This window comes from Myotis lucifugus, unplaced genomic scaffold (genome assembly GCF_000147115.1).
Source record: "Myotis lucifugus unplaced genomic scaffold, Myoluc2.0 scaffold_260, whole genome shotgun sequence".
NCBI classification, from domain to species: Eukaryota; Metazoa; Chordata; class Mammalia; order Chiroptera; family Vespertilionidae; genus Myotis; species Myotis lucifugus.
This window is the reverse complement of record NW_005871308.1, coordinates 753,493-825,581: the sequence shown is the minus strand read 5'-3', so window position 1 is coordinate 825,581 and position 72,089 is coordinate 753,493. Positions and strand designations below refer to the sequence as shown.

Genomic DNA, 72,089 nt, shown 5'->3' with positions numbered 1-72,089 from the left:
AGAGGACGGCGGGTGCCAAATGCAAGGAATGTATCAATGAACTGCGAGGCAGCAGGCTCCTCCACATCAGCTCCAACATGCTGCATCTCAATGGGTGAGGAGATACACTCTCCAGGAAACCAGAGGTACTGGGTGCACCAACATTATGATTTGACTATGCACCCCAAAAACAGGGGAATTTTTCAAGTAAAAAACTTCAAAGATCCAGGATGAGAGCAGCAAAAGAGTTGTCCTTACACCACCATCCCATCTCGCCCAGGGCAGCTGTAGATGCTGTCTGAGCATGGTCTCTCTGGTTCTGCCCGCCCTCTGGCATTCTAACACCAAATGCCCAGCATTCTCCTAAGTGTCCATCAGGCGCATCTATTACAGCATGCTCAAATCGGAACTCACCTCTCCATCCGGGCCCAGTCCCCGTGCCTGCTCCTCCACCTCCATCACCGTCTCCGTACACGGTGCCAGCACCACAAGCCACTGACCTAAGAGCGAAGGATGCCCTCTTCTCCCTCACCCAATGCTCTACGCTGTCATCAAGTTCAGCCAAATGGCTCTCAGATCTGTTTTCTCTCCTCCCTCCCCATGGCCACTGTTCTCCTGAGTCAGAGCCACTGCCTCCCACTGGATTTCCTGACAGTGGCAATTGCCACTCCACCCCGCTCACCACACCGCCACCATAAGAAATCCCCCTGGCGGCAACATGCCCCGGCCTCAGCCCTTCCAGCCAGTTCCTTCAGTTGTCAGTAAGGCTCCTTCTCAGTCTGCCCCCTGGAGCCCCCGGAGTGTGATCTGATGGTCATTCTGCCCACATCCCACTCACCCCATGTTTTTGCTACACCAGGCTCTCCTGCAGGTCTCCTAACCTCCCTGCTGACTTTGATACTTGCTATTGTCTCTGCTTCAAATGCTCCCCACCTCCCCACCTATTCTCCAGGTAGCCAACACCCATCTGCTTTTCAGCACCACAGTTAACTCATTTGGAAGCCTTGTTGGGCCCCCAGTCTGAAGCACATGCTGCTCTTCCGGGTCCTCTTCTGGGGTCCTGTCACCACTGTGCTGACCTCTGCGATAGCACTTGGGATGCTGTGGGTCACCAGTGACCTTCTTCTTTCCCACCTCCCTCTCCACGCCCAACCCTGTGAGCTCCTCGAAGCAAGTTCACTGTCATTTGCGCTCTCCGGCTGCCACACAATGTCTAGGAAAGAACAGGCACTCAGTAAATGCTCATTGCCGGATGAGCACCTGAATTAGTAAATAAATTATGTATAAAGTGTAAAAACCCTGTTCAAGTAGAGTCTCCAAAAGGGGATGCGAAGAGCTGGCAAGAAGCTAAGCGTGGGACATGGGCTGCTCGGATGAATTAAGCAATCCGGACAGTTCAGTCGCCATGTGCCCAAGAGATGTGTGTTATCAGAGAGAGAGAACATATTCACTCAGCCCCAAAATCAAATAGTCAGTCACGCTTCAAGTACACGCTTTGAAAAAGAATCTATAAAGCTACAAAGCAGATGTTGTCACTGGTACCATAGTCAAGCAAGATAAACCCAGAGGGGAAAACAAAATCCTTTGTGAAACTTCTATTCCAGTCACGGTTGCCTAGTGCCAAGGATCAGACATCACAGAACGGCGTGAATAGAAAAGGTGTTTTGGGGTTTTTGTGTGTTTGTTGTTATTGTTTCTAACGATTCCAAAGTGACTAGGTAGAGATGAGCCGTAGGGCTCTGGGTGAAACCGCATGGACCCGAGTCCAGTTCTGCCACCGTCCTGCTGTCAGACCACGGAGGGCAGCTCACTCCCTGGGCCTCTGTCCTCAGTCTCACAGGGAGTGAGACCAGCATCTGTCACAGGATTGTTAGGGAGGTGACACGAGGCCATCTGTGGAGAGGCGGAGCACAGCCACAGCTTACTGACAGTGACGTGAGGTCACGTATGAAAAGGTTTCTTTGCCAGCACACACAAATGCTGGCTGGCAAATGAATGTTATTGTTTTTATTCAGGAGAATGTTCCAGAACCCTCTTAGAGTGAGGACATCAGTGAGGGCTGATATCTCCACCTCACCTGCTCAGCTGTTTGCCCCATTTTCCTCCCTCTTCAAACTACCTCCTTCCTTGGATGGTGTGGGCACCCCGGTCCAAGGCTCCGCCCTACCGCGCCTCTGACCCTGCCCGGTCTCCCACTTCAGGAGCTCCAGGCAGAGTCAGTCTCTCTGAGCACCAACCCTTCACTCCAGCAAGAAAGACGATGCTTGGAACAGGTAGAAATCAGGTGTACATACCCCAACCAACCAGCGGTGATGGGGGAGCAGAAAGAAGGAAAGGAGACAGGACAGGCTCACCTCTCATCACCACGAGTTTTACAAATCCCAGCTCCTTCACTGACTAACTGTGTGTGTTCCAATCAGGAGAGAAAACACACAATAATTTGACCAGGGAAAGGTTAATATAAGAATTAGTGACTACGGTTGACACTTAAACAACACGGGGGCGAGGGGCATTGACCCCACACAATCGAAAACCCATGTATGACTTGACAGGTTGGTCCTTCACATCTGCAGATTCAACCAACTACGGATCTGAGACAGATTTTCCCTTTCCCAACCACAGATTTTCAACTGCAGATTGAAAGTACTGTTTTCAATCGGTGGTTGAGTGAGTCCATCAATGTGAAACCTGTAGATACAAAGGGCCGACTTTATTGGAAAAAAAATCCACCTATAAGTGAACCAATCATTCAAACCCATGTTGTTCAAGGGTCTACTGATATCAGGAGTAAAAAAATAAGTAAAGAGAACTCTAGAGCATACAGGAATAACAGATGTAAGGAGCAGCCACTGCTACCCCCAAGGGCTGAGACATAGCCCCAAGGAAGAGTCCCAGCCCCTCACTCCTGTACTAAGATGCAGAACTTGTTGGGCAGAATCTGGGTGAGCTCGATGAAGAGGCAGAGGAACAGCTCTTTTTCCAACTCTGTACCATGTTTTGGACCTAAAGCCTCAAAATCTATAATAAGAATTTTCTTAAAATTCTGCTCATGGTTATTTTACCTTGAAACATAAATAGAGGAGAGCAAATGCTGAGCAAGAGCTATGATAAGAAAGCAAAAGCAACTTTATGTCCACTGGCAAATGCTGATGCAAAAATATGTTCGTTTCTGCCTTTATGACATTTTGATGTACTAAGACAGAAGAAGCAGCTGGACCAATGAGGAGTAAGCCCTCGCTTCTGCTATGACAATGTTGGGTGTATGTGAGCCAATAGGAAGTAAGTCTTCCCTTTTTATGAAGCCACCTTGGGGAGATGGGCCAATGAGGAGCCAGTGCCCAGTGTGACATCAGAGCAGGAGAATACTGGAAACAGAATGAGATCTAGACAGGCCAGGGCTGCTGCGTGTCTTGCTGGTGTAGGTGACGTTCTGAGACGCCCGTCAATTTGCCAGCATTGATGGGCAATGTCCTCTCTGCCTCACGTTCCCAACGGGGCTCATCTAGCAACACTCTACCTCCTCTCCACATCCCCGCACTTTCTTTTCTTGCTGGGGGAAGGATGGCTAATCCGATGGTCAGGTCTAGACATTCACTGGACCACATTTTATCAGTGATCAAAGTTTTATTAGTGGTCGATAGCAAGAAGTAGGACACCCCCTCCCTTTTGCACATGGGCTTTTTTCTGCTTCCTGGGCAGGACTAGCTCTCTCTATTCTACCCATGAGCGAGGGGATTAAGGAGAGCCCCCCCTCCTCCCATCAGTTACAGAATTGGAGAGGGGGTCCTGCTTTATGCTCCACCACCTGGTTCTGTTTGTTCTTAACGCCCAGCCTCATTTCTCTCTTTGGATTCCATGAAACATTCCAATATCCTTATAATAAGCCCCATTTTTTTTCTAGCTCCAACTGAGTTTATGAAACTTGCAAGCATTGGTTCTAATTCATATAGAGAAAATTGGAAATGAGCAAGCTTGGGAGAGACGGGCCAATGGTAGGCAGACTACCTCTGATAAAAGTAAAAGTGGGAAAGGACAATGACAGAGTCCCAGTCACAGCCCGAGACAGCTGGAACGCACATCTTACTTGCCTGGTTAACACTGAGATCTGGCTGAATTTCTTGGATTTCTGCATTAACAAGCTCCTAAAGTCAAGTGCCAGGAACTAATTTAGCCGTGGTCCAAAAGCAGCCACCTCCATCTCAGGGGAAGGAAGCCAGATGCTGAAAGGAGCTCCCCTGGGCTCAGAAGGGAAATTGGAAGGGCAGGATCTCTGTCCTGTCTTCCCATTGCCTCCCAAACAAATGGGCCTCTGCCCAGGACCACGCATGTTACTTTGCTAAATCCCATCAGCCCATTCGGGTGGGTTGGGCAAGGATGTTTCTCCAGCTACCCTTCCTCCTCTTGCCAACTCCAGGGCTATCTGCAAACATGAAGTCGCCTGAGAAAATAGTGCTGTCATCATCCCTCTCTAACCCTTCTTGTCCTAGAGCAGTGATGGCGAACCTTTTGAGCTCGGCGTGTCAGCATTTTGAAAAACCCTAACTTAACTCTGGTGCCGTGTCACATATAGAAATTTTTTGATATTTGCAACCAGAGTAAAACAAAGACTTATATTTTTGATATTTATTTGATATATTTAAATGCCATTTAACAAAGAAAAATCAACCAAAAAAATGAGTTCGCATGTCACCTCTGACACGCATGTCACAGGTTCACCATCACTGTCCTAGAGCCTCATCCCCTCCTCCTGCAGTGCCCTGGTCTCCCTCTGCTCGACACCCACCTTCCTCAGGGTAAAAACGAGATCCCCAGGCTAGTTAATGCCCACTCAACCTCCACCTCCAATGTCACCTCCCAGTGAAACTCTCCCTGACTTTCCCAACCTAGATCAGGTGCTCTGACATATGTTTCCCAGCTCCCCATACCTCTCCTCTACAGCCTTACTGCCATTTGTAATTTCATATTTGATGAATGACTGCTGCCTGCCTTCCCCGCTGCATTGTTAGCTCCATAAAGGCAGAGGCGTGTCTGTTTTGCTCACTACTTAGTTTACGTATCTAAATATCATAGGCGTGTAATAAATAGTGGGATGTATGCGGGACGGTCAAGGCTCTGAAGTCGGACCTGCTGGGTTTGAAACCAGATCCAGGAAGACAATGTAGAGTAATCACAGTATCCTTAAGGGCTAAATAAAAGCACTGACAACAATAGTGCCTAACACACAGTAGGTGTTAATATTAGTATTGTCGCCATCGGTCTGACCTGTGTTGATGGGAGAGGTGGAGGAGGTGAGCTCTGGGTTGCAGTAATCTGAGAAACACTGGAATACTCTGGATCATTTTGGCAATAACTAGATTCTGAAATCCACGATCAAGGGCATTCTAACATTTGGTTAATAAGGGTATCAGCTGGGGTCATTGGTGCATGTGTGTACTGGAGCGTTAGGGGCTGGTGCTGCCCTCCATGAGTACCACTCAGACAGAAGGCACAGAAAGACACATGTTTCTGGGAAGGGTCATCTTACCAGCACTGCAGCCCGCCTGAGCATGCTCCCTCCAGAGCTGGCTGACTTTGGAATTGCCTCTCCCTGATATTTCATGGCCAATTAAGTAGCTAAGGATGAGCTGGCACCATGAGAACGGTGTCATCAAATTGTCACCTTAAGGTAATCCATGTTGTGAACGATGGGGTGAGAAAGCCTAAATGGATGAGTCTATGGTACCCATAACCACAGGGAAAAGTGAGATATCGATGCTTGTCAGTGAGGACCACAGCAGTTTCCAAGGTTTTTACAGTAACAGAGGCTTTTTACCAAGAGAACATCCTGCAAAGGATCCAATTCATAAAACCAAAAGGAGCGGAACAGCCTTATTGGTGTTGTTTAAAGCCAAGTTTGTGGTAATCAACTGCAGCAGCAACAACAACAAAAAATACACCACCTTTATAGCGACATTTTGATTCGCCTTTCTCTATCCAACTCTGTAAGGGTCTCAGTTCTTTAAAAACAAGGTCTCTTGCCTCTTCTGTCCACTCCACTCCCACCCCCACACATGCTAATCCTGTGCTTTGTACTGGGTAGGCAAGAGCAAATATTGGCTGAATCAATGAATACCCTTATTAACCAAGATTTTAGAATGCCCTTGATGGTGGATGTTAGAATGTAGTTATCACCAAAATGATCCAGAGTATCCCAGAGTGTTTTTCTGATGAGTCAGGAGATCCTTCATATTACTGCAACCTAGCGGTCATAATAATAGGAACCAGTATGTAAACCTACAAAGGCACTGTTAATACCACGTGTCTCCATGATTCTGAGTGCTCTCAGGTATCTGAGAACAGCAGGACAATGTTGCCGACACTGGACCATAGGAGGCAACATCCCAGTGAGCCTAAGAGTTGAGCTCTGTAGCTCTAGCCCCACCATGTCCTGGCTGTGCCTTGGTAAGGTTCTAGCCCTATCTAGGCCTCCGTGTCCTCCTAGATGAAATGAGAGGCTTGGACAACATCAACCCCCAAAGTCCTTTCTGATGGATGTCAGTGATTTGGGGTAACTCCTTTCTAGCATTTTCCAGATATTTCTGGCATTTATAAATGCTCAAGAAATTAGACTGCAAACTGACCCTTCTGCTGATGACTGACAGCTGGTATTTGGATTTCAATGTTGTCTTCTAATGACAGAGTGAAGGAAAATACAAAGTCCTAATTGGAAATATGGCCTCATAACTTAACTTCTGTTCCATGGTGGAAATCTACACATTGAGAAGGAGCTGCAAGGCCCGGAGAGTCAGGAGCACACAGCTACAACAGAGAGAAAGAGCCACAGTCAGGAGAAGGCTGAGGGCTCTAGCTGGTTTGGCTCAGTGGATAGAGCATCAGCCTGCAGACTGAAGGGTCCCAGGCTCAATTCCAGTCAAGGACACATGCCCAGGTTGCAGGCTCGATCCCCAGAAGGGGGTGTGCAAGAGGCAGCCGATCAATGATTCTCTCTCATCATTGATGTTTCTCTCTCTCCCTCTCCATTTCTCTCTGAAATCAATAAAAATCTATTTTTTTAAAAAATAGAGAAAGAAAGCAATTTCTAAATGCTTCAGAAAAGGACACCCGAGTAAGGACGGTGGTTTACATCCCAACTCTACTTCTTATTCTGGGCAAGTCGCTTCCACCTCAGAGCTTGTTTCTTTTTGTTTTTTATTATAAAATATATCATAAAAAGAAGGTTTAAAACACATCTATACTGTTGGAAGAATAATAATGAAAATAAAATCTATGTACTCACAACCCCGGTTAAGAAATAGACTATTGCTAGTATTAGACGTCCCCTATATACTCCTCCCATCTTATCTCCTATCCCCCCTCTCCTATCACCACCTATACTCACCTTACCCTAAGGTAACCACTACCCTCAATTTTGTTCTAATCACTCCTTAGTTTTTCTCTGTAGTTTTACCATCTATGTATGAATCCCTAAACAAAACATTATTTTACATATCTGTTCATGAATTGTCTATACTAGTAAATGGAATGATACTATAGGTTTTTTTGCTATGTATTCCTTTCTTTCACTTATTATTGATTTGTAACTTTATCTTACTTAATGCATATAGTAGTAATATACTCATTTTTATTTCAGAATAGCATTCCATTGCGTAAGTTTAACACTGTTTATTTGTTATACTATAGCTAGGCATTTTTATAAAAGCCCATTATCTTTGCTAGTATAGAAATGATGCTATGAACACCTTTGTACACATCTTCTGGTACACACATATGAGTTTCTTTAGGATATACTCTGGGAATGGATTTGTTGGGTCATAGCATATGTGTGTGTGTTCAACTTTGCTAGATAATTTCAGTTTTCCAAAGTGGTTACACAACTTTATACTCCCAGCAGAAGTAGGTGAGAGTTTCGATTAACTCAACAATCCCTACCAACACTTGGTACTGACAGTGTTTTTAATTTGGGGCAGTCTAATTAATATATAAGGGTATCTCACTGTGGTTCTAATTTGCAATTTCCTAATTATCAATAACATTGAGCATCTTTTCATGTTTATTGCCCATTCGTGTTTCCTCTTGTGGAAAATAACTGCTTATGTTTCTTGCCCACTAGTCTATTACAAATGTATTGGTCTTCCACATAAGCAATCATTCTTTATATATTCTGAATATTAATCCTTTGCTGCTTATGTGTGTTACAAAAAACCTTCTTCGAAGGTATGGCTTGTCTTTTCACTCTATGGTGTCTCGTGATAAATAAGTTCTTAGTTCTAATATAGTCAAATTAATCTTTGCCTTTACAGTGTGTATGTTTCATGACCTCAGGTTATGAAGATATTCTCCTATTTTGTGTTCTAAACATTTTCTAGATACTTCCCTCATTTTTAATTACTTAACCCACTTGGAACTTACCTTTATATAGATGTGAGGTGAGAACCAAATTCCTTATTTTTTAGAAAGATAACCAATTTTCCCGGCACTATGAATTGAATATATTCCATTCTTTCCCTGCTGTTCTACAATGTCCACTCCATCAAGAATCACTTGGGCTCTTCCTTCAATCCCTTTTCCTATTTATCTATCACTACCTAATTACTGAAGTTCTATGATAAATCTTGCTGTTTGGTACAGCTGATTCTTATTCTTCAGAAGGATCGTGGCCCTTTGTTATACTGAGTAAGTGTAAGAATTAGCTTGTCAAGTTGCCACCATTGTAAATCTAATTGGAATTGCACTGAATCAACAGACTGGGTTGGGAAATTTATATCTATAATATTGAGTATTTTGTCTAAGAACAAGTATTTATTTAGGTCTTAATTTAACAGATTTCAATATTTTATTATTTTCTTCATGAAAACTTTCATAGCTTGTGTTATGTTTATTCATATGTACTTTTATATTTTTGTTGCTAATGTGAATGGTTTATTTTAAATTAAATTTTCTAACTGGTTGCTATTGGTTTATAACAATTTAATTGACTTTTGTATATTGATTTTGTATCCAGCAACCCTGCCAAAATCTCATTTTTATTCTAAAAATCTATGTATGGTTTACGGGGGGAGGGGGGTTCTACATAGTTAATCATAGATCTGCAAATAATCATTTTGTTTCTTCTCTCCTAATCCTTATACTTTGTATTTAAATTTTTGTACATATATTTCTTGGCATGAAGCTGACAAATGGGGTATTAAAATTTTTTCCCATTTTCACAAACAAGAAAACCCAGGGAGGTTAACTAACTTGCCTAAAGTCTCACAGGTAGAGCTAAAGTCAGGACTCAAACCCCAGTGTAGCCATTCCAAAATCCATGTTTTTATCCCCTATGCTATGGATGTCTTTTCCCTTCCCCATCACACAAATACATTTGAGGTTTATAAAGAAAATCCTAGTACATAAAAGCATTGATCTGCCATTAAAGGGGAGGATCTTCATTTCTTTGTTTCCTTTAAATATATATATATATTATTTTGAACTGTTCCATACATTTGCACCATCGTGGAGCCACACACACACAACAAAAATAAAGAAAGAAAGAACTAAAGGGGGAAGGGACCTAATGTACTGCTTCTCATGGGTTCAATCATTCCATCCAAATAGCAACAGCAAGTTGGGTGTCAGCTCCCAGTTAGCAGCTGTGAAAACTGAGGCTCAGAGAGATGAACATAAAAAAAGCAGCAACCAAAAGAGGGATTTTCAGTGGCAAGCAAGAATAGCAAAATCTGTGTGATGCATAAAAAAAAAATTGGAATAGCCTCAAAGTATAATTTTTTGCAATTTGGTTTTATAGCCGAGGTGAATACGAAAAGATAAGGCCTTGGAGAGGTTGGTTCCTTGGAGTTCTTCATGGGGGATGGGAAGGGAAAGAACTGGGAAGTCATTGTTGTTTTGCATTTACTCATTCATTCATTCATTCATTCATTCATTCCACACTTACAGTACTTATTAAGGGCCACCCATCTGAGTCCTGGGGTCACTGGTGGGAACAGCTGGGAACAAGCCAGACACAGGTCCTGCCCTCAGGAAACTTTCAATCCAGCAGGGCAGTCGGGCATTAAACCAGTCATCACCCGTCTGCACCCACAGCCCCCAACTCCAGGCCCCACCATCAGGCACACAGAACTCCCGCGTGAGGCCCCAGCAGGTCCCCTGTGGAAGCTGCCATGGCCCTGCAGCAGGCTGGGACACCCCCTCCCTCCCGCCTTGGTTTCCTGCAGCCCCCACGTAGTTGGGAACCTGTCCATCAGAGTGCCAATCGCAGGGGAAATTGAATCCGGGGGCTTTTTCTAGTCATGTTTGCTCACTTTTTTCTTAGCATGATCCTTGGTTTCATTATATTTAGGTATTTCTTTTATTTATCCATGCACCAGGAAAGAAAAAAAAAAAAGGAAGGTGCCTCTTTAAACCAAGCATGAAATGTATTAGGAACCTAAAGTTGAGAATAATGGGCTTTTTTTTTTTCTTCCTCCTGGAAAGCTAGCCTACAGGAGGAAAAAAAAAATTCCATTCAAATAATTTCGTTTAGTCCTACGTATAAAATAACCGAAGTCAAGGTGTCTCTGCTGTTATTATTTTTCTGATGTTTTTGACACCCGCGTGTGGAGTTCTCCGGCGCTCACCGCTTCTAGAGCTCTGAGCTCCCACTTGGTAGATTCGTAATACTCCTTAATATTTTCATTTTGATGTAATTTGCGGCCCCAGCTTTTTAAATATCCGCTCTGTAATAATGTTTAATTTCAGGGGTCACTCCGCCAAGGAGTATATTAAAGCTTATAAAACTCATTTCCAAAGCTCAAATATCAAGCTGTGATCAGGTTAGGAGGGCAGCATCTGTGAATATTTCATCTTTTATCATGCTGATAATAAGGAGATGACAGAGGCACATTATTACAATGAGAGAATTGCTCATTTCAGGCCTGGTGCTGGAAGCTGGGGTCTGCCGTGTGTATTACTCAATAAGAGCAATTCTGATATGAAAAGCAAGTTTACTGAGGCACCACTGTGTCTTATTTGATTGGAATGAATAATATATGGAGCTGCCTTTCGGGTGGCTGCCGGCCGGGGGAGGGGAGGCCTGCCTGGAGAGGGGCACTTGGGGATAGACGGTGAAATAATTTATCAAAGGATGTGTTTTATGGCCTGAAAATAGTGTTAAGATAACCACTGTTTATTAGAATCATTATTTCGGAAATCTGTATTCTGGAAATCTTAAACATGCGCCGGCTTATGCACGAGAAGAATCTCGATCCATTCGACTGGTGGCGATGCCTCGTAATTATCTATTTGAACATAGTCGCTGAGTGAATTTGACACCCGGGCTGATTCCTGCCACATTCTCCATTGGCAACTTTCATTATTGCTTTGCGTCAAGCCAACTTCATCAAGCGGGAACCTTAAAACTCTGATCTTTCTGGTAGTGAGATGATGAAATGCCATCAAGAAGGAGTGCATTCTCACCTCCCGGAGAAAATCAAGCATGAACCACCTCTAATTATTGCCCCCCACCTTATAGTCACCTCTGTACCCACACCCAGACTCTCCTTCTCCATCATAGTGGAAGAGGGGTGCCGCCTGATCTAAGACCAGTCCTTCTCTTAGTGCCCTGCCCACCTGGTCTGACCCCACGTGGTGCCATTCTCCCTTTCAGCTGGCTCCTTCCCTTCAGCTTATGAACATAATCAAATCTCTCCCATCCTAGTAAATAAAACTCTTCCTTAACCTTCCATCTCCCTCCAGCTATGACCACAGGTTTTGTCTTCCCTTCTCATCCAAGTGTCTCAAAAATTGAACACACTACTGTCCCATCAACTCCCATGGCATTACTCCCCAGCTCATTTCATTTTGACTTCTATACCCACCACTCCAACGAGACGACTCCCACCAAGGTCATGGATGCCCAGCTAATTACCAGATCCACTGGGCTCTTTTCATTCTGCATCTAGCTTAATCTCTCAGCTGCATTTGTCCCCATTATTTCAGCACAGCACTCTGCTGATTCTCCTCCTTCCTAACTCCCTGTTCCTCCTCTGGTTCCTTTCCTGGAAACTCCCTGCCCTCCCTGAAGATGTCAGGGTTTTTCGGGGCTGCCCCTTGCCCTCTCCCCACTCTGCCCTCTGCTGGGCAACAGCGTTCACATCTGTGACTGTAATTACCACATGCCAGCTAACTCATGAGTTATGATCAATGGTAATTGATTTGTGATCCAGCCTCTTTCTCAGAGCTTCAAATCCCCATATCCAACTGCATGCCCCACTGGCACTCCAAACACAGGTGGAAAATTTAATGAGTAACACAAAGATACATACACTGAGCTCATCCTCCTTCCCCTCCTCCTGATATCCCTATCCCAAATGGAGACAGAACACTAAAAGCAGCCACCCAAGCCAAAATATAGACCAGCACTCCCAACACCTCACTTACAATCAATCATCAAGTCCTATTGATTTTTTTATTTTCTAGAAAATAAATAGATCTATTGTTATTTCAGATTGTAAAAGGAACACATATCAATAAAAATACATTTTTTAAAAAATTGAGGATAGTATACGGAGCCTCTAGGACAATTTCAAGGACACCAATGTTTGCATCATGGGGATACTAGAAGAAAAGAGGAAGATCAGTAATTGAAAACCTATGTGGAAAAAAAATAATGACAGGAAAATTCCCTAGCCTGGTGAAGGAAATAGACATACAAGTCCAGGAAGTACAGAGTCTCAAACAAAATGAACACAAAGAGGCCCACACCAAGACACATCATAATTAAAATACCAAAGGTTAAAGACAAAGAATCTTAAAAGCAGCAAGAGTAAAGCCATAAGTTATCTCAAGGGAGCTCCCATAAGACTGCCAGCTGATTTCTCAACAGAAACTTTGCAGGCCAGAAGGCGTGGCAAGAAATATCTGTGATGAAAAGTAAGGACCCACAACCAAGATTACTCTACCCAGCAAAGCTATCATTTAGAATTAAATGGCAGATAAAGAGTTTCCCAGACCAAAAAATAAAATAAAAAGCTAAAGGAGTTCATCACCTCCCAACCTATGTGAAAAAATATGACAGAAAATCTATGTGAAAAAATAATGACAGTATTATAAGAAATGTTAAAGGGCCTTCTTTAAGATGAGAGGGGGGTTGGGAAGATGGGTAAAAAAAAGTGAAGGGATTAAGAAGTACAAATTGGTAGTTATAGAATAGTTATGGGCTCGTGAAGTATAGCATAGGAAATATAGTCTATAACAGCGGTTCTCAACCTGTGGGTCACCAACCTGTGGGTCGCAACCCCTTTGGGGGTCAAACAACCCTTTCACAGGGGTCGCCTAAGACCATCAGAAAACACATATATAATTACATATTGTTTTTGTGATTAATCACTATGCTTTAATTATGTTCAATTTGTAACAATGAAAATACATCCTGCATATCAAATATTTACATTACGATTCATAACAGTAGCAAAATTGCAGTTATGAAGTAGCAACAAAAATAATTTTATGGGTTGGGGGTCACACAACATGAGGAACTGTATTAAAGGGTCGCAGCATTAGGAAAGTTGAGAACCACTGGTCTATAATATAGTAAAACAGTGTATGGTGTCATATGGGTACTAGATTTATCAGAGTGATAACTTGGTAAGTTATGTAATGCCTAATCCACTGGGTGGTACACCTGAAACTAATATAATATGTATGTCAGCTGTAATAAAAAATTAAAATTTATTTAAAGTTAAAAAAAAGACAGACATTTCCAAAATTTAGATTATGAGGACATGGAAGCACTGGATTTCTCAGAAACTGTTGATGAGAATTTATAATGGTACATTCACTTTGAAAAAGAATTTGGCAGTTTCCTACAAAGTTCAGCTTATACTATACAACCCAGAATTTCTACTCCTACATATTTATCAAAGAGAAGTTATATCTAATATATATAATACATATTTCATTTATATAATTGTACATAAACATTTATGTAACTAGAGGCTCAGTACACAAAATTCCTGCCCTGGGGGGGGGGGGGGTGGGGGCCTCAGCCTGTCTGCACCCTCTCGCAGTCCGGGAGCCCTCGGGGGATATCTGACTGATGGCTTTGCATTGCCACGGAGGAGGGAGAGGCTCCTGCCACCACCGCTGTGCTCACAGTCATGAGGCAGCTCCCTGTGAGAGCACAGCTGACCACCATGGGGCAGCTCCTGCATTGAGCATCTGCCCCCTGGTGGTCAGTGTGCATCATAGCAACCGGTTGTTCTGCCATTCAGTCGATTTGCATATTAGCCTTTTATTATACGGATCTTTTATTTCTAGAAGTTCCACTTTGCTCTTTTCTTTTATATATACAGTATATGTATATGTATATGTATATGTATATGTATATGTATATGTATATGTATATGTATATGTATATATATACATATATATATTTCAGAGAGAAAGGGAGAGGGAAAGAGAGATAGAAGTATCAATGATGAGAGAGAATCATTGATTGGCTACCTCTGAATGCCCCCTACTGGGGATCAAGCCAGCAACCCAGGCATATGTCTTTGACTGGAATCGAACCCAGGACCCTTCAGTCCACGGGCCGATGCTCTATCCACTGAGCCAAACCAGCTAGGGCACACTTTGCTCTTTTCTATATCTTCTATTTATCTCCTTATTATGTTCATGTTTTCCTTTAAGTTCCTCAATATATTTATAATAGCTGTCTAAAATTCTTGTCTGCTTTCTATCGTTATTGGGGGTTTTTTTAGTCTATGTATATTTCCTGATTTTGAGTCTCACTTTCCTGCTTCTTCCCAGTAATTGCTAAGTATCTAAATTTTTTGTTCTTCTTTAAAGAGCAGCTTTACTTGGAAGATAGTTAAATTGCCTGCAGAACAGCTTTCAAAACTTGAATTTAAGCTCTGTTGGTATGGACCTATGGTGGCCTTTAATCTAGGGCTATTTAGCCTTAATCTCAAGGCATGGCCCTTCTGGGGTCTCTATTAACTATACGAGATGTTCAAAAAGGTCTCATTACTGTGTAGGATCAGAACTCTGCCATCTCTCAATTCTTTGTTAGTGCTGGGACTTGTTTAGCCTATAGCTTCCTAGTAGTTTGTTCTGTTCTCAGTCATTGTTCTTTGACCAACCACTTGAAATCTCATTCTAAGTATGCAGGGCACACTATTCAGCTAGAGACGCAATGAGAGCCCATGCAGATGTTTGGGGCTCTTTGTCTGGGCAATGCCCTTCTCTCTGATACACTGGCCCACAAAGTTTAACCACTGCAACCTCCCTCATTCCCGATCTGTTTCCCCAACTCAGTGAGACCACCATGCTCTGTTTAGAATCCCCTTCCATGTACTATGTACGATCCAGAAAGTTTCTCCAGGCAGAAAATCAGGGACATACATATCAGGGCTCTCTCCCTTTGTTTCCCTTCTCTCAGCGATCAAAATTCTGCATTGCCAGTTGTCCAATGTTTGCAAACAGATGTGTCATAGACTTTGTCCAATTCTTTCTTTATTTACAATGAAGAAAGGCACCCAGGACTCAGGCTTCCCTCACAGCCCCAGCTTCGTCCAGAAGGACGTCTGGTCTAATTAACATATTATGCTTTTATTATTATAGATTGTACATAAATGTTTATAACATATGTATTCATAATAGTCCCAAACTGGGAAAAAAAACAACAAATGTTCATCAGGTGAAAGGGTAAACAAATTTTGCTGTTTCAGAACAATGGAATACTACTCTGTAATAAAAATGAGCTACTAATACATTCAATAGCATGAATGTACCTCAAAATAATTATACAGAGTAAAAGAATCCAGGAAAGGGGGTACATATTGCATGATTTATGGCCTCGGGTTATATGATATACTAAACTAATCGACAAAACTAATCGATAAAACTAATTGACAGTGACAGAAATCAAAGCAGTGGTAGCCAGACAACAATTTGGCATTGAGGGCCCCAGGAAACTTTTTGCAGAGTTAAAGGTGTACTATATATTAATTGAGTTGGTAGTTATACAGGTATACACCTCTATCAAAAGTCACCAACCTGTATGCTTAAAGCATGGAAATTTTATTGTATTTACACCCCAATAAAGCTGGGGTGTTTTTTGGGGGGGGACATTGGAGCAAGATTTTGACAGCTTCTCAAGGGTAGTGTCTATTCCTTATGTTGCTAGTTTTTTTCTCACTTTTCCCCCCACATTGTTTAGTAAGAAAAGTATTGGGCGAGACATGGCAGACTACACTAACCAAGATTCTTTTGGTTTTAAGCAGCAGTTCTCAACCTGTGGGTCGCGACCCCTTTGGGGGTCGAACGACTCTTTCACAGGGGGTCGCCTAAGACCATCGGAAAACACATATATAATTACATATTGTTTTTATGATTAATCACTGTGCTTTAATTATGTTCAATTTGTAACAATGAAATTGGAGGTCACCACATGAGGAACTGTATTAAAGGGTCACGGCATTAGGAAGGTTGAGAACCCCTGGTTTTAAGTAACAGAATTCCAATTCAAAGTAGTTTAAGAACAGTTGCGTTGGCTAGAACAACTCGGGCAGAGCCAGCAGGACTCTAGCGCATTTCATCCCAGGAGTATGGAAGCCTCGAGCCCTCTGTATGGACAGCGGCACGAAGGGAGCGGTGGCTCATAGCTGCGAGCCAGGAGCTGGGTGACAACGCTGGCCACCAGGGCAGCATGAGAGGAGATATATTCAACCCATTTTTTCCATTTGTTCTTCTCATAAAATGGTGCCCATGGAAGAAACGTTGAATTTCTGGGTGTCTAACCTTGGCAGCAGCCATAGCAATTACTTTCCCGGATTACAAGGATTCTGATACCTTCCCTTCCCACGTGGGGAGGAAGCAGGGAGAAGAAGGCACGTGAGTCTTCTTTGACCATTAGACTTCCCAGAGGAGGTAAAACACTCTGTTTCACAGCCTAAAGTCATCTAGATCAGTGATTCCCAAAGTGGGCGCTACCGCCCCCCGGTGGGCGCTGCAGCGATCCAGGGGGGCGGTGATGGCCACAGGTGCATTTGGGGGCAATGAGTAACTGCTATTAAAATTTTTAAAAAATTAATTTCCAGGGGCTGAGTAATATTTTTTCTGGAAAGGGGGCGGTAGGCCAAATAAGTTTGGGAACCACTGATCTAGATGGATATTGCAGTGCATGAAATATATGCCCTTCAAATCCTGTGGGTTGTTGGCTCTACCCAGGCTTTCCTTCTTCTGAGTTCAGGCATTCTAGTGGGGCCACGTCTGAATCCATGTGAGAGGGGATCAGGGCCCACCTCTTGGCATTCATAGAGACACCAGTACTAAGGTGCTGCGTGTGCTCCATACGGGGCCAAGTCCTTGGCAGTGCTAGGAGGAAAGATGGGAGGAAGAAGGGGGGCGGGAGTTGTTCTCCAGCCAAACTGAACAACTCATTGGAGTTGCACACCTCTGGATTCCCCTGTGTGCCACTACTGTGTGAACCCTCTCCTGCTTCCTCCACCTCCCCTGGAGTCTTCCCTTGTCCAAATGTCACCCACCCTTCACAACACAGCAGTATGACACAGGAAGAGGCCACCTTCCATCACAGTCTCCAGGCTCCCTCCCGCCCACTTGGCCACTCCATTAAAAGAGCAGCCCAGCCTTATTAGCAAGTCTATAGCCTCAGAGGCAGAAAAAGTGCTGTTCATCCCATTTATTAGGCGTATTATTCTCGTCAGTGGCTTTTAGAGGATTTTGCTAATGGCTCAGGGACTCTACGCACCATCACAATTAAGACATTGCTAATAAATTAAGTTTTATGGACATAAATCAGCAGGTATGCTTATTCAGCTGTTACACCTCACTTAGAAGTGGGCTTCCCACCTTAAGATGAAGCATATTCCTATTCAGGAGTTGTAATGGCCTTGTTAATGGAATATTAATTACCTTGGTTGTTGGACAGCAAGATGTCTGTTCCTGCTCTCTTGTCACAAGTGTTCTTAGAGAAAAACATATTTCCAACTTTGTGTCATCGCTGTAGCTGATGGATCTCAGCTAAGCCCACTCCACCATCCCCAGTGGAAGGACAGAATGAAACTCACCATCCTGGGAGGAGTCAGGTAAACAAAACCTTGAGTGATCATAGTGACCGTGCACCTACCACCTTCCTCAAAAGACTTTGGTGAAGGAAAGTTGGGCTGAGAGTCAGGAGGCCAAGCTTCTCAACTCCTATTGTAGTCAGTTCAGGCTGCCATGCCAGCAAACATTTGTTTCTCAAGTTCTGGAATCTAGAAAGTCCAAGATCAAGGTACCAGTAGATACGGTGTCTGGTGAGAACCCACCATCTGCCTTATAGACTGCTACCTTCCCACCATGTGCTCACGTAGCCTTTCTGCACCATGTGCTCATGAAGAAAATGAGATCTTGGTCTCTTTTTCTTTCTAAAGGGCACTAATCCCATCATGAGGGCATCACCCTCATGACCTCATCTGAACTTAATCACCTCCCAAAGGCCCCACCTCTTAATATTATCATATTAGGAGGTTAAGGTTTCCAACTATGAGTTCTGGGAGGACACAAACATTTATCCCATAACACCTCTGCTCCAACAATAACCAGCAGTATGAGCTTAGGCAAGCCATTTGCACTCTCTGGGCCTCAGTTCCCCATTTATTACATGAGAATAATAAAGTCACCATGGATAAAACTTAGTGAGAACTCAACCTTTAGAAAGATATCAGTATTGGACCATTTGGTGATTATTTTACCAAGACCATGGGAGAAATACTACTCCCCAAGGATGGGAATGGATCTTGCATAGAAGGGGGTCCATGTTCTCCAGGAAAAAGAAACATTCCTGCATTGCAGATAGAAGAAAACTCCTTTCTCTCTGCTATGCACCAGGATTTCTTTGGCCCCAAACTATCGAATGGAAAAACTGGAGAAGAGTGGGCGGCCCAGACCATACAAGGTGGGCCAGAGAGAGCCACTCAGCAAGCCTCCGCATTTGATTGGCAGCATCAGGGCTGCAGCAGCCCAGGCACCAGCAGTGCAGGAAGCAGCAATGTTCAGGGTAATTGGCTTCGGGGACAACAGTGCATAGCCCTGTCACCAACAGCACAAACTACCTCGGTGACCCTTTGGACTGGGGGAAGCAGGACCATGCCATGAGAATACCTTGAAGACAAGCATTGTCCAGCAAGAAGATGGGTGACAATTGAACCATGTGGGGTGGTGACCCTGCCCTGGTCTTAGACAAGGCTGGTCCTAAATACCTGCTCAGTGCAGGAAGAGCCTAATCAGGACCTAGCACACCTGGCTCCCAGTCCCTCCTGTGCCCCCAAAACTGTGTTTGATTTCAGACAAGTCCCCACCCAGCTTTGGCCCCAGTTTCTTTCTCCCAACCTAGTGATCTCAAGGTCAAACAGCCTCTTCCTCTGAGAAATGCCCATTAAAATTGCTTTAGAGCACACATCTACCTTTCTTTCCTTCATTCAGGGGGAAATTCTCAGTCCTGGGGTCCAGCTGGAAGAATTTCTTTCTTTGCATCCAGTTAGCATATCAATTCGCACATTTTCTGCTTGAACTTCAGAGCAAAGGACTTGGAAAGCTGAGTCCTTGCCTCTTTAATGTGGCGCTTTGCATATTCTCCTGGACTCTTTGGGGTCCTCTTTGCCCTTGACTTGCTCAGCCCTGTTCCCTGGCTGAGGCCTAGGCCAAAGCCCATCCTCTTCACAGTTAATTGGGGCAGCAGCCCTTCCCACACATCCTCCCCTCCTCCTGCATAGAAAAGTCTGGCCCAGAATGGGATGCAGAGTAGGGTGGAGAATTAGGAATAAGCAATGAAACTCCCAGAATTTGGGCAGAATTCGGGCAGGTGCAAGGCGGTTGGAGAGACACTATTAGTTTGCAAGGCTGGTGAAACAAAACCAAAGCAACCTGCTCTGCATTCTGCCACTTCACTGCAAGAGACCATGGAGCTGTGTCTGGGGTGAGAGGCTCTCACACAAGTTGTTGAGATGTTAGTGTTCGTCGCATCCAGGAGTCCTGAGGCTCATCCAGAGGTGGCAGGGGAAGGGAAAGCCAATCTGGGACATGGTAGCCCTTCCCTTCCTGTATCTTCGTCCTTTACTCCACAATGAAACTGCAACCCCAGAAAGAGAAATCTGCTTCTTACCAGGAATGGCCTTCAGACTGTGTAACAAACAATCTCCACATAGAGCACAATGAACAATAGTCAGAGGCAGGCCCAGAAGACCTAAGGGCTCAGAGCAGGGCTCTGGCCTGCACGGGTGATAGAAAAAGGGAGGGGTGAACAAGGGAAGCCCTCACCCAGCACAGCCCTCGGGGAGTGGCACCGGAAGTCCTGGGTTCGAATCCTGACTTCTGCCACCTCCTAATAAGGCAAGTGACTTATCATCTCTCAGCCTCAGTTTCCTCATCCACAAAATGGACTGCTATAAAGATTAAAATAAAGTGCCAAAAACAAGGGCATAGCACAGTGCCTGGTGTACAGTGAGCACCAAAGAGGAGGTCATTACTGTTGTTGCTTCCTAGTGTTTTCCTCCCAATTCCACCCCTGCTGGTATCACCAGAGCCGCTGCCACAAGCCTCGGTCCTGCCTGACCAGGAGGGCACAGCGGGTTTGCATCACCACCTCCGCTAGACGTGCAGCCTTGGCCTTGGGACGCACACCCCACTGGAGCACCCTCCGTGTCCCTCCCGCTCTCCTGTCGGAGCTGGCGCTCGCCTGGGAGGGCAGCTGTTGTTCGGGGAGACAGCCTGTGTGTGTGGAGGGGTGTTTATGTGTGCTCCCCTGGCCCTGGACCTCCCCCCGCCCCTTCCCACAGCCAAATCCTACAAGCGTCTGTTCATCCGTCTATTCGTTCCTAGATTGAGAACCTGCCAGGCTCTCTTCTAGGCGCTGGTGACATGTGATTGCAGGTCAGCTGTAGGTGTTCGGGCATTCCAGAATAACGTGCCAACTTTAAGTATCAAATAGTCATGCTTTGTGGGGTAATACCATTATTTCAGTCGTTTTAAAGTTTGAAAACTGAATTATTATCTTTGGAGAGGTACCCGGGAAATTGTATACCACATCAAAATTTCTAGTTGGCCAAAGATGCACTCCTTTGGAGATCCATCTGTCTGCATTTCTCTCTGCTCTTGCTAACATCCCATGGCCTGGGCCATTGGTGTGTTGGTCACATTGTGTTGTTTGGTTTGTGTGTTATGAGTCACTGATACTCCTCTGAGTCGGTCTGGGTTCTGCTGTTTTCCTGAGGGCCCTGGTGGGTGAGAGGACACATTAGGGCAGACAGGAGGAGGGCATGGCAGCAGGGCTGGGGTGTGACGGAGGGACACGGAAAGAATGAGGTCCCCAGATCGCCCCACCTGCCTTTCCCCAGGGCTCCCTTCTCTCTGCGCCCGTCCCAGGTAAGAGCCAGAACCCTTGTGCTGCCTGCTTCCTCCACCCCGAGGATGGTTTGTTTTAGTTCATTTTGATCATCATTCTCCCGGAAGAACTCAACTCTCTCAGTCCTTTGCTCTGGCCTTCCTCCAGGAAAAACTTAGGACAAAGTATAGGAGACTTTGGTAGACATGCCTCACTTTTTAAATAAAATGCCAATATTTAGGTCTTTCTTAAAATACCATATTGTCATTTTGATCCAAGCCTATACCACTCCAATGCAATGATAAGCAAAACTCCCTGCCCTCGAGGAAATTATACTTTAGTGGGGGGGACACAATGAAGAAGTGAGCATATAAATAACTTCAAATAGTGATATAATTGGACAGTTTTTGCTGCATGATCAACCATGCTAATATTTAATAATTTTTTAAATGACCATGTGTTCTTGTTCATAAGATTACAGGTCAGCGCGCAGTCCTCCCCGTCTTGTCTGGGCTCCTTCATGCACCTGAGATGGACTCTCGGTCAGCCTTTAGGTGGCTCTGTTTCCAGGGAAGGTTGGCGACTGGCTGGAGGGCCTCAGATTTTCTCCACGTGTTCTCTCACCCTCCACCATCCTAGCTCAGCCTCCTTCACTGGCAGTTGCTCTTGGGAGTAGGAGTGAAAGACGGCAAGGCTCAGAGCTGGCACTCCCTTACTTCCAAAGCATCCTATTGGCCCAAGTAAATCTTAAGTCCAGCCCAGATTCAAGGGAGGAGGAAACAGATTCCACTTCTTGATGGAGAGTGTTGCAAAGTCACATTGCAAAGAGGTGTCGATGAGAGATACAAAAAAAAATTGTGGCCATTTTTTCCATCCATGACAGGGGTGATCAAAAATGAAAGAGAGCAATGAGATAAGAAAGCAACAGGGGTGAGAAGTTCCTTTATATTCGTCAGAGGAGACCTCGCTGACGAGACAATATTCAGAGTGAGAACTAGAGTGACAAGAAAGAGCAGCTATGCTTCAAAGATTAGGTAGACAAGCAGTGAGGGCAGCGTGTGCAAAGGCCCTGAGCAGGAAAAATTCTCAATTGTGTTTGGGATTCAGAAAGAAGTTGGGTCTCACTGTGTTAGGTAAATAGAGGGGGAAATACTAGGAGATTAAGTCAGAGAATGGTAGGAGGGGGATCATGTTTGGCCTTATAGCTATGGTAAGATATTTGAATTTTGGGGGAGAGACCAAGATGGCGGCGTAGGTAAACACCGGAGACCGCTGCCGCAAACAACCATTTCAAAAATACAACTAAAAGACGGAACGGACATCACCCAGAACCACAGGAAGGCTGGCTGAAGAGAGACTCTACAACTAGAAGGAAAGAGAACAGCAAACCGAGGCTCAGAGGAGGCGCAGTGTGGAAAATATAAAGGTACCGAGGTGCGCGCGAAAGCGGGCTGGTGGCTGAGGGCGCGGTTGTCGTTTTCGGTCGGGAGTGAGTCTCAGATTCTGGGCTCCAGATCCGGGCGAATCTCTAGGGACCCAGACTCAAACGGGAGAAGCGGGATTATCCGGCATCAGTTGGAACCTGAGGGCAGCTTTCTCTCCGAGGTTTGCAGCGGCTGCCGGGGTTCTGATAAGCAGAGCCTCTGGGAACGGGACTGAGAGCGGCTATAGCTGCTCCCTCCGCCCGCCCTGTTGATCCCGCCCCGCCCAAACCCTGCGCACAGCCATTTGCCGATCGCCTCAGGCAAAGGCTGGATTAGCGCCTCCCCAGAAGACAGACGTTTTCCACACAGCTGATTCCTACAGCCAGTCGGCCTGGTGGTCAAATCCCTCTAGTGTTAACTACAACAATTAAGGCTTGGCTAGAACAAGACTGCGCACAAAGACCACAAGGGGGTGCACCAAGAAAGCATAAAAGATGCGGAGACAAAAAAACATGACAGAAATGGAGGATATGGAGCTAAGAATCGCAATTTTGAGGGTTTGCTATAAACTTGAGCAGAGCCTCACGAAAACTAATGAGACCCTCGATGCTACGATAAAGAAATTAGAAAGTAAGCATACACGGACTGAAATAAAGAATATTATACCCAATAGCAGACCAGAGGAGCACAAGAATCAAACCAAAGATTCGAGAAAAAACACCCAACTGGAAAAGCAAAATGAAAAAAGAATCCGAAAGTGTGAAGATAGTGTAAGGAGCCTCTGGGACAGCTTCAAGCGCACTAATATCAGAATAATAGGGGTGCCAGAAGATGAGAGAGAGCAAGATATTGAAAACCTATTTGAAGAAATAATGGCAGAAAACTTCCCCCACCTGGTGAAAGAAATGGACTTACAGGTCCAAGAAGCGAAGAGAACCCCAAACAAAAGGAATCCAAAGAGGACCACACCAAGACACATCATCATTAAAATGCCAAGAGCAAAAGACAAAGAGAGAATCTTAAAAGCAGCAAGAGAAAGAGACTCAATTACCTACAAGGGAATACCCATACGACTGTCAGCTGATTTCTCAACAGAAACTTTGCAGGCCAGAAGGGAATGGCAAGAAATATTCAAAGTACTGAATACCAAGAACCTACAACCAAGATTACTTTATCCAGCAAAGCTATCATTCAGAATTGAAGGTCAGATAAAGAGCTTCACAGATAAGGAAAAGCTAAAGGACTTCATCACCACTAAACCAGTATTATACGAAATGCTGAAAGGTTTCCTTTAAGAAGAGGAAGAAGAAAAAGGTAAAGATACAAATTGTGAACAACAAACATGCATCTATCAACAAGTGAATCTAAGAATCAAGTGAATAAATAATCTGATGTACAGAATGAACTGGTGATTACAATGAATCAGGGACATAGAAGGGGAATGGACTGACTATTCTTGGGGGGGGGGGGGAAAGGGGAATGGGAGATGCGGGAAGAGAATGGACAAAAATCGTGCACCTATGGATGAGGACAGTGGGTGGGGAGTGAGGGCGGAGGGTGGGGCGGGAACTGGGAGAAGGGGAGTTATGGGGAAAAAAAGAGGAACAAATGTAATCAGAACAATAAAGATTTAATTTTTAAAAAAATAAAATAAAATAAAATCCAAAAAAAAAAAAAAGATATTTGAATTTTGTTTTAAATGTGATAGGACATCTTCGGGCAGTTTTAAACAGGGATGGGATTAAAATTTCGAAGAGGTCACTGGCTGCTGTGGGGAGAATAGGCTAAGGTGGGGACAGGCAGGAATAGAAGCAGGGAGATCAGGTCGGAGACTACTGCAATGGTCCAGGCAAGAAATGACCACGGCGGAAACTGAAGTGATGGTAGAACCCATGGAAGGTGGGTGCTCTGGAATACACTTTTGAAGCAGAGTCTGCAGGACTTACGAATGGATTAGATGTGAGAGAAGAAAAATGTAAGTGAAGATAACTCTAGTGTTTTCCGTGAGCCTCAAGGCGGATGATGAGTGACTGCATGCACCATGTTACTAAGATAGAAAAAGAGTGTGAGGGGAGCACATTGGGAGGAGAGAGGAATAAAACAAGAGTGTTACTGTGGACCCGCTGAGCATGAGAGGCCTGTAGACATCGTAGAGGAGGAGTCAAACAGCACATCAGATGTGTCAAGTCTGGGGTTCCGAGGGGAGGTTGGGCTGGAGATACTCCTTTTATGGTCAATAGCATATCTAGCATGAGCCTAGAGAACTTCACCCACAGAGGGAATGGAGAGAGAAGGAAAGGACCTCTGCCAATATTCTGAAGTAGATCAGAGAGAGGATGAGGAGGAGGAGGAAAGGAGGGAGGAGGAGAAGGAGGGGAGAGATAGAGATTGAGAAGTGGTCAGGAAAGTAGGAGAGCAATAAGGAAAAAGAAACTTTTTCAACGCGGGAGTGATCACTTCTGCTTCCGGCCAAGCTGAGCTACAGAGACCAGGTACACTCACACCTGAAACAACTAGAAAACCAACGTATCGTTTCATGATGACAATTTTCAGGCACTGTTCAAAAAGCAGGACAGCATCCCTGAGAGAAGGGAAGTAGGCAAGGCCAACCATTCAATTGCACCAGCTCACCATTTAGAGGAAGTTTCCAGGCTTTAACAAAAGGAGTAAAAACCAAACAGAACCTAGCAGTCTGATGGGGTTGAGAAGTCAGAGATGGAAGTTCAGGGAGGCCAGGTGGCTAGGATTTGCAAGGCAGGGTACCAGAAAGGAGGGACCTACACGGCGAATTTCAGAGAGCTGCAGAGTTGCCCCCTCAAGTCTGTGGCTGAGTGCTGATCTGCATATACATACGCAAACCTATCCAAAGATGGAGGAGAACCATCAGAAAAAAAAGAAGCAGAACAATTCCAAGAGCGCACACGGGACTGGGAGTAGACCTTGCAACACATGGGGCTTTGCCTTGGAATTGGTGCAAAATTATGCCTCAGCCAAACATTGCTTTCCGCCTGCCATAAAAAAATCCAACACTATTTAAATAAAAACAATTAAACCCCACAAGCAACAATGTATAATTAATAATATCCACTATCTAATAAAATAAAAAACTACCAGGCATGCAAAGAAATAGGGACATTTTATTCTCCATAACAAGAAGAAAAATCAATCAGTAGAAACAGACCCAGAGATGGTGGGACTAGCTGACAAAGACAATAAAACAGCTATTATAAATATACCCCATCTTTTTTTAAGACGGTAAAGAAAAACATGACCACAATAAGAAGAAAAAGTAGAAGATACAAAATAGAAAAAATAGAAGACACAGAAGCGCATGCAAATTCTAGAGATTAAAAAATACAATGTATAAAATGAAAAAAATACTGGATAGGATTGCCAGGAGGTATGACACTGCAAAAGAAAAGATCGGTGGCCTTGAAAAGATAGCAATAGAAACGATTGCTGTAATAGAAGCATCACAGGGGATCCACAGCTACAGCTGAGCACATCAGCCAACTCTACTCACAGTGGTTCTTTATATATATATATATTTTGTTATTGTTGTTGTTGTTCAGAGAGGAAGGGAGAGGGAGAGAGAAAGATAGAAATATCACTGATGAGAGAGACTCATTGATCAGCTGCCTCCTGCACACCCACATTAGGGGGTCAGACCCGCAATCCGGGCATGTGCCCTGACCAGGAATTGAACTATGACCTCCTGGTTCATAGGTTGACATTCAACCACTGAGCCACACCGGCCAGGCAGTTCTTTTGAAGGAAAAGCTGAGTAGCCCACCATCACATGGCTGACTTCATCATAAAGAAGCTTTGTTCTAGGAGTAAGGCATTAAGGAGTCAAAGGATTATGAGTCTGAAATATGAGTAAAGTAGAAGAATGTAGGTCAAAACTAAGCTATTACAATTCAAATAAGAGCTAGAACACTTCTCTTATGGCATTGTTTGGTTTTATCAATTTATGGTTGATGAAAGTGAATTCAATTTTTTTTTTATTTATCTAAAGTGGTTTATGAAGAGCCTGCTGAAGTATGTTCCTGAAGTTGATTGTGAAGTCCAAGATGCCAATGAAAATGTAGGCCCACACAGTGGCTGAGATTAGGAGGGGGGAAATCTGTGCCCAGTGTAGCTCATAGTACGCACACATCGCTCCAGGCTTCCAGGAACTCACTATGCATCCTGAGGAGCTGACTTTATGGTCAAGAGCCAGTCAAGATAAAAAAAAAAAAAAGAAAGAAAGAAAGCCCTGACCAGTTTGGCTCAGTGGCTAGAGCGTCGGCCTGTGGACTGAAGAGTCCCAGGTTCGATTCCGGTCAAGAGCATGTACCAGTAGGGGATGTGCAGGAGGCAGCTGATCGATGCTTCTCTCTCATCGATGTTTCTAACTCTCTATCCCTCTCCCTTCCTCTCTGTAAAAAATCAATAAAATATATTTTTGAAAGAAAGAAAGAAAAGAAAGAAAGAAAGAAAGAAAGAAAGAAAGAAAGAAAGAACAGCAGCAGCTGATTCTTCAGGGATAAAAAACAAATGCAGGTCTAAAAATTGAAATATGGAGTAAATATCAAATATGAAGATGAGTGAGAAGGGGCAGCCCCAGAAGAAGGCATCTGTCTGGTGTAGAAAGACACGGTCTAAGTCTTTGAATGTTCAGCCACCAGAAAGTACACAACGCTGTTTGCTGAATGAATTAGTGCATGTGCAGGAAGGCAACCACCACTCTCCACACACACATTTGACAGAACAAAAAAGAAGTCACCCCCAGTCAATGACACCAAGAACAATATCCAAAGACCCAGAGCCAAGAAGCCAGTGTTGGAGGCGGAAGAGGTCAACAGTGAACTGGAAGCCACTCAAGGGGCTGTGGACGGGAGAGTAGGAAATCACCGAGGCTCCAGGGGCAGCAGAAGGGCCCAGCAACATGAGGTACCCCATAAACCCTCAAACAACACTAGGGGAAGGACTGGGAATAAACCTGTGATGGGGTCTGAGTCAGGAAGACTTTGTTTTGTAATTCTAGGCGGCCGCTCTCATCCCAGGCCAATGGGACCAGAATCTTGGCTTAGCCCACATTGATGCATTATTCTCACAACAGCAGGGAGCCAGTAATCATCCCACGGAGGAAGGCGAGGTGAACTGGCAGAGGCATGTTGTGGAGGGCACAAGAATTTCCCAAAGTGGGGGCATGGTCAGCAGGGACTCGATGGGGGAGGGGCAGTAATGAATGCTGGAGGAACAAGGAAGAGGCATTAGATAGAGCCTTATTTCCCGGGGAGGGGAAGTGGTAAGGATAAAGGATTTAGAATTCCTATCAGAGGGCCTGGATTCAAATTCCAGGACCCTCAGTTCCTAGCTGTGTGTGCAAGCCATTTAACCCCTCTGACTCTCAGTTTTCTTGTCTGTGAAATGGGGCACAAATATCACATCTTACTCAAAAGCAGTTAGTGGTTATCAAATGCGATAGTGCTGGGGCAGGAAATTCATAGGCCCATCCCGTGCTTCTCCCCCACCATGCCCAACACAGAACTGTGTGCCCCCCTGGTGCTCAGACTGTGTTGCTTGAAACCGGACTCTGATTCAGCCTCAGAAGGGAGCTGATTTGGGGTCTGCATTCTCACACACCGGCCAAGGCAGAAGCCAAAGCCAGCATCTCTCCAGAACAGGTTTTCTCCTCAGGGGCATCTTGTTCCCACTCCGTACAATACAAGCAAGCAGACCATGTGTTCCCCACGCCAACTGCAAGACTGGCAAAGCGGGTGTGAGATTAATGGCTTTCCTGTGCAACAAAGGCCTTCCTGCAAAGCAGCAGAATTCAATATGCAAACCCCACCACCCAGGCCTCAGACCCCATCCTCCTGGCTGAGTGGACAGCGGCAGCTCGAACCCCATAATGTATGCGCGCTCTGGCTGCTGGGCCCAAGTTATTATTCATTAGGGTTTTCTATTATCCGGTGATAAATGACGCCCCCAGGCTGGCTTGGCCCCCAGAATGCTTATTACGGCTCACTTAAGTAGGCGTTGATTTAGCTTAAATCGGTTGTTCTGTTCAGCCCAGACATGGGCCTGCCCCAGCTCTGCCTCGAAAACTCCCTTCACCGGGCCTTAATTGAATTCTAACTACTCGTGGCCTCCTATTAGGGAGGGGTGGGGTAGAGGCCCAAGCCCCGGTGGTCTCGACAGCCCTATGTAATCCTAATTTGATAAGGGTCTTCCCTTTGACTCCAGACAATAAATTTTGACCAGCAACTCCAATTAGGACAGCAAGAACTTCCTGGATAGACTCGGCTCGCAAGGAAATGATGAAATCTCAGGTAGAAGCCGTCCTTGGGGTGTCACTGTGATTGTCCCCTAAGTCCTGCCCCTGCATGAGGCCACTCAGGCCATGGTGTCTATGAGCTGCCCAGATCCATCCACCAAATTGTTTGTCAAAGTGACAGAGCCAGCCCTGGCTGTTCATAGGGATCCAGCGCAGTTGGGTGTCCCCGCAAAGAGAATGATCACCCTAGAGCAGTGGTTCTCAACCTTCTGGCCCTTTAAATACAGTTCCCCATGTTGTGACCCAACCATAAAATTATTTTCGTTGCTACTTCATAACTGTAATGTTGCTACTGTTATGAATCGTAATGTAAATATCTGATATGCAGGATGGTCTTAGGCGACCCCTGTGAAAGGGTCGTTCGATCGCCAAAGGGGTTGCGACCCACAGGTTGAAAACCGCTGCCCTAGAGACATATGGCTACGGCATCTGGGGCCACCACCACTCGTTCAAGCAGCAGAGATTCGAGGAGCACACCATGTGGGCCAGGTGCTGGTCTAGGCACTAGGCACGCAACAGTGAACAAACAGTTTCCTCTCCCATCATGGAGTTCACATTCTAGAGGTTTATTTATGTATTGTTGGTTATGTGCCAGACGTTAAGAACTTCACCCATACTACCATACTTGTCACCACAACCTTGTACTGTTTTTCCTGTTTTAGAGAGAAAGAAACTGAGGCCTGGAAACATTTATTGATATGTCCAAGGTCATTTATGTGATAAGAGGTCAATAAGTGATGGAGCTGAATTCAACCCAAGCCTATAACCACAGTGCTGTACTTTCCCCTGTCTGTGTTGTTATATGTTATTACACCGTTGTATTTGCCCAGCACATTAGAGGTTACTGTGTGCTTCTCACATTCATTCATAATCCCCACCACACCTCCTGTCACCATCTATAGCTGCAGGGGTAAGAACAGGGGCTGCTGATCAGATGGACCGAGATTAGACCCCTTGCTCTGGTTGATCTTTTCTGAGCCTCCAGTTCCTTGACTTTAAAATGGGTGATAATAATAGTACCACCCCAGAGGCTGTGAGCACTAAATTGGAAATTGTGTGCATAGCACTTAGCACAGTACCTTGTGTATGGGAAGCTGTGGTCTTGAGTCCTTGGCAGGAAGGAGGCAATGCCCAGGAGATCAACGGTTCCTGGTGGGGAACAAGAAACTGTCTTCAATATGGAGACAGGTCAGGAGGGTATCAGGAGGAAACAGACCAAAATCCTGAGTAGCTAGCAATGTTTGGGAAAGAGAATTCTGCAGGGACAGAGTCTGAGGCACAAAACTTCAAGGGCGTAAGAAGTCTTTGGGCTATTTTGTATCATCTGCTACCACAGTAAAGTTTCTTTCTCCCTTAGTGGAGTTCTTTTTTTAAAAACCCACCTATATCAGCAGGGAAACCAAGGGCAGAGATGTTCATTAAATAGTAATAGTGGCAGTAATAATAATAATGGCACTCATCGATCACTAAGAATGTGCCAGATCTACACTCCGAGCTTGGTACACCTCAACTCATTTAACTTCACCACAACCCTCTGAGGCAGGTACCATCCTTATCATCCATTTTGCAGGAAAAGAAACTGACGCTCAAATTGCAGGAATTGGACCAAATAATTTAGCAACAATTAGTAAGTAGCTAACACAGGATTCAAACCTGGCTGTGTTTAAGTCCAAAGCCCGCCTTCTTACCTTCTGCGTTTACCTTCCCTCAGAGGGAGCACAGCCCACCCGCCCACCGAGGAATTCTGAGGCAGTTTTATAAGCCCGCTTCCTTCACTTTCTCAACCTCCCTAAGAGCCCTGAGCTGAGGAAGACCTGAAAATGGCTAAAAGTCAGAAACAACCACCACCTTGAAGGTGGTCAAACGCCACAGAGCAATTTTCAACTAACTGAGCAGATAATAAAAACGTTCCAAGCCATCAATCACCCTGAGTGTCGTCTCCCAGCTTCCGTTTTTGTTGTTGGCTTTTTCTTTTAATTAAACATGGAGATGCTGTGGCTGGTTTTCTCCCTCCCTGACCTTCTGAACTTGCTGCTCAGCTGTTGTCCAGAACCGGTGGGGAGACATAGCCACTGCAGAAGCTGGATGCTCCGGAGGGAAGGGTGGTCTAGGCAGGATGCTTTCATTACCCAGAAAGCTAGGTCATCTCTCAGGGTGCAGCACCTTCAGGGCCCTGGGGTCCGTGCCTAGAGGGCAGTTTTCCAGTGTAACAGACACACACAGGTGTCCACCCCCTCACACCCCGGGGCCGTGTCAGCCCCGCCTCATCGATCCAAGGCTGGAGAATGTCTTCCTTAGACAAGGTCACCTTTGGCTGCTAACACGACTCAGCTATGGAATTATTCATCAGCTTTTAAAAAAATACATCATTTTCGTCATAAAAAATAATATAACTTATGTTACAGAAGAATTGAAAAATAGAAAGAAAAGGAACAAAAATAAGCCATAATTCATTTACCCTGCCACCACCACCATTAGCATTCTTGATGTGTTTCCTGACGCCTAAGCTCCAAGCTTTACCTCGTTGTAACCATGGTGCTCTCACAATTATGTAGCCAATTTTCGGGGCCTAATTTTACACCCTAAGACATTTTTTCATATCATACGTACTCTCCATAACTGTCATTTTAATGACTGTTAACACTTCATGAGGCTGTGACATCATTTACTTGGCTAATCTATTGATGAACATGTCACTATCATAAGTGTTATGGGTTGACTCAGCGAGATAGACCACTGACTCAGAATTTAAATTTAGGAACCTTTATTAAGCTGGCCAGCTGTCTGCAGTTCAGCCTTTGCTTCGAACTGCAGCACCTGACTGCAAGAGTTATGGCTATTTATATGCAAAAACTACAAAGTTACAAAGCCATGCTTACGCAATTTGTTCCCAACACAGTATAGCATTATCACCTTCCTATCTATGTTTTCCGGGAACAGAGAGCACAGTATATTGAGGAGGGACTATGAGACCATATCTCAAGGCCTGACCTGATGTCAGTACCTTCCTATCTGTCTGTTCCAGGAACAGACAGCACAGCGTGCCCCGATATGCAGCCCAGTACATTCCCTACTGGTCTTATTCCCAAATCAAATCTTTGATTCAGCGCCCTCCTCTACGATATGAAATTGAGGAGGCATTTGGCAATGCAGGGGCCAAATATGAGCCCTAGGAGGAGCAGAACGACTGGTCCTGTCAAGGAGGAGAGCAGGGTAGTTAGCCAGGGGGACCAGGAAGTTTTAGCTGGGGCTGGGTGCTGTGGCTGGCTCGGCCTCTCTGGCTTGTCTAGGGGATGCAAGGGGCCAATCGGGTTGAACCACCGGGGAAGAGTCCGGCGTTGAATGGTGAAGAGCTGGCCAGGGTCTCGGCCGCTTACATAGAGTCTTAGTCCCCAGGTCTTTCCCCCTTCCCATTGGTCAGTCCACCAGGCGAGAGGCATGAGGAGGACGGGGTTCCAATTTCCGTGCAGTTCTTCTTCGGGGCCCATCCCTTGACGCTGTCGTTCGTTTTCTTAACCTGCATACGGTGGATCCAGTGCCTCTTTCCTGCGACTTTGATGGCGGTTGGAGTGCTCAGCACCACCTGGTAGGGTCCATCCCATCTAGGTTCCAGGCTGCCAGGGTCGTGACGCTTCACCCAAACGAGATCTCCTGGAGAGAAGGCAGGCTGTGTTGGACTGGATCTCAGCACGCCCTCCTCCCGTATGGCTCTCACCACCCGTCGTGCTGACGTGGCGCTGCTCTGCAAAGCCTGTAAGGACTTAAGCAAATTTTGGGTAGAGAGATGGGCGACTTCCTCCTCCCTCAACCTGGGCACCAATGGCAGCGGTTGCCCAAACATTATCTTAAAAAGGAGTTAGCTCTTGGATGCATGGGGTGCACCTAGCTCTGAAGAGAGCAAAAGGAAGGAGACTTACCCAGTTTTCGCCAGTGTCTAATTTTAACTTAGTTAATGTTTCCTTTAAGATTCAATTTATCCTCTCTACCTGTCCAGAACTCTGTGGTCTATAAACACAATGCAATTTTCAAGTAACTCTTAGGGCCTTAACTATGGATTGTGTAACTTTGGCGATAAACGCCAGGCCATCGTCGGACCCATGTATAGTGGCAGGCTAAACCAGGGACAATTTCGGTGAGGAGTTTTCTAACTACTACCTGTGCTGTCTCTGCCTTGGTTGGGTATGCCTCAGGCCAGCCAGAGAAGGTATCAATGAAAACCAGCAAGTATTTATACCCTCCTTGTCCTCCTGGTATCTCGGTGAAGTCCACTTCCCAGTGTTCTCCGGGGTTCTGACCTCGGAATCGCTGTCCCGGCACGGCCACAACAGGGGGCCCTTGATTCACCCGGGCACACACTTGGCACCTTCTAGCCAAGTCTTGGGATATTTTCTGGAGCCCTGGGATGTAGAATTCTCTTCCCAGTAGTTCTGATAGCTTCATTCCCCCAGGTGGGGGCTCTGGTGGGTCTGGAAAGCGATGGTCTGCCCCAGGGCTTCTGGCATTATAGGCCTCCCATCTGGCAGAATTAGCCATCCAGCCTCTCCTTCCCGGGCCCTTAGTTTCTCAGCTAGCCTCTGCTCCTCTGGCAGATGAGTAGGCTTCTCTGCGAGCCTTCGTGCTGGCAGGGCTACGAGAACTTCTAGGGGCCCTACTGGTCTTTTAGTCAATTTCTTGGCCCCTAGATGGCTGCCAGGTGTTTAAGTATCTCAGGAGCTTTTTCCTTTCCTCCTGAGGTCAGGAGACTTCTTTAAGGTGGCTCCCGTGTCCTCCTGTAAGGGCAGTGTGAGGAGATATATCCCTGTAGTCCCTGGGTAGGTCTGGCAGGGCCAGTGCCGAGGCGCTTACCAGGGCTTCTTAGATCTCCCCTGGCTCCTCCTCATGTGCCCCCCGCTACCGGGTACCTTCCTCTACGAAGCTGCTCCCGTCGTCCGTGTAGAGCGTCTCATCTGGATTCTGCAGGGCTGGTCCACAAGGTCCTCACGGAGGGAAGTGAGGGTAGTCAGTGTCTCCTTGCAGTCAGGCAAAGGGGCCTCTGCCTTCTTGTCAGGGAGGAGTGTGGCCTCTGCCTTCTTGTCAGGGTTCAAGGCAGCTGTTTTCAGGAAGCTGAAATGTTTACTCTTTTTCCCTTTCCCTACCAGGGGGCCTGAGTGAGTGCTATGAGTTCCACAAGGAAGTCCACCTTTTGGCCCCCCACTGTCAGGGTTATTCTGGGCTCCTGGGGGCCAGCCGAGCCCCAACAACCCCAATCCACCTCCTCCACCAGCATGGGTGGGAGTCGGTTCCCCTGCACGTTCAGGGCACTCCCTTTTCCAATGTTCTTCCTTTCTGCAAAATGCACATTGATTTTTCCCAAGCCGGGGTTGGACTCCTTTTCTTCCTCGAGGCTTTTCTTTGCCCTTGTTGTCTCTCCGGCCCCTTGGGCCATTTTTCTCGTTTAGGGCCAGGAGGACCTTGGCCATCCAGGTGTTTAAACCTGCCATTGGGTCCTTCAGATTGTCAAAAACCTTCTGGGCCACCTCAACCAACTTAGAGATTGATTTCCCCTCAAAGCCTTCTAACTTCTGTCATTTTTTCCTAATATTTGGGGCCGACTTGGAAACAAATGCAACATTGACAGCCCTCCAACTTTCCAGGGCATCAGGGTTAGGCCCCTGGACTGTCTCTGTCACCTTAGAGAGGTTTATGGGTCTCCAAGCAGCAGCTCGGATGCCCCCTAATAGAGTCTGGCGATACCGATCGAGAGCCTCCTTTCCCCTGTCACTATAGGGGTTCCAGTTGGGTTGCCTGGAGGGAAACACAGCCTCTAATCTGTCTTTTATTTGTTCTTTCAGAATGGACTAAAGGAGCTTTATTTCCCTACAGGGTCTTATATGTCACAGGACCTCACAGGGTCTGTAATTCCTGGAACAGAGGGCTAGTATTCACCACTTTATTAACCCCCTCTGTTCTAGACAGGCCTTTCCCAGTTTCCTACTGTTGAGGTTTTGTGCCACCCCTGACATGGGCATGGTCACACAGGCCTGTAAGACAGTATACAGGTTGCTAACTGTCAACTGTCTCTCAATAGAGACCAAAATTTAATGGGTATTCTTCTTTGCTCACCTGGGCAACTGCCCTCTCGGCAGCTAGACACCCTTTACTTTTTGGGTTCATTCCACAAAGCCTTTTTCCAGGACAGTTTACATATAGGCCAGTTCTTCTTTCTAGCCACAAATACAGTTTGTCCAATTTTCTTGAAATGTATTCTGGCACAGGAGAAAGTTGTTTTGCTGTACATAGGTAGCTTAATCCCTATACAACTGGGCTTGGACCTCTGCCTAGCAAATTGCAGTCTATAAGTTCAATATGCAGCCTCCGGTCCTCCTAACCCAACGAGGTTTCGGCTAGTCTCTGAGTCAGACTTCTCCTCTCTTGGAGAATTTCAAAGTCCTGATGGCTCCCAGGTCCAGGGAGAGTGCCCTTTTCTTAACTCTATTTATAGTTACAGGGCCCTGCTTTCCTTGTCATCCCACCAGTCCCCTTCTCTCAGCCCAGGCCCGATTGATTCAGCACTGGAGGGGTTAAAAAGAATAAACCAGGGCAGAGAAAGACTGTGCTTAGTTACTTTTTGTGACCTTGAAGTTCACTGATAAGACCTGTTAGGTCTGCAGCCAGTAACTTAACTGCCAACACCCCCGCCCCCCTTCTCTCATTCACTCCCTGATCTGGTCTGGAGCTGGGAATAGCGCCTCAGTCTGCCTTGCTTCCCCAGAGGGCTGCCTGTCTAGCCCCAGATCTAGAGGGCTGGCCTGCCGTAGTGGCAACATAGGAACTGCAGGACTGGCAGATGTCGCAAGGTCCTGCAGTTTCTCTCCCCCCCCCCCTTTCTCTCTCCCCATACACTGTCCCTGTCTAGTATGGGACAGACTGAAGGGGTTGAAGGATGACAAAGCCCCTCCCTTTGGTGGATGCGGAGGGAAGACAATTGGCATCCGGGGAGGCAGGGGCTCCGGGTCAAGAGCTGGTGGCGTGGCCTGGGCCTGAGGCCCGGGCTCACCCGAATCCGGTGCCAGGGGACCATAGGGGGCGGCCGGCTAATGGGTTCTTCCTGCTCTCCCTGAAGGACCGGGGGAGCCTTTCCCTTCTGGGGCCTGGCCAAAAGAATTGTCTGTCTCTGTCCCAATTTTCCCTCGGGAGGCAAGCCCTCATTTACCGGGGTTTCTTGGACAATATGTCAACCTAAATTTGAATATAGGAATTTGATTAGGATGCCCTGGGCGGCCGTGTATGACATAATGGACCCGGTAGGCAGTGGTCAGATCAAAGGACCCTGCATCCGGCCACCCCTCCTGGAAAGTGGGCCACTCTCATTCACAGAATCGCTGTAAATCAAAAGCATTAACATTATAACCTTTAAATCTACCCAAGAACTTCAGTTTAATACAGTAAATTACAACCTAGGTAAGAGCAGCTGATAGAAAGAAATCTTTATTAACTAAGTGGGCTAATTCTTCTTAACAGTGAGCAAAAGACTCAGAAAAATGATTCTTGCAGCTGCCGAGAGACTGTTTGCAGACTGCTAAGGGGCCAGCCCAAATGTTCAGCCAGGCGTATCAACAGAAAGCAGAATAAATCAAGGTAGCTCTTACTTCACACAGGCCAGTAATGATTTACACTTTTTTCCCTCCTTCTCAGTAGTAAATTGGCTAGTCCCACACAAACTTTGTCCCGACCCCATGATGATTGGTGGCGAGAGACAGACAAGGGAGGGGGTGACCTGTTTTCACAGATCCTCACTCAGATGCCCGCCTGGCCGTGTCCCTTGGGAGCTTAGATTCGTCGTAGCTAAGGTGCACCCGTATAAACCCCGGGGCCTGGTCACCTCCACATGGGGGTGAGTCACCGTTATGCCATATGACGAATCACGGAACCGCAGGTTGGGGCCCACTCGGACTCCGTAACCGAAGTCGTGGAGCCACATAAAGGAGAGGAGAGGGCAGGCCCCCTCCCTCCACACTCACACACTTTCACCAGACATTCACTCAGAGTTTGAACAATCCACCCAATTCCTAACAATTTCCTAATTCCTGAGGGAGCTCTATAGCTTCCCGGGAGGTGATCAAGCTCCCCTTCCACTCACCCGGAGTGGGCCTGACTGATAGGGGGTCGACGAAGATGACTGACCCTATCCCATTTGATAAAGACAAAGACAACAAAGAACAAAGACAAAATAAATCAGTCAAATGCAACCTAAGGTTGCCCGGAACCTGCAGCTTGCTCCTTGAAGTCCTGAAAATGTTCAAAAAACACTGCAGCAGAGTGTACACAGAAGCAGACAACTTTTTAACAATAAACAGCAAGACAAACAAATACCAGACAGACAAACCCAGTGCAGCCTACAGCCGCACGAACCAGGGACCCCGGCCACCGTCGTGGCCGCGGGTCAGGACCAGGAGTACCGCTGCGTCCAGCCCTCCGTATAGGTCCTTCCGTGGGACGTCCCAATTCCTGTTTAACGACCGGTCCTTACCTCTCTCGAGAGTCCAGGTGGTTCGGTTTCCGAATTGAAAGTTTTGGGTGGACTGGAGGCCTCCTTGGTAGTTGTTCTCCACAGGTGTGGGGTATCTCTCTGAGTGCCCGGCGACCAGTGGGGGAGAGCCTCCTGCCTTGAATAGGGGGTCCCTCTCCTCCCTGCCGGGAATCTCGCTGCGGGCCTCCAAATGTTATGGGTTGACTCAGCGAGATAGACCACTGACTCAGAATTTAAATTTAGGAACCTTTATTAAGCTGGCCAGCTGTCTGCAGTTCAGCCTTTGCTTCGAACTGCAGCACCTGACTGCAAGAGTTATGGCTATTTATATGCAAAAACTACAAAGTTACAAAGCCATGCTTACGCAATTTGTTCCCAACACAGTATAGCATTATCACCTTCCTATCTATGTTTTCCGGGAACAGAGAGCACAGTATATTGAGGAGGGACTATGAGACCATATCTCAAGGCCTGACCTGATGTCAGTACCTTCCTATCTGTCTGTTCCAGGAACAGACAGCACAGCGTGCCCCGATATGCAGCCCAGTACAATAAGTAATGCTGCAGCGAACATCTTTGTATTTACTGTTTCCTTCCCTGGTCTTTGGGATTCTTTCCTTAGGATAACCTTTCAATATTAATGCAGTAACTGGGTCAAAAGGAATGACCAGTTTTTTGACTCAGCATTAATGCCACAAGCAAAAGAAAATATTCACTGCAACATTTTCAACATTGATGTTATCTTTTTCTCACTTAATAGATTAATTTTTTTAAAAAAAGATTACATCTTTGTTGTTTCCATTTGCTTTGGGGGGAGGGTGTGTCCTGGAGAAGGGTACCAGTACCTTGTCGTTTTTAAGAATTAAGAGTTTTTGAACGGACTGCCGGACTGCCGGCGTGCGGGCACCCGTGACCGGAGGTGGCGCGGCCTGCGCTCCCTGCCTGACCTCCCTGGCTCGGAGCTGGCACCAGGTTCAGCCAAAGCTGTGGCCTCAGAGAGCGCGCGTGGGCCCCAGTGTCTTCAGCCCCGCGGAGCCCCAGCTGCCGGCTATTGCCAGCCAGTGCTCGGGATGCCCACGGGGATGGGTAAAGCCCGCCAGGCCTGTGGCACTTACCAGGGGCCATCATCTCACTAGGCCCCGAGGTGGCAGCGTGAGGATGCAGCTTTCAGCCGTGCCCCGCGCCTGCTGGTGTCGGTGCTGGAGCGGTCGGTGGAAGCACGTGCGGCTGCGCGAACCTGAACCTGCGGTTCTGGAGGAGGAGCCGGCCCAGGCGACAGGCCCCGGGGCAGCCTGGGCTCTGAGGATCCACGACCCGAAGGCTCTGCAGAGCCTGGTGGAGGGCGGCGCGCGCTTGGTGTGCACAGGGCGCGCGTACACCGACCGCATCTGCCGCTTCAAGTGGCTCTGCTGCTCCAAGGAGGCCGAGGAGCTCATCTTCTTCCGCGGCAACTCCTCCGTCCTGCCGCGCAGCCTGGGCTCCGGCGCTTCCAGCCAGCCCTGCTCGACCTGTGCCCCGCGGAGGGCCACCACCCCCAGGCTTCAACCTCGTGGAGCTGCCGGCCGCCGCACTGGCTTCCTGCCCAAGCCCGTGTTCCTGCCGGACGGACGCTGCCCTGGTCGCCAACCACTTCAACCCCGACAACCTCATGCACTTCCACAGCGACCTGCTGCCCCTCGTCTACACGCTGCGCCAGTTCCCCCGGCCTGGCCCGCGAGGCCTGCGCTTCTCCATGGAGGTCTGGGGCGAGGGCGCGCCCTTCGACCTCTGCAAGCTCCTCAGTCCAAACAGCCGCTCCTGCGGGCCCAGCTGAAGACCCTGGGCGGCTGCTGTGCTTCTCCCAGGTGTTCCTGGGCCCCTCCAAGATCACCACCTGGTACCAATATGGCCCAAAAGCCAAATTCCTGGTGTCAGGCCATGAGATCCAGCAGTTTGCAGGGTTCATGATGGAAAAGCCAAATGTGAGCCACGCAGGGGGCCGCTAGTCTAGTCGTCCATTCTGGTCTTCAGTCGCACCCAGAACAGACTCATCCTGAACGAGGAGAGCTGCTGCTGGCCAGGAGTTCCAGGTGAAGACGGTGAGGGTGTCCCTGGAGGACCACGCCTTTGCACATGTCGTGGGGCTGGTCAGCAAAGCCTCCATGCTGGTCAGCATGCACAGGCCCACTGGTCACGGCCCTCTTCCTGCCCCGTGGGGCCACCGTGGCTGAGCTCTTCCCCCATGCCGTCAATCCTGACCACTACACCCCCTATAAAACGCTGGCCACAGTGCCTGGCGTGGACCTCCACTACGTCGCCTGGCAGAACACGGTGCCAGGGAACATGGTCACGCACCCTGAGTGGCCTTGGGATGAGGGGGGCATCGCCCACCTAAACCAGGCAGAGCAGGCCTGTATCCTGCAGAGCCGGGAGGTCCGATGGCATCTCTGTTGCCGGAACCTGATTGGCTGTTCCGAACCTACCAGGACACCAAGGTGGACATCCCATCCCTCATTCAAACCATACGGTGCGTGGTGAAGGGCCGGCCAGGGCCGCAGAAGCAGAAGTGGACAGCCGGCCTCTACCCAGGCAAGGTGCGGGAGGCGCGGTGCCAGGCGTCGGTGCAGGGCGCCTCCGAGGCCCACCTCACTGTCTCCTGGCAGATCCCATGGAACCTCAAGTACCTGAAGGTGCAGGAGGTCAGGTATGCGGTGTGGCTCCAGGAGCAGGGGGAGAACACCTCTGTGCCTTACATCCTGGCCCTGCAGAGCCACACCTTCCCCGAGAACATCAATCCCTTCACTACCTACCTGGTGTAGATCCACGGCATCTTCAACAAGCTCCTCCTGGGACCCTTTGCAGGTGTGCCGAGGCCAGGCCTCCGAGGGTGGCCCCTCCAGCTCAGTGTCCCTGGGCCCGCCAACCCCCATGGTGGCTTCTGGGAATTGTGTTTATTTATTGAGCAGGCCTGCCCCGGGCCAGTGCCCCCATGTCTTCTGACTGCATCTGGGGCATGGGGTTCGCAGCACTTCTCTGTGCCCTGTTGCGGTGGGACACCCCCAGCCCCTTCTCCCTCCTGAGCATCCATACCCCTGGAGAAGGTCCTTGGGGGAGGAGGAGAAGGAGGTAAGGATCCCAAGGAACCTCTTTGGCTGAGTGATCATGCTGTTCCTTATCAAATCTTTCTGGTTGGTACCCAGGTTTCTGGAAATGGCAAGTAATCAATCATGGTGGTTTGGGCAAGTGGTTCATCAGCTCCATCACCATAAAATTCACCTGTAGTCGAATAAAGGTGTGTTTAATCAATCATTAAATGATTATAAACAAACAAACCAAAAGAATTAAGAGTTTTGGCCTTTAAAAAAAATGGGGCCCTAGCAGGTTTGGTTCAGTGGATAGAGCATCGGACTGCGGACTGAAGGGTCCTGGATTCGATTCCAGTCAAGGGCACATGCCTGTGTTGCAGGCTTGATCCCCAGTAGGGGGCATGCAGGAGGCACCAATCAATGATTCCCTCTCATCACTGATGTTTCTATCTCTCTCTCCCTCTCTCTCTCTGAAATCAATAAAAATAGTTTTTTAAAAAAATGGGGAAAAAAGGAGACTCGTGTAATACTTAAAACCAAGCATGTCAAACTCGCTAGGCAAGGCATGTGGCCCACTGGCCACAAGTTTGACATGCTTGCTTTGCCTCCCATGAAGCCTAAATACAGAATATATAGACCCTCTACTTAAAAACTCTTCAATATCTTTTCATTGTCCACAGAACAACATCTAAACTCTCTACCTAGCCTGCGGGGTTCTTCATGAGATGTCCCCAGCTGACCCCAGCTTCATCTTCCCACACCCTCCTCGCCCAAAGTCACACTGGCCTTCTTTCAGCTTCTTGAGCAAGCCTTCTTCTCTCAAGAGCTTTGGGCACGCTCTTCTCTCTGCCTCAGTGCTTTTTCTCCCAAACACCCTCAACTGCTCAGAAACACACACACACACCATCTCTTAGTCTCCTTCAGATCTCAACCTCCCTAGAATGCCTTCAACACTGGGTCTTAAAATCAATGTGCACCATGAAAGTGGTTGTGTTTCATTCCCTGGCCCCTCCAAAGAGTGTTCTTATTAAGTCAATAGTGCATGTTATCATCACTGGTGTGTTTTAGATTTTTTAAACTACAGTAATTACTGAATGAGTGAAACACCAGCCCTCTGCTCCTTGCCCTGCAGCCCATTTTTCTCCAATTCTGAGACAGGCCCACCCACTCCCTTGTTCCCGAACTATCTTGTCTGTACCCTCTCCCTGTTCTGACTTCTATTGTAATCACTTGATCCACAGCCACCCTCAGAAAACTCCAGACAGGACAGCCTTCTTTACAAAGTAGTGTGGCCCACCATTCATCATGCAGCACCTGAGACCCCATCCATTCGAAGGTTCTGATACCTTGACCGAGGTGAACGTCTCTGATCTCTGACAATCTCAGCAGCCAAACATACTGGTGGAGTTTCCTGCAGAAGAACCCAGTTTTGGTTTGTTTGTTGTTGTTTTTTTCAGTGTTCTAGACTGAATTATTATAGCCAGAGGGAGCCATTCATCAGCTCTGACACTGCAGGAAGCTTCCTAGGCAAACAGCTTTATTGCTGTGAGAGATTAACCCAGACTGTAGTAATTTGTAACAAAGATAAGAAAATTGCACTGGTCTCTTAGAAATAAATCTGAATTCCAGTGTGGACAAAGGGGACTTCAACTTGAAATCTGCTATTTCAGATATAATCAGATTTATAACAGCCCCTGACGAGTATAAAAAGCCAAATGCAGCTTTTGATGGAGGTGTCATTTCAGGACCCACCATTATGAAATCAATTTACCTGGTATTCCTAATGGGCCACCAGCCTGAGCCCCACCTAACTTCTATGAAAGATTGTTTGGCCTATTTGAGAATCATTCTCTCATGCATCTGCCTTCACAAGATGAGATGTCAGGCATGGGGCGGCCAATGGGGGAGGGGACCTGCCTCTAACCAGCTGTAAGATCTTGATGGACCAGAAGATGATAACAGAGGCCCCTCCCGAAACGTTGTGAGGAACAAATAAGATAAGAATGCGAAAGTGGAATACAGATGTCGGTTATTAATGAGAGTCTGTTAACCTAATAGATACTCAGGGTTGAGCTCTTACAACTGCACTGGGCAAGGATTTAACTTCACCAGCTTGGCCTCGTTTAATCCTCCCAATAATCACACAAAGAGGGCACTGAAAGTATCTCCATTTACAAATGAAGAGAGTGAAAGCCAGAGAAGTCATGGAACCTACCCAAGGTCACTCACCCAGCTGGTAAGTGGCATGACATGGATGTGAACACCTGCTCCTGGCCACCCCGCAGTACTTTCCACTAGACAGTGATGGCGAACCTTTTGAGCTCAGCGTGTCAGCATTTTGAAAAACCCTAACTTAACTCTGGTGCTGTGTCACATATAGAAATTTTTTGATATTTGCAACCATAGTAAAACAAAGACATATTTTTTATATTTATTTTATATATTTAAATGCCATTTAACAAAGAAAAATCAACCACAAATATGAGTGTCATAGGTTCACCATCACTGCACTAGGCAGCAGTCTCTGCGTAGCTACAGATAGAACAGTGAGGTTCTTGTGATGCCAGACCTGCAGAGCTCACAGCTTGGCTGTGTGTAACACACACCCGCAGACAAGTGCCTTTACTACATTAATAATAAGTCATGCTCATGACCTGCTGGCATGTTCTAGGAGCTTTATATAAATCTGATTTGTCACTTCCATGACCAGAGGGGCAGGTGCACACTATCATTACCCCACTGTATGGAAAAGGAAACAGGCTGAGTGAGGTTCAAGGACTTACCTGAGATCATCCACTGGTAGGGAGTGGCGCCAGTTACTTAACCTGGGCTACATTCTTCCTTTTCTGCTATAGGAGGAGATGCTACAACAGAGAAATGCTGGAGGAACCATGGGAATCTGGGCTTCAAAGGGGACCAAAGCCCATGCACACAGATGAGGCCATGCATATATGGGGCAGTGAGGCCCTGGGGTGGTGGGCGGGTTGGAGGGAGTCAATGGGGGGAAAAGGGGACATATGTAATATTTTCAACAATACAGAGTTATTTAAATTTTAAAAAGGACATTTTAAAAGGGGGAGGGGGGCAAAAATTTCCCCAGAAGTACCTCTTGAGTTGGATGTTGAAATAGGAGCAGGAGTTTGTCCAGCAAACAAAGAGGAAACCCAAGCAAAATCTCAGATCGCCCTGTGACCCTGAAGGACCCAGCCCACACTGTGGGGGGTTCAGTCCCCCTTGTCCAGCTGTGTGGCACAGCAGGACAGTTAGCTGCACTGAGCTGGCTGTTGGGAGGTTCATCTAAAGGACAGGGACTCAACTACCCATCTCTGCACACCGAAGGCCCCCCAGGCCCGGCCCAGAGTGAGCCCTCAGTACCCATTTAGTGGGCTTGAACTGAGTCCGTAGTAACTTGGACCTAGAGGAGCTCTTGAACATGAGGTCATCCAAGGTCCTCATTGCACAGATAGCAAACTGAGACCCAACAAAGCAAAGAATGAGGAGGCGGGGGGGGGGGGGGGCTTTAAAATTCCATATGTACATGGGTGCAGAGGGCCCCGGGGTGAAGGGGGCAGGAAGTCAGTAGAGTGGAGTCAGGAACTAGCCCTCGGTGTGAGATGGGTGTGGGGCCTGAGTTAAGGTAATGACTGAGTTAAGGTAATGACTGAGGACAGGAACTGTTAGGAGGCCACACAGGACGGAAGTTGTCACCAGATGAACCTCAGATTGACTTGGGCTTCTGCTTCCCTCTGGCTATAAGTTTGGGCAGATTCACCTCTCAGAGCCTGAGTTTCCATATTTGGAAAAGTGAGATATAGCGTGCATTGTGAAGATTAAGGGAAATGATGCAAATAAAGAAATCAACACAGTGCCAGGCACACAGTTAGGACTTAATAAATAGAACTGATTACTAGGGTCCCAGTCACACCTTTTTTGCCAGCCCTAATCAGTAGCCTATTGAGCTGAATCCCCTCCCACTCCACCTCCTTTTTCTGCCTGTCAGAGCCTCTCCCAGGAACTCAGAAGTTCTGCAAAATTGGTGAGACTCAGTGGTGACTCAGCCCCACTAAGATGGCCTAAAGTGCCATCTTAAGTGAGAGAGGAAGAAGATGTGGATTGATCTGAGTTTGCTTTCACCAACAGGTGTGGGCAGAAGACCTGTCTGGAAAGTGACCCCAGCCTGCATCCCGGCCCTCCTCTCATCCATCCACTGAAAAGGTAAGCCCACTGAGAAGTGGACTCCTCTTTATGTCCTCAACACCTACAGGGTCTCTGAAAAACAAGAATACAAGTTCCAGGATTTTGCAGTATGGCACGGGGCGGGCGCGGGGGGAAGGGGGTTCATTTTAGAAAAGTTCCCAAGAATGCATCCAATGCAGAGGTGAGCAAAGCTGAGTGATTTTTGTTGGTGGCAAAAACGGCACCAGAACGTTACTGGCAATTGGACCTTGGTTCAGCAACCTCGGTGCTTGAGTTCTGGCTAAGAAAGAATTCAGAGCCAAGACTCAAATACAAGCAAACGTTTACTAGTATTTAGAAAGTCAGAGAGGGAGAAGTGAGCTGTAGAGGAAGTGAGCCAGCTGGAGAAAAAGAAGGGCCCTTGGAGCTTAGGAGAAAGTGGGAGGCAAGGAAAACTCACCTGGGGGAAGGGGCAGGGAGAGGCATTAGGCCTTTTAAGGGTGGGAATTTTAGGGGAGGTCCCAGGGAAGATCTCAATAGAACATTCATCAGCTTTCCAGAGGGGTCCTTTCAGGGTTGTGGTCTCTACCGATTGGTTGGCACCAGGCAAACCTCGTAGGCAATTAGACAGACAGACATGAGCAGAGCAAGGACGAATGGTACAGAAGGTCACAAGGGGGTTGGTAGTCTTTGCTAATGTCAGCCATGGCATCACTTGTCTGGTGTTGCTGTTTTTCTGGACCTGGAGCTGAAACACAACTGAGGCCTAGATGTTATCCTTAGGGGTTAATGCTTCAGGGAGTGATCATGCAAAGGCCTGAATGGGAGTCGAGTGAGGCCACTCTTCAGCCCCTTGTTCCTCCTCTAAGGGGGTCGGTCTACTGCACGACTAGTGACATGTCATGGGAAGAAAGTCAGCGGAGGGTCGGAACCCATGATCAGCGATATGAAAGGTCAGAGGGTCAAAACCACATGAGCAGTGATATGCGAAGGGAGGAGAGGGCACCCTGGGGACAAGGTCCTTGTTTTCCCAGTTTTGCCTGTTACTCGGCACCCAGGGCTTTCCACCCTTGTGACCTCTGTACCTGGCCATTCGTCCTTGCTCTGCTCATGTCTGTCTAACTGCCTACGAGTTTTGCCAGCAACTTCCCACATGCAGTCAGTTTTCCCCAAACCCAGTCCTCCTTGATGGGCCCTCTCTTTGTACTTTGCCCGGGGAAAAAGTAAATATTTTTCAATGAAATTCAGCAATCAATTAAACACCGACTTTAACATCAACGTTGAGCCAACAGCAGCTGCACATTCGAACAAGACGTATTTCAAGCAATTAAACTTTAGCTACTTTTAAAACAAATTCTTTTAAATGCTAATGACCATTGTTTTCGCACTTGATAAGTAAAATTTTGTGTCAAGCAAGGTTAGATGATTGCAATGATTTAATTGTGCTTCTCAAAGAAAGGAAAATGTTAACGAAAAAAAGCTAAGATGGACCTCTTACCACATTCCTGCCACAAAATGTCCTGTAACAATAGAGCCGTGATTTGCTGAAATTAAAATGCTATTATGGTGAAATTAGGGCTTCAATATTTTTAGCAGCTTTAATAGGCCTTGCATTTTAAGGGACATCTGATAATAGATAATTACATTTCATCTTAAAGAAACCAAGTTGTTTTCTTAAGGAAAATACTTTTCTTTCTTCCAGAGAGGTTAAAGCCAGCCATCATTAGAAGCAGCACCCAGCTCCAGGTTCCCGCTTCAGCTTGGGAAATAGAGATTAGCATATAAATAGCCTTCGGTGCCTGCTTGATTCCAGCTATTTTGCGTTTCAATGTGGCATCAGAATGCACTTAGCAAGAAATGTTCGAGAGGAGAAAGAGGTTTGTAATATGTCGCTTTTATAGAGAGGGGAACTCTAAGTATAAAAGATCATCCACTCCTCTGCGGGCTTTTTTTTTTTTTTTTTTGTATCCTTTCAATGCCCCAATTATAGACTCCAAGGAGCCAACAGACCCCCTAGATCAGAACCTTCGTTTACGCTACAGCTCTTTCTTCAGACCAGGAAAATAAGTCACAATGGTGCACAGGAAATAAGATAAATATGCGGGCTTTTTCCCAGATTGGGCAGGAGCCCGGGGGGATGCAGCCATGCCCTTTCTCCTCTCCCCCATGCCACCCATCAGCAGCAGGGACGTTGGACAGCTCCTCCAGGACCCATTTGCTGGAGCCGCCTGGGCGACTCCTGCCTTTCTGCCTGGAGGCCAGCTTCCCTCCTGGGAAATCGCAGGCACTGGGCACGGAGCCCAGGGTTCTTGCTGCCCTCCCCTTCCCAGCCCTGCTCCCACCCCTACACACACACACACACACACACACACACACACACACACACACACGTGTGCGCATGCATTCTGCCTGACTCTGGGTCAGGCTCAGTCTTGGGCTGCAGCAAGAAGATTCTTAAAGCCCACACTTCTGTCCTTTGGCACCGGGCAGTGGGCAGGGCTGAGAAGCATGGTGCTGAGCAGCTGTTTTAGGTGACACAGCTTTTGCTGGAGGCGACTATGGCAGAGGAGCTCTGGCCCAGTAGGTGGTGACTTCTCGTCTAGCTCCTGGTGGCTGGGACCAACCCAGTGCCCTGGGCTCCCCTGTAACTTGTTATGGGCTGATCACGCCAGCTCTAAGCCCAGGTTCCTTCATCTGTAAAAAGGAGAATTACAAACCCGCGTCTGTCTATTTGGGGGGCTAGCATAGGGAAGAAATGAGGAAATGGATGTGGAAGAACTTTGTAAGCTCCCTCCCACGTCCGCATTATGTGATTAGGGTGTTGGCGAGGTTTGGTCCTGGGTCGCCCATCCTTTAGCAGCTCATCCAGGCTGCCAGGACCCTGCCCAACCTCCCGCCTACAGTGAGAGGGCTAAGGAATAATTGTTTATAGGAGGTAACAGCCCTCAGATGGACCAAATGCACCCATTGGGTTGTTTAGAGACGGCTGCATGAAGATGAGGGCTGGGGCTAAGGGAGCAGGCACACCTGGGCAGCAGGCTGCTGCCTCCCCACTGGTTACACCTGGGCATGTCATCTCCCTGAGTCTTTTCTCAAACCGGATGCCAAGACCTTCAGAAACTGTGACGCATGGGGCCATTGTGTCCTTGTCCTTTCGGCCTCCTCACACAGAACGAGTGAGTTGGTGCCCTTGGTCCCCTAGCAGCAGGGCTGAGCTAGGGTCCTGGCAGGCTGTCCCCCACATCTCACCATGCCCCAAAACCAGCAGCCCTCACCATGGGAAAGTGTCCCGGTGGGCTCCGGGCACTCCCTGGTCCCTACAGATTGGCCCAGGCTCTGCAGGGTCCCTGTCAGGCTGCACCATGTCCTGCAGACCCCACTGCCTCTCTGGGAAGGTCACCACCACTTCCATGAGGACCCTGGTAAGCTGAGCATTCTCACCTGGCTACAGTGATGGCCACTCACCTGGGCTCCTCCGTGGGAAAGGTGCTGACATGCAAAATCTGTATTACTTTCCCCTGCTGTGCCACAGCTTCAAACACTCAGTGCTGGCCCAAGAATAACGCTGATCCTGGACTTCACGCATGAAGCCCAGGTTTTCATGCCAAAACGCTATGTTGGAACATAGGAAACCTGGAGGGGTTACTTAGGTGACTTGATGATGTGCTGGACAGTGGGATGGAGGGCACAGTGGGCTCAGGCCAGAGTTCTGGGACTGGTCTTCTTTCTGTTACATTGCTCAAAGTTCCATTCCTTTCTAGATTTCTGTATTCCTGGGTGTCCCCTGACCTGAGCGCTTTTCATTCTAGTGAAGAAACATCATTTGTCTTGCCAACTCAGGCAACTACAATATCTGCTTCCTTTTGCAGAATCTTTTATTATTCCCATTTTATACACTAGGAAATCGAGGCTCAGAGAAGTTGAATGACTGACACAGCTATACTAAGAGAAGAGCCAAGATTCAACCTTAGGCTTTGACTCAACTTCAGGGCCCATCTTCTTAATTATCACACACTGTGGCATTTTCCTAAGTGACTGCCTAGTTACTGTTTACAATCAACATGATTGTGGGACAGTCTATGACTCTGATACCTCAAATTATTTTCCAAAACTTGATACAAAGAACACTAATCCTACTAAATGTTAATGGCTGTCCTTGAAAAAAAAGGTTTCATGATCAAATGAGTTTGACATTGAGTCAAACAAGTAAACAGTTTCTTTTCATATATTTTTATTGGTTTCAGAGAGGAGGAGGGAGGGAGGGAAGGAAAGATAGAAACATCAATAATGAGAGAGAATCATTGATCAGCTGCCTCCTGCATACCACCTACTGGGAATGGAGCCCGCAAGCCAGCCATCTGCCCTGACTGGGAATCAACCGTGACCTCCTGATTTATAGGTTGACGCTCAACCACTTAGGACACCGGCCAGGCTAAACAGCTTCTTTTTAACTGCAGAACTTCTCAGAGCCTTCAAGATGTGAACAAATCTACATTTTAAATCTACAAAAAGAGATATAGAGTATACAGTTTTCCCCAAAGCTATTTGTCCATAGACAGCCCCCTTCTTTCTTCCTTCTTTCTTTCTTTTTTTTCTTGAGCAACTTGTATTCCTCCAGCAGAGTAGGATTCTACAAGTTTTCTACTCAAGTGCGAGTGCTATCCCCAAACCAGCAAGATCAGGCATCACCTGGGAGCTAATTAGAAATGCAAAACCTCAGACCCCATCTCACCTGCTGAATCAGAGTCTGCATTTTACCAAGATGCCCAAGTTGTCCATGAGCACAGTGAAGTTTGAGAAGCAGTGGGAACATGGGTGACTCATCATGGCCAGTGTCCATGCACGAGCTATCAAGCCATAAAATGGTGAAAAAGGATCCAGCTTCATTATCATGTGGACCATACAACCCAATTAGGAAATTAAGTTTTGATGCTGTAACATCACACAGACATAATCCAAGAGAGTTCCCACAATGGAAAAGTTTCTCCTTATTCCTAATGAGATGTAAAAACAGATGGAGATGGAGAGATGATCAATGCTCTTTACTTAAGGCGTTCCTAGAATGTGGACATGGAAAGCATTGCATACCTCTTCCTAAAATGTGCAAATCTATGGTTTTAAAATTTCGTCTTTACTGAGGTATAATTGACATATAAAATTGTAAGATATTTATACTGTTCATTTGTTCACATCTTTGATATATGCATTGTGAAAGGGTTCCCCGCCCCATCTAGTTTATTAACACATCCATCACCTCACATATTATTCTTTTTTGTTGTTTTTTGTGTGTTTTTCTAAGTTCTACTCTCTTAGAAAACACAGTTATCACCTGTAGTCACCATGTTTTACATTAGATTTTCCTATCTTATTCGTCTTATAGTTGAAAGTTTGTAGCCTTTTCTCAACCTCTTCCTATTTTCTCCACACCTAGCCCCTGGTAACCACTTTCTACTCTATTTCTATGAAGTTGACTTTCTTTCGGATTCCACATATAAATGATACCATACAGCATTTGCCTTCCTCTGTCTGACTTTTTTCACTTAGCATCATGCCTTCAAGTTTCATCCATGTTGCGGCAAATGGCAGGATTTACTTCCATCTCATGCCTGAGTAATATTCCATTTTATATGTAACCTCCCACCTTCTCTATCCATCCATCTGTTGATGGACATTTAGGTTGTTTCCAGACCATGGTTATTGTAAATAATGCTGGAATGAGATGGGAGTGCAGCTATCACTTTGATCTTCTGTTTTCATTTCTTTTGGATATATACCCGGAAGTGGGATTGCTGGATCATATGGTAATTCTATTTTTAATTTGCTGAGGCATCTCCATACTGTTTTCCATAGTGGCCGCACCAATTTACGTTCCCAACAACAGTGCATAAGGGTTCCCTTTCTCCACATCCTTGTCAACACTTGTTATCTCTTGTGTTTTTGATGATAGACATTCTAACAGGTATGAAGTGATATTTCATTGTGATTTGAATTTGTATTTCCCTGGTAATTATGACATTGAGCACATTTTTATATACTTGTTGACTATTTATTTGTATGTCTTCATTGGAAAGACATCTATTCAGGACTTCTGCCCATTTTAAATCAGACTTTTTGCTATTGAGTTATGTTGGTTCTTTATATATTTGGTATATTAACCCCTTATGCAAATATTTTCTCTCATTTGGTAGATTGTCTTTTCATTTTCTTGATGGTTTCCTTTGCTGTGCAGAAGCTTTTTAGTTTGATGTAGTCTTACTTGTTTATTTTGGCTTTTGCTGTGGAGGTCTTTTAATTCTTAGGAAGAATGTACCTCATTTCCTTTGATCCCCTCTTAATCACAGAAGTGTCAAGGTTGTGGGCATCCCTAGGATAATCGCCTGGTATACGCTTGGGAAATGGCCCATTGGTCCCTACCTTGGCATCTCAGAAGACAGCCTCCAGGGTACAAAAGCTTGTCTCAAGATTTTTAAAATCACAGCTGAAATGACTCACTCATGCAAGATGAGACCTATGCCTAAAGAAAACGGCCTTTGCTTTTGGCTACAATTATTTCAACTCTTGTGGTCACACTCTCTCAAGTTGACCTGACATTTCAAACTACAGCTTAATGTGTCTTTGCTCAACACTAGACATGGAAACAAATTGGTTTTTACCTAATGACTTCAATGTTTGGGGGAGACAAATGTTTTTCAAAGTATATGTGCAGAGAGGTTCAGTAACTGGCAGGAAGACACAGAGGTATACGTGATGGCGTCTGGATTACATCCCAAATCTCTCTGACTTCCAAGTCAGGACTCTTTCCATTACACAGGCAGCTCTATGACACACACAGACACACACACACACACACACACACACACACAGAGTCTTTGTCATACTCTTCAAATTTGGCTCCCATGGTATTTACTCTTCCCTAAACCCCTCCTTTTATAATACAAAATACCCCTGTCTCCCTCCCAACCTCCCCACCTTCCTTCTGTCTTTGGGTTTAGAATTTTTCATTCGCCTTTATTCAAGTACTTTTTTCAGGTGCTGCCCAATATACCAGCTGGCCAAGATTTTTTTCTCATTTTAAATTGTCATGCAAATCATGTTCTAGTGCTCCCCACAGCTAGAATGACTGCCTCCCTTGTCACTGGGCAAAAGGCCTTGTCAAAGACTGAGCTCCACGGCCCCTTCTGGAAACTAGGCAACTAGTAACCTGTCAATCAACTTGAATACATCTCAGAGCCCAGATATCCAAAATGGCACTCCTAATGTCTCCCCTAGTCTTCCCACCTGCAGTATGGCACCACCATAAAGTTGGTTGGGCGGATGTCTATTCTCCTCTATTCGTCATCCCTCATATTTTATTTATCAGCGAGTCTTTTCCACTAAACTTCTAAAACATTTGCTAGATCCATCACTTCCTGTCTTCAGCACTGTCATCACCGTTGTCCTCTCTTATCTGAACCCACTGCAAGAGTCTCCTATTTAGTCTTCTCACATTTACTGGGGCTCTCTCCAGTGCACTTTCCACAAGGCGGCCAGGGCGAGCAGCCATCAGAAACAGCACCAGATCATGCCACTCCTCTGTTTTCAACCCTTTCCTACCAAAATGCAGGCTCCCTGAGATCTGGGACACAACTTTCACATTCGCCTCTCTACCCCTAGTGCTACCACAGTGTCCAGAACAGAGTAGTATCCAGAAAATATTGCTCGGATGAATGAATGAAATAATAACCTTAATTGCAAACAACAAAAATCTTCTGTTATTTATATAAAAGTGGCCCAAATTTTTGTTTTTCTTTTAATGCTAGCATTGTGGTTGGTTTTCTGTAGTTTCTGTGGAGATGTCAACATATCTAGACTATAAGCAATGTATCCCTCCCCCTCCCTGCAGCCAACAGAGCCAACGTAAAAGGAATTTGCAACTTACATGCACAGATGCATCTCACTTCAGTTACGTTGCTTGAGAATAGATGGGAGATTATGCTGATTGAACTGGACATTTTCCACTTTTATTATTTTAATTATAAACATAAACTATTGGGGGTAAAATCAAATGGAAATCTGCCTATCAATTTCACAATTAGCATCTCATTTCAAGAGACCAATCAACTTAAATGAGGGCCAGTGACCTTAATCTTTCCCCAAGTACAGGACTTTATTCTTCTTATTAGTTGAAAATCTCCAAACTATGAAATATTTGGGTTAACCCCATGTTTGCATCAATGATGCTATTACCACATTTAAATAAATCAAGGGATTCTTGTGACCTTTGTATTGCGGTTTGTATGGACAAAAGCAGAAGACGAATGCTGTGCAAATCAAGTAGAAGAAATAACAAGGCCACTTAAATAGGACTTGTTTTAGCATTTATTTTTCCAAGACTGTGAAAGGAAGTGTGATTTTTAGGAGATTTATTTTGCCACCGAGGAGCTAAAATTAACCCAACAAGAGAGTAAATCCCAGAAGTCAAGGCAGCTAATTTTAATCATAAGGATCTGTTAAAAATCCAATTTTATAAAAAGCATTTTCTTTATAATATAGGAGGGGGAATTTTTGTTTGTTTGTTTTTAAAAAGGAAAGAAACAGAAAGGGGCAAATTTGACTTGGCAAACAATGGATGCACAGAACATCCATACCCCTGCAGGGATTGGAACAAGACCATATATTCTGCAGAGTTAACCCCTCCTCCAAAAACACATAAGGCGCCACCTATGTAAACATGGGAGATGTATAAACAACTAACAAGCAACCATTGACCCAGAAGACTAGTTACTAATGGGTCTGTTAATAGCTCTCTGGAAAATTTCACTTTAGAATAGGCTTGAGGTGCACAAGATGCCAGAACTACCCAAGAAACATTTCAAGGTCAGCCAAGAAGCTGCCAATCTTATCCCTCTGGCTCCATTGATTGATGTGCCTTGAGTAGGTCCATTCAAGTCTTTGCTTAGGTGACATCAACTTGCCTGCATTGATGGCTGTCTGTTCTGGATCTGTTTGGCTAGAATTCTTAACCTGCAAGAAATAGAAATCAACATAAGCTAAGCCTAGGCAGCAGAAAAAATCATTAAAAGGATGCAGGAGTATTTCCCAGAACTCGAACAGCACCAGACCTTGAGAGAAACCTTCCTCTGTGTCTCATTTCTGTTCTTCGCAGCACATCTGCTTCTCAGTTCACAAGGCAGAAGGAAATGGCCATCCCTTGCTCCACAGTTCCAACTTGGTCTATTCTAGAGACCATTCCAGTCTGAACTAGAATCTTGGAGTCTCAAACTCTAAGAAGAAAGAATCTGAATCTCTAAATTTGGGTTAAGTGTCCATTCTGATACATTCAACCATAGTACAGACATGGCTATTGGGGGTTGTAGCCAAGGATGAGGGAGGCAATTCAGGAAGATCACTGGGAGCTAGATAGACTCTAGGATTATGTTGTCACAACCCCAGAGACAATTGCAGTAGCCTAACACACGGAGCCAAAGCCAAGCCAAACCATTGCTATTGTATTGCACCTCAGACCATCTCCTTAGGGTGAGAGGCTGGCACCCAGTAGGGGTTGTAGCTACACAACATTCTGGGAGAAGAACCCTGACTATACCCCTGAGATCACCCTGCATTCTTCTTTTTCATACTGCTTATCACAATTTATAATCTCACATTTATGTGTAAACTTGTTTAATGATCACCTCTCTCCACCACTCAGCTTGAAGCTCTATGAGGTCAACCCTATTGGCTTTACTCACCTTCATATTCCTGCCATCATGCCTGGCACATAGTGGATACTCACTAAAGAGTTGTTGAATGAAGGGATGGATGAATGAATGAATGAATGAACGAACGAACAAATGAACGAACAAATGAATGAATGAAAGTTTTTCCAGATGATTTGGTACATGAGTTGAGTCTTGGAGGACAAAAAGTCTTTTAGAACAAGTAGGGAGAGGAAGGACAGGTACAAAGACACAGAGGCATATAGACAAATACCATAGAGACAGGTGGGGCAAGAGGTCGAGCTAGAAAGGGGAGGTGGAGGCCCTCTCATGGATGACCCTGGGCAGAGATTGGAGAATTTGGAACGAGAGAGTACTTGTCTAGATTTTAGACAAATCCATCTGATGGGAATGTGGGGGCTGGATTAGAGGCAGGAAGGTGAGTTAGGAAATTGACATAGTCATCCAAAAGAGAAAAGAGATGGCAGTGGAAATGAAGAGAAAAATATTTTAAGAGCTAATAAGGAAGTGGAATCAGCAGAAATTCAGGGAGTATAATTTTCTCCATTTTATTACACAGTTATTTACGCACATCTTATCTTCCTTGTAAGACTGTGAGCTTTTGACTCTTCTTCGCTCCTGGCCTACCAGAGCTTGCACAGTACCTGCCCAACACACAGTAGGTTTGTCGAAAAATAAATTAACGAACGATTAAATGATGACCACTAACCAAGAGTGGCAACAGCATGCTGGGGCGGAGGGCCGAGAAGTGTCCTTTGAGCATTTCCTAGAACCTCACTGCTTGTACGTTTGTCTTGCCTCCAAAAATGCTTAGAGCTCCTTACCTTCTTTTATATCCACTTCAACCCCACCCTCGGCTCAGGGAAACATCCCTGTTTAATGGACTGAACTGGGCTAGAATGGACCTCTGAGTCTTTCGAAGCTACCTGACATACACACCTGAAGGGGAAGGGGGGGCTGGCAGAACTTGCCCTCTGTGAAAGCTGAGGGTAGGTGGGGCGAAGGCTCTGCCCAGGGCTTCTGGGAGGATAACATAGCCTAACTGGACTGCCCTCTCAGCTAAGCACCAGAAGGGAGGACAAAACCCCTTCAGCAGACAAAAAAAAAAGCTGGAACAGCTGAGCAAAGACCAGAGTTCAAAAGCCTGAAAGAGCTGAGACTAAGCCTGAGCAAATTCCAGAAGCTTCTGACCTTAGGAAATGATGCAAGTGAATGAAGAGTGTTCCCAGCTCTGTTCTCAGTAAATATATCACTCATGAATGAATGAACTAATAAATGAATATTTTCTACCTATTCATAGCAAGTTTTTTTTAAAAAAAGTGAAGACTAAAAATATATAATTTTTAATGAATGAAGATATTATATATTATATAGAAATGTATTATGTTCTTGATCTATACTATTTACAAGCTGGAAAACAGTTTATTTCAAGCATTGGTTTCATTTCAGTAACAAGTCATATATGGAAATCCTACAGTACCTAGATCATGCCATACAGCCTGATGTTCTCTGCACTCAGGACAAGCCTGGCCTTCAACCTTCACAGCAAACTACACTTTCCCCTGCACATTCATCTGTGGCAGCTACCCCACTGAGGGCAGAAAGCCCAGAGGGAAATAATTAGCCCATAACTATTCAAGCCCTATGCTTGCCCTTAAAATTGCCACTGTCCTACCAGTCAACATTTTTCCATGATTACTTTGATGCAACTTCTCTATACACACAAACCAGTTTGACTGATTAGAGTATCATGAAGAGAAAGAAGGAAAAGAAAGTTTGCATTTTGTTTAAAAAACAACAACAACAACATACTATACTGCACTATAAATATTGTGGCAGGTTTTCTTTTATCTTTTTGCCTAGGCAGGTTTAATTTGTAACATAAATATTTCCTCATGGTACTAAAAATCTCTGCCCAAACTTCACTTTCAGCAGTTACATAATATTCCTCCATGTAGCCGAGCCATGGCTTACTTAATCTTTAGCCTAATTTTTCATTTTGGGCAATCAGGCCTAGCTCTATATTGTTAAATTATATGCAATGCTGCAATAACTACCCCTGTGCATAAAGCTCCGGTTAACTAGCTGGGAGGAACTCTGGGACCAGCCAGAGGAAGAGAAGAGACACAGCTGTGCACTTTTCCTGAAAGAAGACATCGCCTTAGTGCCCTGGATAGATCCTGAGGCAGGACCAAGACTGTGACTTCTGAGTACCTTCCAGCTTGAAGAACCACTCACACCCAAATTCCACATGATTGACTGCCTCGGGGTCTCAGGGGCGGGGCGGAGGGAAGGAACCACTGGGCCACATCCCACAGAAAGAAATCCCGCACAAGTGCACAGTTCCCAGAGTTCTCTCCAGGTCAGGTTTCTTCACTGAAAATAAGGCCAATGGGAGGTGACTTAAGGAGCAAAGGAAGAGTGTCAGGTAGCTCACAGCACCAATGGGGAGAAGTGGCTCAAAAGCAGGTAGAAACCCAGAAGCCAAGAGGAACTTGGGTAGAACAACACATTGCTGCCCCCCCTGGAGCCACCACCTCCACCTGTTGGCCCCACGGAGGAAGCCGCAGGTCTATTGACTCCCCTACCTCTGGGCATCGCTCAGTCCAGAATCACTGCACTGAGAAAGAGTATCCAGTTGGCTGAGCGTGGAGCTCAGGCCCATGCACATGGGTACCTGACCCCCTTCCCTCCCTGTATGGGAGGCAGAGCGTTCCCTCCCACCTAGCTCCCAAGAAGGAAAAGTATTTGGATGCTGGACACACATCTGCTGTCCACCCTGTGATCTTATTACTTCCTATGACTTCCACAAGAGCCCTGAGAAGATAGCAGCGCAGGGCTTATACCCCATCTCACCAAAGAGAAGGCTGAGGCTCAGAGAGAGCAGTTGACTTGCCCAACTGATGTGAGAGGTGAGATGAGCTCCTTCTGCTACTCAGGGTGACTTGTTCCTGGTCTGATGCTGTGAAATATTGACAAGGAATGTCTCTTGCTTGAGCAATGACGTATTGGAAGAAGATCAGCTATCACACTCATTAGATACTGTACTTCACAAACCTACTGATCTGCACGCCATTTGTCTTATTTTGTTGTTGCTGCTGTTAATACTTTTCGCTCCTGGAGAAAATACTGGGCACAGTGAGCCCATCTGTTCTGCCATTCAATGTGTTAAATTAATACCTCAGTGCGAGGACTAAAACTTAGAGGTGGAAAATCAGGTCCTTGCAGCCAAGACCAAGTACCATTTGTCTTAGCCTTGCATATTAGAAAGACTTTAAAAGTGTGACGTTGAAGTTCATTGGAAACAAAGGTGTTTACTGCCTTGAACTGTCGTAGTCCATTCAGGCTGCCATAACGAAATTCCACAGACTGGGCGGCGTATAAACAACAGAAATTTCTTCCTTACTGTTCTGGAGGCTAGAAGTCCAAGACCAAGGCCCCAGCAAGGTCACGTTCTGGTGAGGGCTCTCTCCCTGGTCCACAGCCAGCACCACTTCGTATGTCCTCACCTGTGGGAGGGGAGAGGGGGCTCTCTCAGACCTTTTCATAAAACGAACCTCATCATGAGGGGCCTAATCACCCCCTAGTCACCTCCCAAAGGCCCCACCTCCTAACACCATCGCATGGGGGTTGGATTTGGGGTAGGATTTCGACATGGGAATTCGGAGCTGGCGGGGACACCAGCAGTCAGATCATAGCCAAGGACACGAATCTCAGAGAAAAAAGGTGGAACTCCGGCAATGTTAGAGCTGTGCCCATCTCCGAGGCAACTTGCTCTTTCTACGTGGCCCTTTTCTGGACTTCGGAAGCAGGCTGGGAGGGGTCCAGAGTGGGGGGCCCAGGGGAAGGGACATTTGAGATCCGTCGGCCTTGATATTGGGAGCCACATGAGGGCACATGGAGGAAAAAGCAAGGCGAGGTGGGTGCTCATGGGAGACTTAGGGAGCCCGCAGGAGATGAGGCATTTCTGACGTGGATTAAACACGTCGCTATTTCATCTTCTCTATGACCAGCATTGTGTGTGACGAACATCCTTGCCTAATTCTTAACCCGGAATCCAGCCGTCAGCCCCAAAAGTTTAGTGAAATTAAGTAATTAAGAAATGGAGTGTGAATCCCGGATGTCTGGGGCCCACATTTGTAAATAACAAAATAATTGTATCCAATTGTGTATCCTTAGTTACGTTTGCATATTCATAGAAAAAGTCTAGAGTGTCACCCACAGGGCTGTCATCTCTAGGAGTGGTAGGATTATGTATTTTTGTACGGTTTGGATATTTTTTTCAGTTGAGCATGTGTTTCTTTTGGCATCAGGAAAACCAAACTAACAATAGAGATAAATGTCATCTTGCAATGGTGGCTTTCCAACCTGTCAAACAGGCACATTAAAATGTCTCTTACACAATATGGCCACATCAACAGGGTGACACCCAAAGCCCTGCTTGGGGCCACAGAAGGAGTTGAGTAACATTCTGCCCCACCCCCCACCCCCGAGCCGTGGGCACTAGGATCCCAGGAAGAAGCCCTTTGGCATTTTTTTGTTGTTGTTGTTGTTGGAAGTTTTAAAATCCCAATGAATCCGTGGATAAAGAAGAGATTGCTTCCCGGGCTGTCATTAGGAAGAAAGCCCATTCTCTGTGTCCATTTCACCATTTTCCAGGGACTCAATAGAGAAATGTGTATCATGTATAAATAATAGAATGCTGAGGTTGGGGGAAGAATCGTGGAGTTCCTAATGACCTGACTAGAAGATGAATGAGGGGAGAAATCAGGTGAATGTGAAGTGATCTAATTCTGGGTGGTTATTAGAATTATGAGCAACTGCCCCGGGGTTTTAAGTCGAGTCACATTGCTACGAAGTTACTGTTTGGAGATGCACAACAGGAGGGGAGGAGATTCTCCTGATCAGGCATCTCCGCCCAAATGTCAAGAATGTTGTCCAGTTTAAAAACTGACTTAATAACATCAGTATCTTCTGCCTGCACCAGGCAGAGACCTTCGTGGTGCAAAATGTCAGCAAGCAATTTCTCTCTCACATATGTGAGGGGCCGCCAAACCATACACGGGGGTTAGGGGGGTTGAGGGGGTCCCAGTCAAATGAGATGATGGGTCACAGCCTAAAGGTGTGTGAAACCCCAGGCCTTTCTTCCAGACCCCAATGAAAGAGTCCAGAGGAATTGCCAGGGACTGCCCCCCGCCTCCCCTGTCAGAGACAAAGGCCTGATCCCCTGCCAGCACGAGACCCACCTCCAGAGCCCAAGTGAGAGGCAAAGAACTGAGATGCTGAGGCCACTGAGAGAATCCCAGAGCCAGCAAGGACAGAACCAGTTCCCAGAGATGAAGGTGTGATGCACAGAAACCTCCATTTTCTTTATTCTGACCTTTTCCTCTCTTTTCCTTTTGATTCAAACTGGCCTCATCAGGCCTAAAGAGCACCCTGACTCATCTGCCTCCCCCTCCGGGCACATCTGCTCCCTTAACCATTAAGCCCGCGGGACAATGAAGTCCTGGTCAGTATTAAACTCGGGAACGAAGCCTCAGGTCTACTGACCACAGAGAAAGGTAACATCCAGCCTCAGTTGTGTCTCAGTTTCGGACCCAGGAAAGTGGCCCAGACAGAACCACGCCGTGGCTGACAGCAGGACCAGATGCAATGATCAACTACCGTAGCACCAACCAATCAGTAGAGACAACCACCCTACCCAGCACCCAAACTCACTTAGTCACCATGACTCATGATTTCCCCCCAGACACCCTCTCGGGAAGCCGTGGGCAGCCAGGTCTTTGAGCGCAGGCTCACCTGTGACTCTGGGCGTGGCGCCACTTCCTCAGTAAACCTTTACTTTCTCTGCTGCCAACTCCCGTTCTAGTTTGGGGGCTTGGATGCGTGCAGGCAAACGAACCCCTTTAGTCCAAGAACAAAGGAGCAAATATGTGTGGGGCCTCCTGTCCCGGGCACTGGGGAGACAATTGTAACTAAAGCCCTCTGTCTCTGCTCCTGCACCTCCTAGCCTACAGGGGAAACTAAGTTGACACAAATTACTACAAATAAAGATATGTGATAACAGCTCCGAGGAAAAGATGTTCCGAGAAGTCACAGCCAGGGAACCCTGATCGGATTGGGGGTAAGTCTTCCTCAGGGAAGCGGCATTAGGTGGAACCTACAGGATGGGGAGGAATCCAGGGCTGCAGATCTAAGAACGGCATATGTCAAGGCCTTGGGCTGGGAAAGCCCTTCAATCAGGGAGGGAGCAGAGAGGAAAGCAGCATGACTAGGAGCTATGAGCAAGGCCAAGGGCAGCATAGACGGGGCTGCTGGGGCCAGGGAGGCCCCACAGAGAGCACTGGTCAAGAGCCTGTGCTTTGGAGCCGGCAGACTTGGGTTCCAATTCTGGCTCCACCAGCTGCTACCAGCTGTGTGATCTTGAGTAGTGACCACCTCTCTGAGCCTGTCTCTTCCAACACACACACACACACACACACACACACACACACACAAAGGGGACAATAATCCCTGTGCCTCAAGGTCAATGTCAAGATCAAGTATAACACACACAAAGTGCTTGCTCTTTACAATGATGGTCCATAGTAAACGTTAAATAGATGAAAAGCCAGTGTTGATGCTGCAGCCATTGATGGTTTGGGAGTGGCCAAACTGTGCCTTCTCCCTAGTGCCATTTGCCCTGGTGTAACTTTTCCATGCTCGCTCTGACCTCTGACCACCAGACCTATGGCCACCTCCCACAGCCCGTCTGGGAGTCCTGGGGCTCCGGCTGCAGGAGTACAGCCTCTAGGCTGCCACTTCTGTGAAAATGTGCCCTTTCTGAGCAAGTAGGCCAACACAAACAAATTGGCCCAGAAAAATCAAGGCCCCCACAAGCGCAGGGACTTGATCTTGAAGGAAGGCAACATTTCCAGCCTTGTACCTCTTAATCAACACAATTATGCAGAGGCCTTTGCCGACAGTCCCCCTGCTAGTCTCTGCCGGAGCCCCAGATATTGCTCAATTGGTAACAACCTAATTAGTGTTGGAAGGAGAGCCGGGAGCGGGCAGTCACAGCACTCCTTCCAAAGAGCCACTGGGGCAAGTGGAGGGCTCTCCTGAGCCCAGCTCCAGGTGAGGGGAAGCAGGCCAGCCTCGCACATCAGCACGGCCTAATGTAAACAATGTACTCTCCCTGCCTTAATGAGCCCATTTCCCCCAGCTGGCAGGGGCCACGCACTGGCAGGGAGGCCTTTGATGTGATTCACTGGGAGCTTGATGCGGACTGGCGCGGCAGCATTCTGTGGCCGGCCCAGCCCTTTCATCTCTGCTAAGAGAGACACCCCCTCACATCACGGGCCCACCTGGAAGACAGGTCTCTTACAATAGCGACTCTCGAATCAGCTGTCGAAGGAAACCAGATGGTTTTGCTTTTACTCATCTTGATCGAATTAGCCCGAAGCTGTGTGGCTTCCTGGAGGCTGCGAGGGGTGGGAGCGGATGGGGCAGGTGTGGGGAGGCGGGAATGTCACAATGGAATAGATTATGTAAATGTATGCATTTGTAGAAACCGCGAATGTTCTTAAGGAAATCATCTGACTAAATTAGGAAAAATTGGTTTCGATCAATGATCAGAGTTAGACTAAACGCCCCAAAATAATCTGCACCGCTTTCCCCACTCTGCCCAGAGCGCAGTTCCTTCCGCTTGCGCTTGCGGAGCGCAGCTGAGGACCAGGGCGTGGGAGGAGCTGGAGGTGTGAGCAGGCGGAGACAGGGGCCACCAGAGGACGGAGCTGGAGGTGCCATGGGACGGCCTGGGACGTTCTCCCACCTCGCCCGCTTCCCCCTTTCTCTCCCTAGGACTGGGGGTCGGGGACTGGGCTGCTGGAGGGCAGATCCCTGGGGCAATTCCGAGCTGTCCTCCCATGCCTCTCCTTTGGCCTCTTGCCCCGTGTCCTCCTTCCTCTCTCCTCCTGGCTCCTCCTTCCTTCTCAGCTTTTGCAATCTCTTCATCATTTTTCGCCTCCACTCCATGCTTCATGTCTAGGATCACGAGTTGGTCAGGTAGCAGCCCTGCTCCCTTGCTCTCAAAACACACTTCGAACATGTCCTAAACTCCAGTGGTAAAGGCAGGTTTCCCCTGGGTTGCCTCCTCCTTGGAGTACAGAATGTGGCCAGCAGCATCTGTGACCTTGAGGTGGGTGCGCCGGCCGCCAGCGCCCCCAGATTGGCCGGTGATCTCTATGTGCCGGTCACCAGCAGGTCCCTGTGGATCCCCTCGCGGAGGCACTTGCGGGAGTTGACCAGCAGATGGAAGGAGATGGCGAGAACCGAACTGGGGCCCAGCAGGAGGAGTAAAAGCAGCAACGCTAACACAAACGGGCAAGGGGCACGCTGGGCTTGAGGCCAGACAAACAAGACATGGTGCAGGAGACTGTGAACACCCGGGCCTCCCTCACTCCTGATTTTGACTCAAACCCAGACCTTTACAGACAAGGCTTACGTTTCACCGAGAAACCTCTGTCCTACAGAACCCCACTTTCTCCCTGCCACGGCCCTAAAAAGTAAGCAGGGTATCGCACGCCGCGCATGAAGACTGCAAACGCCAAACGGCATACTTTTTTAAAACCTTGTTTTACAGAAGTCACCACGGCTCAGAGAGGTTATGCAGTTGGCTCAACTTTACCCAGATAGTAGGTGCCAGAAGGCTGTCAACAGAGCCTAACTTAAAGGTGCCATTTAACAGTAGTGATATTCTTTCACCCACCCTGTGATGCTGTAACTTTTCATAAGAAATATATATCTGGTCTTCGTCCTGTTTCTGGCTCACAGCTCCTAAAACCCTGGGATGTCCTAAGATGTCTTTAGGTTAATGAGGTGACTTTGGGAAGGCACCAGAGGATGGGGCTGGCGGCCAATGGAGCCAACCACATGAGTCCAGTCCCACCCCCTGACTTCCGGGGAGGGGAGAGGGGCTGGAGGTTGACTCAGTCAAAAATGGCCAGTGACTTAGTCAATCGTGATGTAATGAACTTGCATTAAAAAAGAAAAGACCGCCTGCCTGCCCTTTGGGGGGCGCTTCCACGCTGGGGACCCAGAATGCTTGCCCGTGCACCATGCCAGCCCGAGCGCCAAGACAGAAGCTCCTCGTTCAGGACCTCACTCTTTTGTGCCTCTTCATTTGGCTGTTGACTTGTACCCTTTAACATCCTGTGTAATAAATAGGTAATCTAGTGAGTAAACGGGTTTTCTGAGTTTTGTGCGCACCTCTGGCAAACTAATGGAACCCAAAGAGAGGCCATGGGAACCTCTAATTCATAGCCAGCGGATCAGAAGTATGGGCGACAACCCGGACTTCCTGTTGGCATCCTGATTTGGAGGGGGTTATTGGAACCTCCCATCTGTAGCCGGTCAGTCAGAAGCCCGGGTAACAAATCGGGTTTCAGACTGGTGTCTGGAGTGGAGGACAGTCTAGTCGGACTGAGGCTTTCACCTGTGCAACCTGATTCTGTCTCCTGGTAGATGGTATCAGAATTGAGTTGAGTTCTCCAACACGCTGCTGGGGTCTGGGAAGTGCTTGTTGGTGTGAGGAATCTACACACACACTGGAACTGGGTCCAAGAACCCTTTCACCCTGGCCTCCAGGCTCTCACTGTTTCATTAGCATCCCTGAGAGGCCAGGGTGGGGACCAATGTGTTCATTCACTCAACAGCAACAGGGTGTTCCAGCAGATCCTAAGCAGAGCCTGGTGCGTGATCCAGGGGTCCTTCACACACACACACACACACACACACACACACACACACTTACTTTTTGGTCAGAGCAGCTAAGGAGACTTCTGGAAAAAGAATTCAAAGAATGTTAGCATTTGGGCATAGGTCCATACAGGCTGTATGCGGACATGCCCAGGAGTCGGGACCTGCAGAAGTCAAGTTCCAAGCAGGGCCTGACCTGGTTGAACTACATTTCCCAGAATTCCATTTCCTGTGTGTTTCCAGTTAAGGTTGGCCACAAAGACATGTGTGGGAGATGTGGAGAGCAGTGGGAAGCAGCAGCTGTTTTTAGCTCGCTCACACTGGGGCTGAGCTGCTGACTTGGCCTGTTGACATGAGGTCCACACCTGCTTCACTTCCCTGGACATTCCCTCAGCTTCTCTGACCACCAGCTCAGGCGTATGTCTCTAGCTCTGTGATAAAGGCCCCCACTTCTGAAGGACACTCCATACCACCAGAGGCAACAAGAACAGACCCCAAATTCAGAGAGTTCTCATGGGGTCCCAGCTTGTCCTTGATCTCCTTCACTTTCCATCCATCTTCCCTTCTCATTGCCTGCCCTCTGGTCTTCAGCCTCCAATACCAGGCACCATGACCACAGCCTTCCACGTTGTGTAAATTCTGATCCTTGTAACAAAAGGAAAATCAGAGACAAAGTATATCAGTCAGGGTTCAGGAAAACATCTATTCCGAGGCATATATGATGGTTTTGCTTCTTCCTGTTGGTGGTTGCAACTGTCAGATTGAGTCCATACACCTTGTCTCAGATTTTTCTTCTGGGAGAACCCAAATCAGGATAGGCAAAAACTCCCAGGATCTACTGGGATGAATCAGTTAGGGTTGGAGTCCCCACGGGTAGGGACATAGCCAGGGACATGGCATCGGTAGGACAATATTGAGATGCCATCTTGACCCCTCCCCACACACACAGCTGGTGGGGCCCATATGCTACATAATCAAGCTTTATACTCACACCTCACATTTCTTCCTGTTCTAAGAAAACAACATTGGCTTACTCTCTAGCATCCAACAAGAAATATTTCTGTTTAAATGTCAACAACATTATCACTTTGTTTTTAGGTGGTGGCATATTCCCTGATGCTCAAAATCGAGATCTCCGGTGCGGATTCCGCCTGTTCTCCGGGGTTGAAATCGAAACCCAGTTCCCAGGAATTAGAACAGAGCCCCACAACCTTTCTCCAGCGGGGACTTAAGGAGTCAGCTGGAACCTGGCTGGAATTTTCTGGTGATTCTAGGAGGTTGGGGTCCATGAAGCTTGGGGACCTTCCAGCTTCATAGCCACCATCACTACGCAAAGCTGTTTGTTCCCTCCCTGGCTTTCCCAAAGGGCTCTGAATAAACATGCATTGGCCCGTTTACCACCAGGTCATGTAAATGCTGCTCCAACTGACCCTGAGCTTGTCAACAGCAAGATGCTGATGGCAGGCCAGCATCCCTGGCCCCCGAGGCAGTGCATGGGTAGAGTTCAGTGAATGAGGTCAAAGAAAGGGTACCAGATATTTAGGATCTTATGGTCCCAGAACACTGACCCTCGAAGAGCTCTCTGAGAACTTTTATTCCAACAATTCCCTCCCCGTACAGATAAGAAAACTAAGGCCCAGGAAGGAGAAAGACACACACAACCCATTAGCTGCTTGGAGCAGGCATGATGACTTATTTGTCTCTGTTTTCTCTGAGCCAGCAGAGAACTCAACACAGAGTAGACATCAATAGCTGCTGAATGAATGAATGAACAAATGAATTGAATCAGTTGTAACAAACCACTAGAACTGAAGCCAAACCTCCTGGCTGCCAGACCTTTACTCCTTCTTTATGCCTCCCCAGCCCACCCTCAAGTTCACATCAAAAATACAAGTGCCTTTCCATGGTGTACCTGGAATTTTCTTGGAATATTCACCCAGAATCCTCTTGGTTTGCTCACCCAGAATCCTGACTCCTCATCTCAAAAAGTAGAACTTTTGAAAGACCAACCAAAGGCATTTTGAGGGCAAAGGCATGAAAATCCTGGTTGCTAGGGCAGCTTTTCCAAGTGCATCGAACGCAGGTCTCCAGCTGTGAAAAGGAGCATAGAATTAAGACAGCTTTCAGTCCTCACCACCACCTCCAGCCCTGCGTTCCCCACATAATGGTCACTGGGAGATATTAGCATCTAAATTATTTTAAGGAGATATAATAAGATTCACCCAGCAGGCCATTAATGACGAAAGAGATTATTACTGGAAAAAATCCAAGACTGACTCTGAGCAGAGTGGGTTCATCTAAATGACCCTTTCCCTGCACCTCAGATGATCCTGGTCCCCAGAGATTATACGGGTTTGAAAAGTAACTGCCTTGGAACATGCTCACGTTTATGCAAGAGGATCTTGCGGAAGGAATCTCGGGAGAATTAGGGTCAGGAGTGCATAGCAGTGAGATAAATGAGATGTTCCCTGAATCGTAAGAATCCTGCGTGGCAGAATTTACAGGAAGCGTCTCCAGTCTCCATATTTGGCAGGCGTCCAGCCAGAGTTGTCAAGTATTAGATTAATTTTAATTCAATGCAAAAAACCACATTAGTGTAGTGTTGCGATTGAGAGTTGAAACATACAAAAGCCAAGAGTCCTTGAAGTGAATCATTCTGAAGCCTGAGCATCGTTTCAAGTGTCCATCAAAAAAGACACTTTCCTTTCAGACACATCTACCACCTTCAAATCATACAACTCAGCCAGGTAAATGAGCCGCTTGGCGGTGGCCTAAAGGGATGGAGCTGGTGATTAATGTTCCATCACAGGAACTGGTCACAGGAGTTAAAGTTCAAATTCCTTGACATGGCATTTAAGACCCTCCATGATCTAGCTCAGTGATGGCGAACCTATGACCCGCGTATCAGAGGTGACACGCGAACTCATTTTTTTGGTTGATTTTTCTTTGTTAAATGGCATTTAAATATATAAAATAAATATCAAAAATATAAGTCTTTGTTTTACTATGGTTGCAAATATCAAAAAATGTCTATATGTGACACAGCACCAGAGTTAAGTTAGGGTTTTTCAAAATGCTGACACGCTGAGCTCAAAAGGATCGCCATCGCTGATCTAGCTTCACATGCCCTTCACAACGTCATCTTTCAGTGCAGCCCTCCATGTTTTCCAGGCTACAGCATGCGGGCCCTTTGATTGGCATTGGTAACCTTCCTGCCACACTCACCTTGCACGCCTCACTAAATCTGCTCCACTCAGAACCGGAAGAGAGCAGCCCAAAATACCATGCATTACCTGGGCACCCTTCCCCCAAGCCCCCGCATAGTGGTGAGAGGGAGCAGAACACCAGACCCTCCATGATTCTAGAGCTGATGGGAGGCTCACTACCTCCCAGCAGACCAGCCTAAATTGAAAAAGCTCCAACAGTCAGGAAGTTACAAATCTCTTGGCACAGAGATCATATGGCCTTCAACCAGCTCAGATTATATGGGTATTAGCATCCAAGACTTAGAAGAACCTGATCCTGCACAGATACCCATTTTTAAACCAGCATTCCAGATGGGAGGGAGTATTTGATCACCATGAGTGACATGTTGTTGCTAGAAGAACAGGTAAAGACATGAAGAGTCAGTTTCCTTGCTTGGGTCTCATTTCCCTCATCTGTGTAAGGTGAGGGGACCAGGGTTGGGATAACAAATATCCGACTAATGTGCTCCATTCTCCCTTTCCACATCCGTGGCAGACATTGCTAAGGGAGCACCAAGTCTGTCTCAACACAGCATTCCAAGCAGTCACTACAGACTGTCTGACCATGAAGCTATTTGCCAGCCCTGGATATGCTCTCCTCTCCAAGTATAAATAGAAGGATAGAGCATGCTCACCTTTCAGCCAGCGATGTCCGGCTGTGTCTTTCTCACATGGAATCTCTCTGACCTCTGACTCTCCTGCCTCCCTCTTTCACTTACAACGACTCTTGTGATTACATGGGGCTCACCCAGATAATCCAGGATACTCCCCATCTCAAGACCTTAAATTTAATCACATCTGTAAAGACCCTTTGCCATAAGGTAGCATATGCACAGATTCCAGGAGTTAGAACACGGTCACCTTTGGAGGCCACTATGCTGCCCACCACAGACACCTCATGGGCGTATGTCTAAGGATAGATAAAATGATGCATGTAAACAGCATCAGGGACACTCTTGGCACTTGGTAAACTCTCAGGAAATATTAACTCTTGTTACTGCTATGTTCCCCGCCCACGCCCTATACCTCCTGCAAGTAGGTGTCTCATAAACAGTGGATATGATTGTTGCTGTTGCTGTCCTTGGGCCTCAGCACTGCACCTTAAACTCCCTCCATGGGCATTTGTTACGCTACATCATACACATTGTTTACGCGTCTCTTTCTCCCACTCCTCAGGGAAAGCAATGCAAAGCAAGGCAGCCCTGGCCTCGCCATGGCCTGGCGTACCGTGGGCTCCCAGGAGAGGTCCCAGGAAAGGCTGAGGAAGGGCCAGACTCCATGGCCCTCAGGGGAGGGGGCACCGCACTGGGGTGGATCCCAGGTCTCTGACTCTCAGAACAAAAAGATGGGGCCACCATCGAGCCTTCACTGGTGGCGGGCTGGGCTGGGCTGGGCTGGGCAGGGGAGGCTGAGCGGCGTGCCCCCCATTCCTGCTCCCTGATAAGATGTCAGTCTTCTGGAAGAAATGTTCAACTCCAACAATGAACCTGCATGTGCAGGAGCCATGCTTGGAGCGGAGCGAGAGCTTGGTCTGCATTTGTTTCTTTGCCCAAATGCACAACTGGGGTGTCAGCCACTGGCTGGGAAATTTCCATTTAGCAACATCACTCGTGTTGGGAGAACTAGCCTGGGGCAGAGGCTTGGCACACCTTTGCTCTCTGAACTGCACTCAATGCTTCTTCATGAGACAGAACAGCCAGGGTAGACAGGGGGAAGCCAGAATGTTCTAACTCTTTGCTTTGCAATAATAGGGGTACAGAGCAGTAATGTATCCAGAGATTAGATTACAGATATTCTCCCTTTGCTATCCTGTCTCACTCACGCCATGAAGGTGTCCAGGCCCTTCAGTACCCCTGTTCTTGGGGAGGTTTGTTTGATGACAAGAGGTCCAGAAACGGGACAGAGGTGGCCTGCAAAACATTCCCCTTCCTCGTTTTTGTTTCCTAAACCCTGAGTTCTTTTAAGAGAGTCTGTGATTATCTCCTGCCTCATTTCTTTCCCGTACCACTCGATAAGGTGCATGCACATGTGTGCACACACATGCATGTGTTCATACGCATACTTGCATATGCATGTGCACATAGTCACACGTACATGTGCATGAATACATATGCATACAAGTGCTCACATATATTGGTATGTGTACCCAACTGTATGTGTATATACTAGTACATGTTTGTGTACACACATATGTGTGCATATATAGCCACACATGCATGGGCATACATGCACAATTGCACATGCATTACACTCTATTCATGTTGACTACTTGAGTTCTTTAATTCATTGTGCTTTCTCCTCTCATGCCCTGCACTGGCCCCTCCCATCCAAGGCCTTTGTACCTGCTGCATCCCCTTTCTGGAACATACTTCACTCTTGACTGTTTTTCACTTAGCTACTTCATCTACTTGAACTTTTAGCACTCAATATTTATTGTAAATGCCTGTTTACATATTTACCTGAGCAACAAAATACATGTCTATTTTGCTCACTTTTATATTCATAGTACCCAGCATGAGCCTATTTGACTGTATGTGAAATGAAAGGGTAGGTGGATGAATGGGTGGATGGATGGATAGATACAGAATCAAATCACTAGTTCATACCCAGGTTTACCGCAAGAAAATTGTTTGGCCCTAACCGGTTTGGCTGAGTGGATAGAGCATTGGCCTGCAACTGAAGGGTCCCAGGTTTGATTCCAGTCAAGGGCATGTACCTTGGTTGCGGGCACATCCCCTACTGGGGATGTGCAAGAGGCAGTGCAGGAGGCAGCTGATCGATGTTTCTCTCTCATCAATGTTTCTAACTCTCTATCGCTCTCCCTTCCTCTCTGTAAAAAAAAGTCAATAAAATATATATTTAAAAAAGAAAGAAAATTGTTTGACTGCCAGCTCCCAGGATGTCTGTCTCTGCCCCAATATAGCCATGATGGTTCTCCTGCAGGCTCTGGGGGCCTCTTCAGAATAAGGAATCAGGGGTTCCCATAATTTCACTCTGATCTAGAAGCACCTTCAGGATCTCCAGATGACTAACATCCCGTCAGGCTGGCCGGTCCTCCCATGGACTCTAGAAGTGCTGGGACCCTCAGTGAAAGCCCATTGCTGGTAGCAGATCAGGGACATCTCCATGCAATACAGGTCATGCCACGCTGAGAGATGACAGGGTGAGGGCTTCTGGGAGGAGCTGCGGCTGAGGACAGGGGTGAAAAATGTCCACTTCACGCTGGGTTTCAGGGTTGGCTTGTTCTGAGATAGAACAAAGGAGTTGCTTGCCCTTCGGGAAAGCGTTACTCCGAGTTTTCTTTCTGGGGAGAGACAGGCTGAGGGGCATAACCTGGCTCCCTTGTAAACTTACATGACCTCGCGCCAGCACCACACCTCCCTACCCTGTGAATCTGGCCCCCAAGAGATATCAGAAAACCAGCCTCCTTATAGTCTTACTCTCTTCTCTGTCCTTCCATCCCAAGCCTGCCCCTTTTCCTGGCCCCCACTTGGTGAATGATGCCACCATGCGCCCCCACCATAGGTCACAAACCTCAGTCTTCCCCAAACCGCCCCTCGTTCTTACTCTGCCCCCCCCCACCTCATGAGCATTAAGCCCTGTCACTCCTTCCTCCTAAATAACTCTGAGTGCTCCTTGCTTTCCATCCCAGGGCCCCACCCTGGGTCAGCCTCATCGTTCCAATCTGAACTATTGAGAAAGTACCTCACCGGCTTCCCCTTTTCAACCTCTTCCCAACTCAACTCATCCCCCCAGAGTCACTCTTCGAATCAGCATTCACTCCTTGGTGCAAAAGCATCCTTGACCACCTGTTAGTGCCACACACTTGGTTTAATGCTGAGAATACAAAAACTAATAAGCAGAGCTGATTGCATCATTCCCCTGCCGAAGCCTGTTGATGGCTCTTTACCGCCGACACAATAGAGTCCATTCTCCTTAGCACACCAGACAGGACCTTCCATAGTGAGGCTGTAAATTGAGCTTGGCCCTCAGCCCCCTCCAAAACCCAAAGGTTCAAACAGCACAAGACAACTCACTGTCCCCCACACCAAGCCCTCTCCTGCCTCCCATTCTTTCTTTCCCCTTATCATAGTCCCCCCATCCTTCAGTGAGAAGTGGCTCAAATGGCATTTCTTCTGGGGACGTGCCATCATCCTCCAGGTTGGAATTAATCACCCCAATTCTCTTCGCTTCCAGAGCATAGCTCTAAACCAGCACTATAACATTTATTTCTTCCAGGTATGTGGTTTAGGTGATGAGGTGGGGAAATTATCTAACGGCTATCACCAGAATTTCTCTTAAGGGGGAAAATGCTGTCCTTTGGGAAAATACTTTGAACTCTAGCCCCAGGTCCCTCCCTGGAGGTTCTCCTCTGTGTTTCTGGGTAGGGGAGAGAGGGTCCTCTATGCCCTGCCTCCCCCGTGGTGCTCTCTGAGGAGATGACATGGAGTAGAAACATGAATGAAATGAGGGAATCCTGGGGGAAGGTATTCCAGACGGATGGGTCACAGGAGTCAAGGTGTGCGGGGGTGAAGCAGCATGCTGTGTGCAGCG

General features: G+C 46.9%; 2 pseudogenes; one reads left to right on the top strand and one right to left on the bottom strand.

Moving 5' to 3' along the window:
* Positions 1 to 38,753: 38,753 nt before the first annotated feature.
* LOC102427885 lies at positions 38,754 to 61,345 on the top strand (annotated as a pseudogene).
* Positions 61,346 to 61,881: 536 nt separating this feature from the next.
* On the bottom strand, positions 61,882 to 62,957 carry LOC102427562 (annotated as a pseudogene).
* Between the last annotated feature and the right edge of the window lie 9,132 nt (positions 62,958 to 72,089).